Source organism: Palaemon carinicauda, chromosome 3, assembly GCF_036898095.1.
Source record: "Palaemon carinicauda isolate YSFRI2023 chromosome 3, ASM3689809v2, whole genome shotgun sequence".
Taxonomy (NCBI): domain Eukaryota; kingdom Metazoa; phylum Arthropoda; class Malacostraca; order Decapoda; family Palaemonidae; genus Palaemon; species Palaemon carinicauda.
In genome coordinates this window covers 129,502,334-129,574,422 of record NC_090727.1, presented here as the reverse complement: position 1 = coordinate 129,574,422, position 72,089 = coordinate 129,502,334, and the positions used below count along the sequence as shown (strand labels likewise).

Sequence of the window (72,089 nt, the reverse complement as noted above, 5' to 3'; positions counted from 1 at the left end):
ACAGAGATGGAACTTGTCATTGGCATACTGTACTGTACTTGACTTGTGATAGATGTTGAAGATTATATGCTTTACAAATTATTATGCTTTTGCCTGTATAGTATGATGTTTATTTCTTATTAACATAGTTACAATATAGTCTTAAACTTTTAGTTAGATTATTTAAAGTTTGAAGCTTAGCTTTACCTTCATATATTTTATTCATAAGCACTGTAAAAAGAATTCCTTCATCACACGAATAGTATTTTTTTAAGAGTAGAACATTGCAAATAAACTGTACAGTACTTATAGAGTAATGTAGTGATGCGTAAAGAAGGGATACAGCAGCCATGGAAACGTGAATATAAATGGGCTTTTAAATTTTTTTCATCACTATATTTACTGTAAAGGTTTCTGAATACAGTAGCCAACTTTCAAAGTAATTTTGACCAGTGGTTTATATTAGTTTATGTAACACTCATATAAAATGTAGCTGAACCTACCCTGAATTTTGTGCTATTGAAATTGACACTGTATAATCAAAATTGTTTGTAGCTATAGGATGTAGTATAGTATTTAGAAAAAAAATTATAGAATTAAACCAATAATATACTGTACTTTCATATAATTTTGATGAGCCAATTTACTTCAACTGACCATAGCAAATGTCTGGAGAGCTTTTGTCATTCAATTGATATAAGGAGACAGCAGGTAAAGTTTTACAGTTCCGCAATTTCTTTTAAAGCTGGGTAGATGTATTTGCATTTGGAAGGCTGCTTACTTTTAATGTCTCTGGGACCCAATTCCTCCCATTTTTAACACTGGTTTATAGGTTGACTTGCCCAAGAAGCTTTCTCCTGGTAACACTTCTAGCTTTGATGCAACAAAGATATTAGAATTATTACAAAGCCATGTTCTGAAGGTGTAATATTTTTATATTTATAAAGCTCAATATTATTTATTTTTATTAATATTATCATTACAGAAGTTGCAAGTCTGCTTCGAATAGCATTATGCAATCAGGAAGACGCAATTATTTTTCCCAGCTGCTGTAACTATTCTTTCTCTTTAGAATTGGTTTATTTATAGACTGTCTATTCAAGAGTGAAGGAATTCATCACTTAGAAATTGACTTTAACCTGGCAATTCTTACACAGGAAATTCCAAGTTACGACGACGTGAAGGCGCAGTTGGCGGAGGCGAATGCTGCTCTTGAGTGAAGAGAACCAAAGATTTTCAAATGGAGAAGGCTGAACTCTGAAGTCTGAAGCCGTTGCTTTATATTCTTTTATTTAGGAGTGCTAGCTGTGTTCTTTAGCTTTGTGATCCGAATTTTTGTCATACCTTACATTGAAGTTTAATGAGCTACGTAAATGGAAGCTTCGTTAGGTATTCCAGAGAAATGTAATCAAATTTCAGCCAGCTGATTTAGGTGTCTTTTAGTAGTACAGTATTAGGGTTTAGGTTAACAATTTGATATAAAAAACTTCTCCAATTTAGGAGCAGTGGTGCTTCATTGCATTGGTGCCTAGGGCATTGCTTCAGAGCAAGTTTTTTTGGGGCAACTGGGTCTTGAAAAAGTCCAGTAGAATTTTGGGGGGACAATAGTGCCTTAGACTGGGTAACAAAATAATGGTCACAAAGAACTTTATAAAATCACAGTTAATGCCTTCCTTGTTCTTGCCATAGAGTTATTGATCATAGACCTCTGTTTGTAGCTAGTGCGCTTGGATTCTGCAGCCAAAGTTTAATATTCCTACAAACTCGAGCTTTAGCGGTGAACCACTATATTTACAAGATTTTTTGGTGCTACGTCCATAAATCTTGGATTTGCACGCACAAAGATTTATAAAATAAAAACTTACATTAGAGTAAGAAAGGCACTTATTATTAAGATTACTTTAGACAGAAATTTAGATTGTAAGTTAAGTAATATAAGTAAATAAATTTGAAATGGTTCATTTCACGTTTTGGTAATGACTCAACTGATTATTAATGGGCTAGGCTTCCAATACTGTACTTAATTACTTTTAGGATTTAAATTTATCCAGACAGTAAGAATTCTGAGAACAGACACTCACCAAGATTGATTCAGTTGACTTTTCTGATATTTTCATGGTTTTAGTAGAAAATTTTAAGATTTTTTTTATAGATTACTTTTACTATGTCCAGCATTTATTTAGACTTTGATCTCTCTAGTCAACACTAGGTCTCTCTAAATTCTTTCATGTATGCACAAAATAAACTGGAAATTACAATGTTTATGTCTAGCCTTGAATACGGTACTGTACATTAAAGGTTGTTTGATATGATTAAGCTACAGTTTTTTATCATTTGCATAGTTATTTATTCTCGTGTATGAAGATTTGAGTGCATAACCCTTCTTTTGGTTTCAAATAAAAGGATTTATTTATTTGGGTCACATGGCTTATTGCTGAAACCATTCACCATAGGCACTACTGAGGTGTAGTGGCACATATGATATAGAAGTTATTAAAGCCTAGAAGAAAGTGGAAATGGGCGTGCACAAGCTGAATATTGGGACGTTAAAAGAGCCAAAGGTAATGCCCGCGTGCACTCCGAGGATGCAAAGACAGCACTGACCCCAAAGGGGAAAATTGCTCTTGATATTGCCATGCTATCGTATATAAATTGTGATCCTAAAACATTTTTTAGTTTTTTCCCTATATAGTACTACCATCCAATTTGTTTAGTTTGGGAAGATTGTAATGCAATGTATTTTATCAATATTTTCTGTATTACAAATTATAGAAGGGGTAAAAATTCTTGTAGTGATTGTTTTTCTGGATAGGAAGAATGAAAGCATTCCAAGGGCCATCAATAACAAAACTTTGGAATATTTGTGTTGTTTGGGACATTTCTTTTATTATACCATTAGCTGACATGAATTGTTGATTATTACAGTACTCTTATTGAGAAGAGACCTTCCTTCTGCCACATATTTTTAACTATGTACCTCAAGGGTACATTTTCCTGTATTGTGTGTGTGAACATCTGCAACTCTTGCTCTGTTCGCGTCTCTTATTCCGACATAGGTCTTCACTGACACATTTAGTAACAATACCCTATTATGCAAACCCTGCTAAATCATAGCTCTTAGCTTTTAATTCATAAAACTAACCTTATTTCTATTTATAGCTTTCAACCCTTCTAAACCATAGCTCTTTGCTTTTAATTCATAAAACTAACCTTATTTCTATTTATAGCTTTCAACCCTTCTAAACCATAGCTCTTTGCTTTTAATTCATAAAACTAACCTTATTTCTATTTATAGCTTTCAACCCTTCTAAACCATAGCTCTTTGCTTTTAATTCATAAAACTAACCTTATTTCTATTCATAGCTTTCAACCCTTCTAAACCATAGCTCTGTTAATTCATAAAACTAACCTTATTTCTATTTATAGCTTTCAACCCTTCTAAACCATAGCTCTTAGCTTTTAATTCATAAAAACTAACCTTATTTCTATTTAAAGCTTTCCTTACTTCTTGAATTTGCACTTGCTTTCATGGATAGAACTTTTAAGTTCTTCCTACTCTATGGTAGCATTCAGTTTGTCAAGGATATTAGAAGAAAAGTTTTCCATATTGATGGCTAGATGCTTATTTGTATTCCTCGGCAAGTTAGAGAAAGTGTTCCATATTCTAATTTTGATATTACAGTATATGAAATTCCTGAACAAAAAGTTCCACTACATCTAGGATGACAGGGAGCCCTAAATGAGCTGAAGTTTTGCTAGGGCACTAAATTCAAAGTAAATCTACATTGTCTACATCAGAACAATATTGCCAAGTCTTACTCAAAGTGAACTATTGGCCAATGGTGAATTGCAAAAATAGAATGAATACCCCCCAAAATACTGAAATAATTATAGTACCTTGTATGTAAGATTTTTTTCTGAAAGAATGTAGAACTTTGAAATTAAATTTTGACATAGATAGTATCCTAGATATTTTGTAAATTCTTGTAGATATGTGAACGTTGACTAGTGGAGAACTGAATAGAAAACGGAAATAAGGAATTTACAGACATGTCTATTTTACCGTATTTCTACCCTACCAATAAAATCTATAGAAAAGTTGTTCAATTTATCTTTAAACAATATAATCATACATGACCGAGTATTCCCGATTTAAATATTTAATAGAATTAAGATGCTGGGATTTAACATAGCCGACGAGCATAACCCAAGGAAAGTCTTGTGCAAGTAAATGGAGAGCTTTCAGTAACCAAGTAAATACGCTAGTTTTAAGTCGGGTTGGATGGTGGTGCCATAGGCTGTGCAAACCTTATTGATTTCATTGCAGATAAATAAGGACTCTGTATTTGGTTGTTGCACAATTTTAATTAGGTAAGTATAATATACATTTTTCTAAGATACGATACCCTATATACTCTACATGTGTAGTATTATTAGTAATTATGCTAGTCAGATAATGATTTCAATGCTACAAAGGAATTTTGGTATAGTTTCTCCTAGTCGAAGATTTGGCTCGTTTTCTATACACATTATTTTAAACAGAAAACTATATTAAAGGGAATACTACGCTAAAATTTAATATAGTAGCTTCAATGATTTAAAATTTCTTGTTTACACAAGTTATCCACAGATTTAAATGACGATTATATTTCTTTACATAATATATGATATTCAAATTATTGAATGAAATTGAAATATGGCTGGAAATTCAGTTGGATGAGAACTTTTATTACCAGCAAATGTTGCAGTTCGTAGTTTTTAACAATTCATACAATAAATAAACTATTAAGCATTTAAAAAACTGTTTTGTGTAAATAAATTCTCAATAGATAAAATGAATCAAGTACTGATTTTGATATTGTATAATAAATGCCATATCTAATATTATAAGGTAGAAACATTTGAACGTTGCCTGAAGTCTGATGATTGTTATATTTATGCGATAACTTGATAAGAGACACGCCTTCTACTAGCTTCAAAACCTGGATAACCTAAACTATAAATCAATTTCTATAGTATTACTAAATGCTGAGGCCTTTTTCCTCAATAGGCTTAGGAGGAGATAATGATGACTAAATGTTAGGATTTTATCTGTGAACATACTTGTAGTAGGCCTACATGCGGCAGTATGTATCCTACATTTAAAAAATAATTAGTGTACTTTGTAATTAACAATTCTAGGTTAAATAGCTATTAAGTTGAATTAACTATCCCCTTATGGTGTTCTATCACTTAGATAGTATGCTTAATAACGTTATGCTAGCCATCTATTTAATATAGTATTGATATACTTGTGGCTACAAGTGTCCATGGCTGCAAAAATATTTAATGTAATTTCAGCAAGTAAATAAAAATTCCAAGTTATAGCACTAGAAAATAAATTGGCAAAATATAGTTACAAGTTTTCTGATATAAATTTTGTAATAATTTTCCATTTTTGAGTATTTAACGACAATTGATTCTGGACAGTACGATGAACACAAGCTTTTTAAAAATGTAATTTCAGCAAGAAAATAAAATGTCCAAGTTATAGCACTAGAATATAAATTGGTAAAATATAGTTACAAGTTTTCTGATATAAATTTTGTAATAATTTTGTATTTTTGAGTATTTAACGACAATTTATTCTGGACAGTACGATGAACACAAGCTTCAAAGCCTAATCTTATTGCGTGGAATAATTTGACGAAACCAAACGTAAACAAAAGTCAATTTTAGGTTAATGACAGTTTTTCGATTAAGGATTATCTCTCACGACATGTGGTTAAGTCTGCAAGGATAAGGTAATTAACTGCTGGATAATAATTTATGAAATGTTATTTATTTATAAGTATACAGTTTTGAAATATATGAATAATAGCGTTGGTGTTATGACTAATCGAATTATTTTTTTTCTGAAATTGACATGACTTAAATTAGTCATGGTAAGGACATTATAAAGCAAACATTTATGTTGTTTAAGATTGGTTTTAAAACTGTAAATGATATTTTAACTCCTAGGGTTAAGCTAGGTTGGCTAGCCTTATTGGGGTGTATGTATGATAGCGGCCATCTATATGTATTATTACGTCTAACTTAGAATACGGCAGTATAATGGGGGGATAGCTTGGGGCCATTAGCCCTCCCCGTTAGATAAGTAAGTAAGGACACAGCTTGTAGGTTAGGTTAGGGAAAGTTTGTTAGTCGATGTCTATTTTTAATCCGCATCGTAGGACTGGCTGCTGATATACAAACGCTCTGGTTAAGCTAAGGTAGGCTAAACGTTTATTAAAACTAGCCTACTTGGCAAAATAATTGTGCATTTATCTGAATGTTAAATAAATGGCTAATATTTACTGTATTACTGTTTGTGGATGTATGTTTGATAGCTGTCACCTGTATGTGTGGTGACGGCTATGAAGGTAAACTAAGAATACGGACGCGTAAGGGGCTGCGCACGGGGCCGATAGCCCCGTTATGTAAGTAGTTGAGGACATAGCATGTTAGTTAGGTTAGGTGGTGTTCTTGTGTAGAGGTTTAGCAGACCAATGGACACGGTTTTTGTAGTACGGTGGCCACGAATAGCTAGAAAATGGGAAGAAATACACTTTTTTTTTGCACAAGGGACAATCTGGCCTCTGATATACAAAAGCTCCACTGTTTTACAATACATACCGTTTGCTATGGCAACTGCCGTTGATGTTATAGTGAAGTTTCATATGTAACCAATGGAGAAAGTAAGAGGGATTACTGGTTTATTTTTAGGTGTTTTACTGCCAATGACTTGGAAACTAGTATTTTACTGGTTATAATTACTGTATATAAAAGTTGCAATAAAAAAAAAAAAAATCAAAAGGGGAAAAAGTCCTACACCCCAGCCTGGGTAGTACAGTGGTAACACCTTTGAATAGCTTCGCAAGGCAGCAGATCTATGACAGCCTGGGACTGTGAGTTTAAGCATGTAGCTGGTGAGACTACTGTTGTTGCTTGGCACTATAGTTAGGATAGGGCTCTCCAGGTCAACGTACTGGTGCGCATCTCGTTAGATGATATTGGAACTGGAACCATACACCTTTACCATTTAGCCAAAGAAACTTTATGGTGTATTAATTGTGCAGATATGAAATCTTAGGACAAGATTTCAATCTTTGCCCTTCTTTGCGTGGAAACCTTTACTATTATGAAATTAAGTGCAGTACTGTATTAGACATTCATTATGGAATCAGGGGATAAGCTATAAATACACTGTGACTATTCAACATCCTTTATGCAAGTAGAATGCAATTGTAGAAGGATCTGAGGTATGTTGGCATTAGCTTATGACAATTAGTAAACTGAAATATGATTGCCTACTCATGCCAGGCAAGGTGTTCGGGCAGATCTCTTTCCCCGTGAAATACCTTATTGATCAGTATATTAAATCCTTCAGCCGTTTGTATAGATCTATGTCATGTTATGTTGATGGCATTCATGGAGTACCTATCATTTGTACCAAAGGTAACCAATGGTTTTTGGCTTTTTCTTTTTCAGTATACGGCTTTGTCCAAGTGATCACTCGGTACTATGTCTGCTGCTTTTATTGTTGCAATCCATGTTTGTGCTACTGATTTTTTGCAGTTCCTGATTATTTTGCAGCTGCTGTTGCACTAGGCTGTCATATGGTCAGTAGGAGAAGCCCCTATCGTTTCTCCTTCCACTGAAGCACTCAAAGTTTCTTTGTTGTCCTTGGACACTGCTGGAGGAAAGAGGGAGACTTAAAGTCTTCTCACAGGAAGTACCTCAAGACTTTGCGGGATCATAAACTTTTTCGTAGGGTTGATGTCAGGGCTTGCTCACTTGTTTAGAAGTGGTTCTTCGGATATGAAAGTCTGTTAATCCGTCTTCAGTCAGGTCTTCAGACTGAAAGGTATAGAGATATCCTCCTTGTTGGGGTTGTCCATGTACTGGAGGAGCATTGAGCACTCATTCCCATCCCTGGACTCTGGGTTCCAGAGTGGAATGCAGCTCGCAAACTCAGGTCTTGTACAAGTTTGTCATATCAGCCTTTGGAAAGTTTATCTGCTAGGGTTCTGACCCTCAAGACTTTTTTTTTTTTCTTTTTTCAAACCTTAGCATTGCCAAAGCGAGTATTAAAGATTTACACACACTCAGACAGAAGGAATTTGATCTCTTAGTTTTGTACCTGTCATTCGATGGCCTCAGGTTTGAGACCTTGGTGATTCCTTCCCTTCGAGTAATGACCAATAGGGATCAAGATAAGTTGGTTATATGTCCAGTGAGGCACTGTGGTGCTATCTGAAGAGAACTTGACAGCTCAGGCCTGGTTGTTGCAGACAAGAAGAAAGTTCTCAAGAACACCGTTTCTTTTTTTTACTTTTTGAGACAATCGAGGGAGTGCATGTATTGACCTACAAGAGGGCTGAATTTCCAGCTCTTGCAAGAGCTCTCAAAGTTGGTTATTAGATTATCAATAGCCTTCAGAAAGAACCTGTTAGCTATTTAGGAGACGAAGGCAGGGATCTGCGTATGCCAGACCACCTTCAACCCCTGTATTTGGGAAGTCCCCTTGATCTTCTTGGACACTTTTTCCTTGCTCCTGTGATGAACAGCCAGCCCATCTTCCTCTCATGACAGAAGGGCTCTAGTTCACCTACCACAGATTAACTAAAGTACTGTACGTATATTGTTACTAAATTTTTATACCTTTTCCAGTTTATGCCAAGAATAAACCTATATAAGAAACTTGTCTATGGATTTAGAAAAAGTAGAAATTAACTTAAGAATTTAATGAAAACCTCAGGAAAAAGGGTTTTGGTACTGTACAAGTTTAAATAGAATTTTTTTTTCATTTCATTTGGTTTTGCAGCAGCCGTGAAGCACGCCACCACAATGGGTGATGGGCTGTTGATGTTATCTTGGAAGAACCATAGCTCCACGTTCTCTCATCTCATATCATCTCTTAGAGAAAAGGTAAGTTTTGTAATCTTAAGTGAGGTTTGCAGTTTTGCAAATTAAATACCTGTACAGAACGTAATTTTGCTCGGTTCAATTACAGTACTAATCTCTATCTATCTACTTAGGCACTCCTCCCCTCCCAATTTGGGGGGTAGCAGATATAAAAAAAGAACAAAAGGGGCCTTTTTTTTTTTTTTTTTTCTTTTTTTTTTTTTTTTTTTTTTTTTTCTTAGCTCATCCCAGCCTGACAAGGGATTGAGTTGGTACTGCAAGTCTGCCACAGCCCACCCTTCCCCTTCATCCACCACAAATTAAGTTTCATATGCTGAATCCCTTACTGCTGCTACCTCAGTGGTCACCAAGGCTACCAGAGGAAGCAGCAGGACTTATCGGAACTGCATCACAATCGCTCTACATTCATTCCTATTTCTAACACGTTTTTTGTCCCTATCAAATCTAGCCGCCTCTCACCTAGAGCTTTCTTTCTTCCATCCATCTGCCCAAACTTTGGCATTCGTCTTGTACTTTCCTCATAACGCTTGCATTCATCACCTTCAGCAGAGCCATTTTCCATTCTCTCTACATGGCCAAACCACCTTAGCACATACATACCATTCTAGCTGCTTGGTTCCTAACCCTATGTAATCAAGATATACCAGTCATACTCCTCAGATACTTCATCTCAAACACATTCAATTTCTGTCTCCTGTCGCTTTCATTCCCCACAACTCCGATCCATACATCACAGTTGGTACAATCTCTTTCTCATACAGAACTTTCTCTACTTTCATTCCTATCTCTATATTCTTTATTGATCCCTTCACTGCCCCTAACACTTTACATCCTTCATTCGCTCTGATGTACATTTGCTTCCACATCTCCATTTGCAGCAACAACAAACCACAAATACTTTAACTGATCTACTTCCTCAAGCAACTCTCCATTCAACATAACATTCAACCTAGCTCCTACCTCCCTTCTCATGCACTTCATAACCTTACTCTTACCCACATTAACTCTTAACTTCTTTCTCTCACAAACCTTCCCAAACTCTGTCACTTATTGGCCCAGCTTCTCCTCTTAGTCTGCAATCAATACCATAACTGCAAACAATAACTGATTCACCTACCACTCATGATCATTCTCATCTATTGGTTTCAATCCTCGAACAAGCACTCAAGCATTCACCTCACTCGCAACTTCATCAACAAACAAATTGAAGAGCCATGGCGACATCACACATCCCTGTCTCGATCCCACTTTCACGGGAAACCACTCGCTTTATTTTGTATCGTAACACATGCTTTACTGCCTATTATGTATAAGCACTTCACTGCTTTTGCAACAATCTTCCACCACTTCCATATAACCTCATCACATTCCACATTGCTTCCCTATCAACTCTATCATACGCTTTCTCCAGATCCATAAATTCAACATATACCTCCTTACCTTTTGTTAAATATTTCTCGCTTAACTGTAAAGCTCTGATCCATACATCCCCTACCTCTTCTAAAACCACCCTACACTCCCACAATGCAATCTCAGTTACTAATAGTATAATTAAATAAGAACTTTATGAAATTTTAAACCTAAATAATTTCATAAACCTAAGAATGCAGGAAGTTTTAAAACTGCATTGCCTCATCATAGAATCAAAGTTTTAGCTGAAATTCAAATAAAGTACTGTACAGTACTTATTTGAATAACAGGATTACTTACAGAATTTATTATAGCATTTAGTAAAAGGTACTTTATGCTTTTCAGGATCAGTATACTGATGTAACTCTAGCATGTGATGGCAAGTTCTACCCTGCGCACAAAATAGTCTTGTCAGCTTGCAGTCAGTATTTTGAAGAAATGCTGCAGAACACCCCTTGCAAACATCCTATCATTGTCCTCAAGGATATTTTAGCAAGTGAGCTTGATGCCTTGCTGAACTACATGTATGTTGGGGAAGTAAGTGTTAGCCAGAATCATTTGACTGCTCTCATAAAAGCAGCCGAGTCCTTGCACATCAAAGGCCTCGCTGTCCCCGATGAATTGCCGACAAGTTACGCCAGGGAAAGCAGGGGCTTATCAAACCCCTTGTCTGATGAAAGAGTCAGTCCGCCCGCGAAGCGACAAAGACACAATGAGCTCGCGTCTCCACAGCGAGAATCTCACACGCCTCTAAACCGAACTCCCATTTCATCTCCGACCCTAGAGAGAGAAAGGAGGTGCTCGTCTTATGAGGATGAAGCTAGGTCCTACCCAGAGAGAGGAAGCAGATTACCTTCTCTCGAAAGTGAAAAGTCTCAATTAGAAAGTATGCCCCATCTCACTGTAAAAACGGAAACACCTTCGGTTCCTTCCTCTCCAGTATTACCAGGGAGCAAAGCCGTGGAACATTTAGGTAATCAGGGGATTACCCAGAACTCCCGTATTAGTCCTGGCGCCAATGATTCAAGAAGTCACAGCAACCAGAGTTATCAAAGTCAAGAGGGATTTGAAGTAAGTTTTTAGGATAAATTTATGATTGTGTTGTAGTGATTTGTATATTGCACATACGCTGTACAGTACAGTACCTATACTTGCAAGGTGCAGGTTACTTAACCCTTTTACCCCCAAAGGACGTACTGGTACGTTTCACAAAAGCCATCCCTTTACCCCCATGGACGTACCGGTACGTCCTTGCAAAAAAATGCTATAAAATTTTTTTTTTTCATATTTTTGATAATTTTTTGAAAAAATTCAGGCATTTTCCAAGAGAATGAGACCAACCTGACCTCTCTATGACAAAAATGAAGGCTGTTAGAGCAAAAAAAAAAAAATATATACTGCAAAATGTGCTGGGAAAAAAATAACCCCCTGGCCTGGGGGTTAAGGGTTGGAAATTTCCAAATAGCCTGGGGGTTAAAGGGTTAATATATAGAGTTAGCTGCTGGAAATATTCTATAGTTCTTTTCTCGGAAAAATCTTGGAATCTAAAGTTTAATGATTTTACGATAGGTCCTGTGGGTTTTGCTATTATCAAGTACGAAATTATATTTTCCTTGGGATAAGATTTTTATATAATTTAGCGATTATTAATTTATCAGCATATATTTATTTGTTCTCTTGCCAATGTAGATACTCATAACAGCTATTCCAAGAATACAGTACAGTACTCTGAGGGAACTTTATTGGATGATTTTCAGTAGAAAAGTTTATAGTCAAAATGTTGGAAGACATGTTTATTTTCATGACAGTACAGTAGTTTCATTCATTTTCCAGTTACCCTTTTTTTAGTAGACCTTGCACCAAATAATTGATAGAAGTTAATTTATCTGATAGTATCAGTTAGAACATAACTTTTTATAATGATACAAACGGAATATTTTTCTACATAAATCTTCAACTTCCAGCAAACACATTTTGAAGTAAAAGAGGAATACATGGAAAACGATACCGATAGACATGCACAAGATGTCAGTTTCTCGCCACCCGCTGTAGCTGTAACTGCGTCGTCTCCTTCGTTGCCGGGTGGACCACCACCAAATTCCTCTGCCTCTGGAACGACGACACTCTCTCCTACATCAGTGACTGGAAACCCAAGGCCAACCATTGATGGCAGTCATATCGAAGATCGCATACGTACGTTACTTTTCAATCCTCTCGAGAGAAGAGAAGCCTTGCACACGGAAGCAGGGTTTCATGGACCTGGTCCGTCTGGGTTGTTGGGTGTAAGTATTACATTGTGCCTTTAAAAAGTGTACAATAACTATATTTTAAGGACATTTAGTTTATCAGAAAGTATAGAACAAAAAGAATTTACTGTATTTTCTAATGATTTCCCTTTCCAAACAATCCTGCCCTAACTACCGTGGTTCTTCTGTCTTAGAATTATTTGTTAAAAAAATAACTTGAGATTATTTGTTTTCATCATTCAAAGTTGAGTGTAAGAGACTACTGGATAGATTAAGTAATAATGTTTCTATCAGGCAATGCTAATTATTAAGAAAATAAGGAATATGGCAATTTTGTCTTATTAAGACTCAAAAAGAATCTTTGAGATGTAGAAAAATGAGATCCACAACAGGGTCAGCAATTTTGTTAAATGTGTATGCAGAAAATTTTGTACTAAATCCAGGGGAAAAAGAGCAACATAGTAATTAGTTTATAGCTAAAGCATTACCTGATTCTATGTATAATATGCCATCTCTCAAACGGGCTTTTCTTCGTTGTCTTGAATGGATTGAGAAACTTTATCAAGAGGTTCACTTCCATGTTCCGTTTTGCTCCATTAACTATTTTTTGTACCACAAGTCTCATTCCTTCATATTTTTATTTTCTCTTTTTTTCTTTGTACTCTTTTGTGAAATCAGGATGGGAGATAACCATGAATGGAGACATTGCAAAGACCTGTAGTTTTCAATTGCTGGGGAATACACGATATCTCAGACGAAAATAGCTTTGAACCCGATGAAGACTTGTACTGTGTATGGAAGTACCAAGAGTAGGACCAGCAGGAAAAGGGAGTAGTTTAGAATTCAGGCTAAAATTGGGTAAGATGGAAGCTAATAAGGGGGTAAATTCAATTTTACACTTTTTTTTTATTAAGAATTCATAAATAACTGTACCTTTTATAGGTTTTGTCTTAATATAAAGACAATTACAACTTTTAATTTTGATCTGGTTGCTACTTCCTTCTTTTATAGATGTGCATTTGTCACTTAATTTGAAGATGGTGTCTTAACCCTTTTACCCCCAGGCTATTTGGAACTTTCCAACCCTTAACCCCCAGGGGTTATTTTTTTCAAGCACATTTTGCAGTATATACTGTATATATATTTTTTAAATTGCTCTAACAGCCTTAATTTTTGTCATAGAGAGGTCAGGTTGGTCTCATTCTCTTGGAAAATGCCTGAAATTTCTCAAAAAATTATCAAAAGTATGCAGAAAAAAAAGTAAATAGCAGTGTTTTGCAAGGACGTACCGGTTATTTTTTAGATACAAATTACTTTTAACTGATATTTGTCTCAAGAACACCAGTTTGTATTGAAATTTTGTTTCTTATAGTTCATGTAATGAATTGTCTGATTCAGGAAAGTCTCTCAAATGTTAAGGCTATTTTTGCAATTTTTATGCTTAAGTATTGCTTATAAACCTATTATACATGAAAGTTCATAACCATTAAATTTTATTTATCTAATCACAGCATTAGTAGGGGATTCCGCATTATGAAGCTTCATCTGTGGTGGATAATGTGGGAGGGTGGGCTGTGACACCCTAGCAGTACCAGCTGAACTCGGTTGAGTCCCTTGTTAGGCTGGGAGGAACGTAGAGAGTAGAGGTCCCCTTTTTGTTTTTGTTTCTTTGTTGATGTCGGCTACCCCCCAAAATTGGGGGAAGTGCCTTGGTATATGTATGTATGTATTTTGATCATATTTTTCTTTCTGTTCCAGAATGTTGGCTTGAATGTGAGAGAGGAGTTCAGAACAGAAGCAGAAAACTATAGTATGAAGACTCCAGACGTATACTCGGCCCAAGTTCCTGTGGTCGGGTCACATGTACAAGTTGGAGGTTCACGGGCACATCCAGTAAGCTATGATGTATAACATATTACATTAATTTGTATGGTAGCTTTATGATGGCATGTTTAGTCCTTTGGTGTACTGTACCACTTTGCCAACTTTTGCAGTCAAATTCTGTTTCAAATAACTTGAGTCTGCATAGCTCATTTCCTATGCAATCGTATAATTGGGTCTTATTTTTTATCTGCTGTTTGTCCCTCATCATGTACACATCTTTTGCAATCTTCCAAGTATTTTTGTTTTATGAAAGTTCAAATATAGTATTTCGTTACTGGTTATGTCAGGTTGGGACTTCTATATGACATCACAAAAGTTTATTTAGGTTTAATTTAGATATATTTATTCATCAACTATCCAAGGGGATTTTGGTTAGATAGTTATGTCAATAAAACAAGTCATACTTAGGACAGAATACAAAACCTTCTGGTATGACACTTTCCTCACATATCTGTCACATGAATCTCATAGTCTCCCTCTTTTACATTTGTATGTTTAGTGGGACATTTTTTGCTAATAAACTGCTTTAACTAACTAAAGAAATTGATATAATTTTACTGCAGTGGAGTGGATGTATCCGTTCATATCCCAATTGAAAAGTAATAAGTATCACCACTTGTTCTAAATGAGAAAACTGAAACTTGCCAGGAAGTGCTTATCCTTTTGCTGGTATTTGCTACACTATATCTATTAAGCCTGCTACTTACTATTGGGAATTCATTTAAGTATATTATAGATTGTAAACTAATCAAATTTAATGTTATCCCCTTATAAAGTAATAAAATTAAATGTTTTAACCTTGACACGATGTGTTAGACTCTTCAAACAAAAGACCTACATAAAGCAACGTCAATAAATATTAGAAGACATACTCAAGAACAATGAAAACTAATGAGTAATTGAAGTACGCCATGACAAATCAGTCGAGGAATAATGAATGAACGTGGTCAAGGCTCAAGTAACAAGCAGTGGGTTAAAGCATTTTAATTTCTGGCAGGAATTTTAGTACTCTTTTCTTGTCTTCTAACAGAAGATCTGTTTGCATGCTGTTGGCCTGTGGAATTCTAGAGTTTGAATAAGGTAGTACTGTGTTGTGTTTTTGATGAGACAATGAATGTTAGTATTGTATGTGCATTAAAAAGAAACTTAGTCTTTAACACAAATGCTAATTGTACCAGCTTTAAAACTCCACGTATTTATAAACGTGACCTATGTGTTTGGCTTATTTTTAGGTGTTTCTTTCAAACACCGTGAGGAAAATCTGTCCTTCATAAATTGTTCCATCACAGTAAAAGATTTTGGAGAAGCAGAATATTTCATTGGCTTCAATTCGAACAAAATAGCTTTAAGGAACACTAAAGAAAGCTTTCATTTTTTGAAAAGTCTTGAAAATCATTTAATTTTCATAAAACCTGAGACACGTTCATCCCTCTTGGCAGGTGATGAAGGGCCTCGATAATCAGGCGGGCAAGAAAAGTCCATACTCACCTCATAAGAAATTTCAGTGCACCTCCTGCGAGTACACGTGTGATCGGAAATCCTTCCTAGCCAAACACATAAGGATTCACACGGGAGAAAAGCCTTACGCCTGTCCTGTATGTCCCTATCGTTCCTCCCAGCGCTCAAACTTAAAGACCCACATATTTAGCAGACACCGAGACCCTTCACTGCAGCTTTAGGTTGGTCTAGGAGGGATGTATATAGTTTGCCTCAAGGAAGTGAAGTCGTGCTAAAACACAGGGTAAACGAGAAGATTTTTGTTGTTTCCATTTCCTTTTTTTTTTTTTTTAAGCTTTTCAGGTTTTTAGTAGCTGTACTGTAAAGATGAAATGTTTCTATGATTGAAAGTATTTTGTTGAATATTGAAACTAGTTTAAATACATAAAAGGATTCCTTTATGTTTGGGGGGTTTTGAAAATTTGCTGTGTAAGGATCTTGTCTAATATTGGAAGTACTGTAGATTCTAAAGGGAAGGAAATAGATTTCCCATAGCATGGAATGGTGCTTGTTGTTATTCTGTCATTCACGGATTGTTGTGTATGTGTTGCTCAGCTGTATAAAGAATGATCTGCTGCTTTCTAAAAAGATTAATTGCAGAAAGTGTAATTATTTTGGTAGCTGAAATATTGTTACGTCAAAAAATTTTTAATGGTAAATTGGTACTCTTTTGAGTTGACTTTCATGCTGAAATCAGTTAGATATAGAATCTGTCATAAAAGACTTATTTTGTTAGTAAAATATATCATTGATTTGAAAGCCATCAGTAAGATGTATAATGAGTCAAACTCAACAACATCAGGAAGTCTTTGGCAACTCAACAGCAATTTCTGGTCCCCCTGTCTCTTTTTAGCCTTCTTTCACACTGCCTTACCACAACATGAGCCCCATCCAGATCTACCGTACAGGTCTATGCTATAAGTGGCACCTTGCAGAGGGCTCTTAAGGTTCTTGGTAGTATTCATTCATCCTCAACTGTAACTTTCTCCTTTTTATTTTTCATTCATTCCTTTCTGTCTTGTGTTGTCAAAGTCTTCAAACCCCTTTATAATTTTTTTTTTTGTCTTTGCCTATCACCTGTTTGGAGAGTATTGCTGTAAATGCCCCCTTAATTTAAATAATCCTCTGTATTGGTTTGAGTTAACAAGTTTGAAAGCAGTGCAAATAGTTTTACTTTGCATAGCTCAAAATGTTATAGTAGTTTTTCTTTGGATGTTTATTAGTTTCTCCACTAATGGCTACAATGTAAACATTTTTATTTATGGGTAAATGTCAATAAACAGAGCTTCCAGAGAAGAAGCAATATAAACATAAGGTGAGTATAGAAATAAGAAATATTAAAATCCTGATTTTCATCCTATTACTAGTATAAAATCCTTGCTATATTTTTTTCAGGTAATTAAAAAATGTAGTAACTCAAATGCTGTAAAAAAGTACCGAATTTATATATGCTCTTGCATCTCTGCTCTCAATCATACATTTTTTCCTTATTTCTTATGAGAGAATTATTTACAATTAAGACTTAGAAATTTTTTTCCAGGTAGAATCAGAATTGTGAATCCATACGTTCGTTTCTTCGTACCATGTAATAAATGATGCTTTTGACCATAAAGTTCAGTAGAAGTTCTTGGGGACAAAATCCCCACATGACAGAATTTACTTTTCGTTCTTTTCAGACACGTGAGACTTGCTCTTTTCCGCAGAATAAAGGCAGTGATGGTGGGAATGATAGTAATAAGACTTCCGAGGCGCAGGATCCTCGTACGTTGTATCACTGTCCGTACTGTCGATATTCAAGCCAATTTCACGCATTATATGTCGAGCACCTCGCCACTCACACGGGAGAGAAGATGTTCTCTTGCACATACTGCTCTTACCGGTCTTTTCGTAAGAGTGTTGTCACAAAGCACATGAAAACACACCATGATTTCTAATTCAGTTCAAAGATCACAAAGTCTCTCTGGTGATAACAGACCACATTCCCAATGCCATGGCATCCCTTTGCACTTCTTTGGCTTCAAGATTATATTTGTTCATGGGATGTGTTGTATTATCAACATATGATATTTCAGTACTAAAGCAATAAAAGGGTATTGCAATAGAATGAAAAGAATGGTTCACTGTTATAAAATATCACCGCAAAAGTTATTTTTGTTTTAAGAAACTTCTGTTTGTAAGGGTTATTCATATTTTGTGAGAACTTATGAATTTTCTCATTTTTCTCTTGGGTACTGTAGTCATGTGCACATTTTGCTTCAAGTCATGAAAAGATTGTGCCTAAAACTTTTAACAAATATTTTTGATTTTATGTGTTGCTTAGAAAAAAACTAAGCCTTGAAATACTGAAGTTCCCTTGTCATGCATGACCTTGAAAATGAATTTGAAGTTTGAAAAGTTTAAGAATTGAACCAACAAGACTTGCTGTTCATACTCAATACTCCAGACTGTATTTGGGTAAGTTATTAAGCCAAATGTAAAATACAAAAGAGAAAGTTCAGAATCTAAAACGAATTAGCTACATTTAAGTTCTATTTTGTCTTTTCATCTGCATTTCTCTAAAGTTGTTTAGATATCTGTGGTTTGAGGGTTAATTGCATAATGGGTTTGATAAAAAAAAAAAGACCCTGACCATTACAGCTATGGAGTGTATGCAGTGGTATAGTATTTATCATCATCATCATCATCATCATTATCATCATCTCCTCCTACGCCTATTGACGCAAAGGGCCTCTGTTAGATTTCGCCAGTCATAGTATTTATAAGTGTGCTATAATAGTTCAACAATTATTCTTTTTCTGTTTCCTCAAAATCACATATGATGCACAATCTTTTATCACTTCTCATTAGAAATGATTCGATTTTTTTAGACGCAAAAAGAGCAAGTCTCACAGTTTTGTTTTACCATAAATCTGGAAATGTAGATTAGGTAAGACTACTAACACTGAATCTTTGAAATTTGTAAAAGACCATCTGGGCACACTTGGTGTTCATTGTATTTCTCATTTCAGAACTGTGAGGCTTGTAGCACAAAGAAGGTTCATCTGTGCTCTACCTGCTATTACTCCACCCCCTGGCACAGTGTGTTTGTGCGGCACATTCGCAAACACACGGGCGAAAAGCCCTTCTGTTGCCCCATTTGCCCTTTCCGATCTGGCTGGAAGAGCCACCTGGCGAGCCATATCAAGAAGAACCATACGTTTCAATAGCACACTGTTCCTGGTCAAACGCCAAGTTTCCCTTCCATCTCCCACTTTGCTTCATGCATTGGCTTGCCACCACACATCTTACCATCCTTGTATTTCCCTCTTTCTTATCTAAATTGTTTGGCAAAGGACGATGTAGAAAACTCGTGATTTTTATTTGTAGCTAAAGTATTATTGACACATTTGATGATTATTTCTTTACTCATTGGATAGTGCTATTTTATTCCTGTATTATTTTCTCACCCTTTTAAGTATCCTTACTGCATCTTGAATGAATTCACCTTCATTATTTCAGAATAGTAGTTGACTTCTTGGTGATTGTTACCTTCATTGTTGTATAAGTAGCATGAATGCTGTAGACCTTTGCTCGGCAGTTTCACTACTCGAATCTATATTCTTTTATATCAAGTACTTAATTATGTTTTGACTGTTTCTTTCATATTTATTGAAAACTCCTGGCTTTCTTTTATCACAGTCCAACTCTAGCTCAGTGGAAATCAAATTCCTATGCCTTTTACACCTGCAAAGTTTAGTGAGCATTTCTTTCAGTTGTGTAAAGTAGCCATAAATGTTATTTCACTGTCCAGGGCAATGGCGTAGAAGTAACGTAGCTTTTAACACGGCTGCTCCGAGCTGTCCTTACCTTGCATGCCTTACAGATAGATTATGATAAGAGAAATCCTTTCCAAGCAATTCCTCTGCTTATTCTTTATTTTATCATCTGTAGGAAAGTTCCATCAGCTTCCAAGACATTTTTCATGTAGGTTACAGTAGATGTTTTGTAGATATATTTTATAAAAAAAAAAAGATTCAAATCAAATTACCGTACGATAAAACCCTATTTGGTGTCGCATTAGTTTAGGATGTGTGAAGAGCTGTTCAGATATCAGTTGTTTATATGGATCCCCTTCCAGATATGGCATTTTGGAGGGTAGCTGTGAACTGTACAAGTTAGTCTTCACCATATCTTGTTAGAAGTGACAATTATATCCTTGATTCATCAAGTTGAGTGTACATAAACTTCTAGTCTCTAATCTTAGTGTAAATAAGCATATTTAACTTTATATTTTCATTATATAAACCACTTCCTCTGCTGTATTAGGATTATGCAAAATAACTCATGGAAACATTTGTGTACAGTTATATTGAGCTGGAAAGGTAAACATTACTTTAAGATAAACCACAAGATTAACTTTTTGTCTGGCTGGACTTTTGGTCAAACAAGATACTAAGCAAAACAGAACCTCACAACATACTTAGTGCCCTCTTGGTCCGACGAGATATCTCGGCAAAATGTCTGTCGACCATGTGTTCCAGAACCTGTTTCCTTTGATATGTACAATTGGACACGGGAAATCCTAGCACACCTCGTTATAAAGAAGTACACCCTGTCTCGCCCTTACTGTGTGGCGAGTTCCTGTTTCTCGCCCTGCCCACCACCTCTCCCTACACTAACTGTTTGGTTACTAACCGAGCAGAAAAGATGTGATGGGTGCACTCTTTGTGGCGAGACGTGCAAGGAACTCCTGTCTCCCACTGTTCGTTGCCAAGAAAATCAACCAGATTTATAAATAGTTTAATAGAATACAGTGTACTGTACTGTATTAAAACATATATGTATTCTATTAAGCTGAAAATCATAATAATACTGTATAAGAATAATGGTCTAGAACAATTAAGTACAAGTAATTCAGTTTTGTTAAGTGCACTTTGTATAATTGGTTAAGTACCACTTATAATTATAGCAACTTGCTTCTGTTTATTTAATGTAATATTGCAGTGGATTATATTTTAAATGAAAAATGGGAGAAACTATTTTGCCAAGTCTTAACTGTTAATAATATTAGTAAATATTGGTAGTTTCTGTGTTTGCTACCACTCAAACACATCATTGCCTATGCAAGCCATATACGAGCACAGTAATACAAAAAATATGGTTCAATATAGGAATTTTAACTTAATTAGTCCATAGACTTAAAGATTTATCCAAAAGGCTCGTCCACCTTTGGGAACCAGATGAATAGCTATATTTAACCCTTTTACCCCCAAAGGACATACTGGTACTTTTCACAAAACACATCCCTTTACCCCCATGGACGTACCGGTACGTCCCTGCAAAAAACTTCTATTTACAATTTTATTTTTATTTTTTTGATAATTTTTTGAGAAAATTCAGGCATTTTCCAAGAGAATGAGACCAACCTGACCTCTCTATGACAAAAATTAAGGTTGTTAGAGCAATTTGAAAAATATATACTGCAAAATGTGCTTGAATAAAAAATAACCCCTTGGGGGTTAAGGGTTGGAAATTTCCAAATAGCCTGGGGGTAAAAGGATTAAAAATTGTCACTCATATGCCACTGCTTTCCATGTCACAGGACTTCCAAGATGGTTTTAAATTTGGACAATTGATTGAATTAGTTGCTTCTTTGAAGGTAAGTTTCAAAATGATTTTATCAAATTGTTTAATTTCTGTGCTTTAATTAAAGTAATGTTTACTTTTTCATTTTATTTTAATTTAAAGATTCTTTTATAATAAAACTGTAAACCTGGCTTTGTGTTTGTCACACTGCATACCACCCTTTTCTATTACAGGTTCAAAGCTATTAGAAATTACATTGAATAATTTACTATTAGGAAAGCCTTTTTAATATTTTTGTTTTAAAGGCCATGTTGTATATCTAGTGTTGTTTAATGTTATTTCATTATGTGTAGGTTATGTATTTTGAAGAGAAACCAAGTAAGAAATTAGTATTGAGCTATATTTCAATTTTCATTAGAATATTTTTATTCATCGAGTGATTCCTATCTAGGTTGTCACACATGACATAACATATTCCTACACAGATATAAACCTTAGTCATTTAATAGGAGTGTGCCGTCAAAGAATCTGGAACCGTCTGTTGAAAATTAAAATGTGGCGATAGTAGCTACTGCCAAGTAGCGCTCAAGTCCCCACCCATCCTATAGTCCACTAAGCAGCAGCTTAGTTTTCATCGACTTTTTTAATCTTTCTCCTTTTCTTTTAGATAATTGTTGTTGCCAGATATTCGTTTGAGGGATATTTAAGAAAGGATTTGTTGCAGCTTCTTCAGTAAGTGTACCTATGGCAGTTGTCTGTGCAAACATGCCAATATTCACATTCTTTTTCCTGTTAAACAGCATTCCTGTTTATTCTCTCACTAGTGTGGCCTTGTGATAACAACAACAACAACAACCTAATCCTAAGGAGGTTGGCATTCCTTGGACACGCATGTGCTACGTCAGAGGAAGGAAGTTTTTGCGGCTGCCAAACGTGAAGGGTAGGGGCGACACCCATCATCTTACCTTCAGTGTCTTTCCTTTTCCTGAAAGATTTAAAGCATGTATCACCTGGTTGTACTGTCTCTTGAGAAGAGTTCCTGTGATCTCTCAACCTGTGGAAGCATTTTCATCAACCTGTACCACCCTAAAGAAGGCGAACTTAGTCACTCCTCTTCTGCCCCATCTTTGTTAAACATGCTTTGCTGCTAGTTCTAGAAGAATGTGTAGGAGACATCATCAAAGAAGGCCAGGAATTCCGATTGATAGTTGCTCAACAGACTTTAGTAAACACGGCTCTTTTAGGGGACAAGAAACATCTTGTCAAAGATGGAAGTCACTTCATTATTTACCGACTGGACGCTAGATACAGGTAAGCCTCACAATTGAACAACTTTTCTTGACAAAAAGTTTTGTTCAGAAGTGTATACCCCATCCTCGCAGATGAGGGGGATGATGGGAAAATAAATTCAAACCCATTTCTCATAAGTGACCTTAGATTCTTCCTGGAATATCTAACAGTCCCAGGTAGTGACCTAGCCTAACACCTACATCATCTTCATGTCCAGGAAGTTGACAGGAGTCATCCCTAATATTCTTGTACAGAACCAAAGTGCCTTGACATTTTCTGGGGAAAGTAAACCAGCCCTTTTGGTTCTAAGGACTTCCTCCTGTGGATGTATCTTATTAAAGTAGGTAGTAGGTTGGCCAGGGCACCAGCCACCCATTGAGATACTACCACTAGAGTTATGGAGTCTTTTACCTGGCCAGACAGATCATTTTCTCTGGTTACGGTTCATTTTCCCTTGCCTACACACATTCTCCTCTGTCCTTATACTCCTGACAACACAGATTACCAAACAATTCTTCTTCACCCAAGGGTTACTGCACTTTAATTTTTCAGTGGCCACTCTCCTCTTGATAAGGGTAGAAGAGACTCTAGCTATGGTAAGCAGCTCTTCTAGGAGAAAGACGCACCAAAATCAAACTATTGTTCTCTAAGTCTAGGGTAGTGCCATAGCCTTTATACCATGGTCTTCCACTGTCTTGGGTTAGAGTTCTCTTGCTTGAGGGTACACTTGGGCACACTATTCTATCTTATTTCTCTTCCTCTTGTTTTGTTAACGTTTTTATAGTTTATATAGGAGATATTTATTTTAATGTGACTCCTCTTAAAATATTTTATTTTTCCTTGTTTCCTTTCCTCTCTGGGCTATTTTCCCTGTTGAAGCCCCTGAGCTTATTGCATCCTGCTTTTCCAAATAGGATTGCAGCTTAGCAAGTAATAATATTAATAATAAAGGAAGATTGTTTGTATTTATGTAGGAACAAATACATTTTAAAGTGATGAGGATATTTCCTAAGCAAACCCCGAGTCTTTAAGTTTCATTTTGACCTTAACCTCAGACAAGTGGAGCGGTCGAGACAAAGTGGCTGCTCAATGGCCTGTTTAGTGGCCTATTAGAAATGTCCCAGCCTGGCTGGGGTTTGAGTTATCAGCAGCTATTGTCTGACCTTCCTGGTTGTAGTTTGGGTGGAGAGGGGTCTTTGGTGCTGATCATTTGTATATAAGGTCAGTCTCTGAGGCATTATCACTGTCCTTTGACTACCTTTCATGAGTAGCCTTTAAACCTTTAATAGTTTATCTGCTACCCGCAGAAACTATCACTACTTTGTTTTAAGTATTAGCAATATCCAGCTTTGCTAAAAACATACTTGAAGGTCTTCAAATTTTATCTTTGTAAAAACTACAAATCATTTTTAAAATTCAGGATTTTCTGACATGCTGGGTTTAGGATTGCAAGAAACATAGTGAAGTACGAACTCTTTTTGGTACAGTACGTATCTTCCTCCCTACGTATTACCTTCTCTGATGCTAGGCATAGGATAATTTTTTTCTCTTTCTTTTGGTCTGGGCTTTGCCTTTGTTTAAAACTTCTACACAAAGAAGCTTTAGTTATCCATTAATAAATTGGACTTCTTAGATTGTTCTAAAAACAAGGCCTGTGTTCCAACCATGCGTTGGGACAGTCTGAGAAGTTATCAATGAATAACTAAAGCTTTGTGAAGAAGTTTTAAACAAGGCATCAATGTAAATAATATAATTCAAAGTCTTCTAAGATAATACCTTTGTAAAATAACAATTAAATTTCCCATTATACAGTCTACTTTAAGCAAAAAAAGAGAACTTTGGTTACAAAATTTTATTACTAACATACATAATTATCAAAAGATGTCATGGTCTTTCAGTAAAATCTGCTATGTAATACTGTACGTAATTATATTTACATTTTATAGAATATAAAGTAACATTAAAATACCCATGTTATCGGTTAAATAGTTTTACCATTCGAGATGCACCGGATATCTGCCATCCAGGCAAGCTGTACAGTGACCTACAGGGGCTTCATTCTTTAAAGATGCACCCTCCCTCACTGCCTTGACTAGGCCATCAATGCTGAGGTAAGCAAGGCTGTCTGCACCTATGGGAGAAAGAAAATATTTAAAGTTTGTAACATTTGGGGTATATATTTGTGGGGCATATTAAGTATATATGAAAAAAAAATTAGTAAAAGTGATTGACAATGGTGAAGAAAATACTGTCCAAAACTAACAATTTACTATCCACAAGCTAACTTGGTCATTGGAGAAATACTCCTTCAATTTCTGTTGACAAGGAAAGGGGCCTTTTAATACAGTATACTGAATCATTAATTTATACTCACTTACAGTGTTGTTCCTACACAAGAATACAAACCCTAAGTTTAAATATAAAAGATAACAGTGCAAGCTGGCATACGGCTATAAAATTTAACAAGGTGTCAACAACCGTTCAATTGTTACAAGTGGTAGCTGAGGGAGAAGCACCAGCCCCCACTCACTCATATCTTCTTCACTTTAATCTCAGCCATGGTCGAAGACAGACGTCTTCTTCCACATACCTAACTAACTCTGACAAATACAAATTGCTCTTGGTCTTTTCCTAGTATGACGCATAAGCATTTCGGGAACATTATATTGTCCATGAGTAGGAAACTTTATTATTTCATGTCTACTTTTCCTCACTAGGTTGGTTAAAGGTGAACACCTACCTTTACCTCCCTAGAGTTAGACTTCTGAAGTCTTAGGATCAGACAACCACAAGAGAGGATAGTGTATTCTGTGTGTAAACCAATCTGTTGGAGGAAACACTCGAGCAACAAGCGTCCTAGCGAGTGCTGATGATTCAATGTTTTCAGCCTTATTTGTTGGAACCGGTTACTTAACGAATGATCGCCTGAATTGGTCAGTGATCAAATCATTTCTAGGGGTTTGGGAGGTTCGCTTTATATACTACCTCTCGGCACTCTCAGTGCACTTAAGTGAAAGCTAACCCTTCACTTGATAGATATGCTTGCATTTTTCTCCTTCAGAGCTTACCAACCCTTTCTAGTTTTCGGCAGACTCGGTCGCAGCCTGATGTCCTAGCCTGGTAGTTTATCTATCCAGACCACTCAGAGGAGAGATCTTAGTTGATCTTGGCAGCTCTCAGTGGCTGAAGACGCCAAAAAAAAAAAAAAAAAAAATGAAAGCTAGCCATTCAACTGAGAGTTTTGCTTAATGCAAGAGATCCCTTAACACCTTGTGACGTGATTTCAAGCTCTAGTGAGCCTGGATCGCGGTGCCAAAGGTGAAAGTCTTCGTTTCACCTAAGGGTTGCTTAATGCAAGCAATCTCTCAACCGCTCGTAAAGTGATTCAGGCTCAGAGCTAGCCTGGATAGCGATGTCAAAGATAAACACTAGCCTTTCACCAGAGTTTTGCTGGAACCAAACGCTCTTACCTCCTCGACAATGCTATTCAAGCTCTCAGCGAGCCTGGTTCGCAGCGCCGAAGGTGAAAACAAGCCTTTCACCCGAGTTTTCTTGGAAATAAACGATCCTACAACTCCTCGGTAACACAATTCAGGCTCTCGGCGAGCCTGGTTCACATCACCAAAGATGAGAGACACCCTTTCATCTAAAAGATTTTCTTGACACAAACGATGTCAACGCTTCGTGACCCGGGCTTACAATGCAATTCAGGCTCACAGCTAGTCTGGATTGCGGTTCCAAAGGTAAAAACCTTTATGAGTATTGCTTGGACATAGTGATCTCTCAGCACCTCGCGACTAGGGCTCGCAGTGAGCTCGGATTGCAGCGCCAAAGGTGAAAGATATCTTTTCCCTAGAGTTTTGCTTGAAAAACAGGTAATCTCTCATTGCCATGTGATCCGGTCTCACGCGATTTGTGAGCTAGATCGCGCAGCTTACATGCTATTTAAACTAGTGACTGTCCATGAAGCAGTTGGGAATCTAGGATAAGTGGTTTATTTACTGTTGTATAGGATGTTTTCTTATTGAGAAACCTATATGTCCACAATAGCTAATTGTGTGCTTGCTTATGCTATCCATTGTAAGATTATAAGATTATAATAAAAATTTCGGTTAGCCTGTAAAGGTTCCGAAAATTTTTGAACAGCTTGGTGCGACAATTCAAAATTAAGACGTTTTGAGGAAATACAGTCTTGTTTACAACAACGTCGATGTCTCCAGCTATCATCCACTTTCTAATGGCGACTCCTCTTTTCTGCAGATCAACATAAGGTTCTCACACCAGTCCCTGAAGAATCTTACAGTCAGCCTGGCTCAGTTCTCAAGTTAAAACATGCAGATGTTTATGGTGAAACTTGAGAAATTTTGGAAGCTACTGTATTGTCTTGACAAAGCTCCAGGATAATAGCACCACTTAAAGCCAAAATATTAAAATGGCCAGAATTGGAAGAATTCAAGCCAAAGCTCATACATGAAATCAAAAGCAAGTTGTCCAACAACACTGTCTGTAAGCATGGCTCTCGGGTCTGGGAAGGATGGTCGACAACCCCGTCCAACAGAAGCCGTCCCTAACCCTTCCGTTGGCCCCAGACGTTAAGTTGGGGATGGACCACGTGGACAGGTACGAGGCGGGTCACGCAAACTCTCTCAGGGCCCAAGGGTCCTTCAAGCTGCTGCCGGGCTTAAGGACCCAGAAGCGGTTTTACGTGCCAGATGGGCGGCACTCGGGACCCCGCGCAGTCTATGCGGCGGTAGCCACCCTTAACCAGGGCAGTGTGCTTTTCCCCAGCATAGGCCGCAATGATGGAAGACACAGCCCAGGACATAGTGAACGTCACGTCGTGGCTGGACTGGTGGGCTTGCACCTTAGTAGGTTTTCAACTGTCCCATGACCTGGCAGTGCCTGAAAACCAAACCCTACTCCAGGAACTGATCCGCTCAGGTGGAAAGGCAATGAAATTCCTCACCTTCCAGTCCCTCACACAGACGGCCAACTGGATCTTACGGAGGAGAGACACTGTTCTCAATAAGTTGGTCTGTAGGCTCCCCGAGAGGGAAACGAAGTGCCCGAGGAACTCCCCGGTGTGGGGTGACTCCGTCTTCCCCTGGAAGGCAGTAGAGGAAGCTATGGAGAGGATAAGGAAGATCAAGGAGACAGGAGATTCCAGGCCCCCCTGCAGCAAGACATCCAACTCACAGAAGGGCTGCACCAGACGGTCCCCACACCTCGGCAGCACAACCCAGACGAGACTCCCCTTCGACGTTCTGGCGTCAAGCGTCGCAGCCACCCCGTAGGGGAAGCACGACTCCGCAGGCCTCCTTTAAGCCAAACTACTCCAACTCCAGGAGAGGCCGCTCTGGCCGCGCCTCCAGAAGAAGGTAGGAAGAGAGGCCCCCTACTCCTGCCGAAGCCTCAGGTAGGGGGATGCCTCAAACGTTCTTGGCAAGCATGGCGGGACAACGGAGCAGACCCATGATCCGTGGCAGTCCTGAGGGACTGGTAAAGAGTTCCCTTCCTAGCGGACCTGCCCCCTCTGATCCCCGACCAACGTGCAGAGTGGTTGGCTCCCAAGGACCCCTTGAAGAAGGCGGCATTACAAGAAGAAGTGTCAGCCATGCTCAGCAAAGGGGCATTAGAACTAGTCAAGGGCCCCTCCTCGGGGTTCTACAGCAGGCTCTTCCTGATGGAGAAGGCGACAGGGGGTTGGAGGCCGGTCATAGACCTCTCGGCCCTCAAAAAGTACATAAGCAAGACCGACTTTAAGATAGACACCCTGAAGTCGGTGATGGCAGCCTTGAGGGAAGGAGACTTCATGATATGTCGCTGGACCTCAAGGATGCTTATTTTCAGATCCCTGTCCACCCCTCCAGCGGGAAGTTCCTAAAGGTGAAGTGGGGTTCTCAGTCGTTGCAGTTCAGGACCTTATGCTTCAGGCTGTCAACAGCTCTGCAGGTCTTCACGAGTCTTCACAAACAGGGGATCCGCCTGATCCGGTACCTAGACGACTGGTTGTCGCTTTCAGCCTCAGAGGAAGCACTGAAGGAGCGAGGCGCAAAGCTTCTACGGTTCTGCAAGGACTTGGGATCACCATCAACATAGAAAAGTCGTAGTTGATCCCCTCCACCAGGATGACTTACCTGGGGATGGTCCTGGACTCCAAGTTGGGGAGAGCCTTTCCCTCCACAGAGAGGCTCGAAAACCTGGACTGTATAATCCTCCCCTTCCTATCGGACTTCACAAGGAGAGCCAAGGACTGGCAGAGGTTAGTGGGCCACCTGGTATTGCTAGAGAAGCTAGTCCCTCGGGGGAGACTCAAGCTAAGGGCAGTTCAATGGAACCTGAAAGAACTCTGATCCCCGGGGGTGTCCCCGCACAAGATGGTCACAGTTTCCCAGGAGACGAAGGAGACCCCGAAGTGGTGGTCCAACAGGGCGAATACCCTCAAAGGGATGCCATTCGCGACCGCCCCTCCAGAGATTTTTCTCTTCACGGACGCCTCGAAAGAGGGGTGGGGAACCCATCTCCTCGACGAATCAGCGAAGGGAAAGTGGTCCCCCGAGGAAAAGACCTTGATGGCGGTTCAGAGAGCATGCTTAGAGTTCTTCCACCTTCTCCGAGAGAACACGGTGGCGCTCATGTGCGACAACGCCACTGTGGTAGCCTACGTGAAGAAGCAAGGAGGGCTAAAGTCGAGGGAGTTGTGCGACCTCACAGCAAAGATCCTGGAATGGGCCGAAAGGGAACACATCGAACTCACAGCCAGGTTCATTCCGGGGAAAAAGAACGTCCTAGCCAACGGCCTCAGCAGGGTGGGGCAAGTAGTAGGGTCAGAGTGGTCCTTACACCCGGAAGTTGCCCAGACAATCATCCGGAAGTGGGGGTCTCCGGTGATAGACCTCTTCGCCACAAAGCTCAACGCCCAGCTCCCCGTGTTCTGTTCTCCAATGTCAGACTCAACGGCAGCGATTGAGGACGCCTTCCAGCACACTTGGGACGGTCTCGACGTTTACGCCTTCCTTCCCTTCGGGACCCTCAGACAAGTCCTCAACAGGGTCAGACGCGCAAAGAACCTGCGGATGACTTTGGTAGCGCCCTGGTGGCCGGAGGGAGAGTGGTTCGCGGACCTAAAGGAACTAGCGGTCCTTCCACTGTGGCCGCTTCCGGACAGAGAAGATCTCCTCCGTCAGCCCCACTTCGAGAAGTTTCACGAAAACCCTCGGTCCCTCCGCCTACGAGCGTGGAGGTTATTGAGCGCCTCCTGAGGAAGGAGGGATACTCATCTAAGACCGCTGCGAGGATGTCGGGATATCTGAGAAAGTCTTCAGTCTTGGTTTATCAAGCTAAATGGGCCGCATTCACGAAATGGTGTGCCTCCCAGAACCTCAGGCCGTTAGATGCCTCCATTCATTAGGTAGTGGACTTCCTAGTTCACCTGAGAGACAACCTAGGAGTATCTATCCCGGCCATCAAGGGTGTTCGAGCCGCATTGGGTCAGGTTTTTCTCCTCAAGGGACTCGATCTAGGAGCTTCCCGGCAGATCTCGATGCTCATTAAGAGCTTCGAACAATCGTGTTCTCCACGTTCCTCTAGAGTTCCGCAATGGGACGTAGCCAGAGTCCTCAATGCCCTTTCTAAACCACCCTTCGAACCCCTCAGGAACATACATGACAAAGACCTTACCCTCAAGACAGTCTTCCTCCTCGCCTTGGCCTCCGCTAAACGAGTTAGTGAGCTCCACAGGTTGTCGTACGAGGTTTCGCACTTGAAAGGGTGGAAAGATTTAAGTTTCAAGTTCTTGCCTGACTTCGTAGCCAAAACGCAGAATCCTGATTCCTGGGACCCCAGATTTGAGGGCTTTTTGGTTCCAGCAATTCCACGTTCAGACAATCCGGGAGATTTATTGCTATGCCCAGTCAGAAAAATACCTGGAAAGGACAGCTAGATTTCGCCCTGAGATTAAGAGCCTGTTTGTCTCCTCGGGCCCGGTAAAGAAGGCAGTGTCCAGGAACACCATCTCCTTCTGGTTGCATAAAGTCATAAAGAGAGCCTATGACAGTGACGGTTCCTCGGTGCCGGGCAGACCGCGCCCCCATGACATCAGAGGTCTGAGCACGTCATTAGCCTTCGATAAGAACATGGCGGTGGGCCAGATTCTGAAGGCAGGTACATGGTCCAGCCAGTCCACCTTTACGGCCCACTACCTGAAGGACTGTACAAGGAAGTCTCTGGACTCCTTCTCCATTGGCCCAGTCATTTCCGCACTCCAACAGGTTTAAGGTTGAAGCCCCGGGGAAGCCCGTGGGAAGTAATTCCAAGCGACACAAGTTCCTTCCTTACTATCCCCCTTATTCCTGCTTCCCCTCCATTCCCTTTCCTCCGCCTATATGAGAATCGTTCATTGGAGACGCCCACGTCCAGAGAGTTTTTACAGAGGTGAGTTACTTAGTTTTTTGCGTAGTTCTCCCCAAGTCACCTATTCCGTTTTATTGTCAGCAGAACCTAGCCTCCTATCTAGGTTCAGTCATTTTAGATCCAGCAGGTCTCTCGGTCTGTTAAGTCCACCCCCGCCTCCTAAGGTGTAAGTCTCCTAAGAAAGTAGTTCGAGGTAAGTACTCCGTGTTGGAACAAATCACAAATTTTAAGTAATTTGTATTTTTCCTAACAGTACTTACCTCGAACTACTTTCGGGTTATTGCCCGCCCATCCTTCCCCGAGTGTCTTACAGGAGTTCGATACCATAATTATCAAAAAGCTTACTGGTGACCGAGACCTAGCTCCATGCTCTCGCACGCTGACCCGGGTCGCCTCAGGGCGAGTATCCATCCGCCACGGAGGGACCCACTATAGAAAACGGAGATAGGGGAAACCACACAAAATTCTGGTCGGTTGGGAGGAGAATCCTAGATACTCCTAAGAAAGTAGTTCGAGGTAAGTCCTGTTAGGAAACATACAAATTACTTAAAATTTGTGATTTTTGCGCAAACGTCTATACTAACACTAGAACCTTGATGTGTTGGTCAAACCTAAAAATCTTAAGGTAATAATTCAATTGTCATCATCAAGGACTTTAAAATGATGGTGGCAACATAACAATTAGAATCCCAGTATCAAATACCGAATAACTGCAACCGTGTCAGAAAAGACAATGTGTAAACAGAAAACAGACGACTAACTGTTCTCTTACTGCTTTTTAAATTAAAGATTAAAAATAAATAAAAAATATAAAGTAGTACAGTATACTGTGCATGTTGGAACTAGGCACAAATTGAAAATGTTAAATCACATTCAATTTAACTTTTTAGTGTGATTCTGACGTCATGTAGTTAGCATTTTAATTTTCAAAAGTAAAAATCCTGAAAATAAATGCGCATGGTTTGATTGGCAACAGAGGAAGAATCCTTCAGCACCTCCGAGTGGGGAGAGGCCCTTCCCTTTGATGAAGGGATTATCTAAATGGAAGACAGCCTGTGAATAGTGGTTTTCACACGCCCCTGTTGTATACACGACACCCACAAGGTGATCGCGCGAGGGTAGTAACCTCTGCATTACATGCTTTTATCTTTCTCTAGTATATTTGGAAGATTTATATTAGAAAAGTGTAAAGAAGGACTTCTTTCACCGGGCGTCACAGGTCTCTTCCCAGAAATAGATTTTTCCTTCGTCAAAATCCCTTTTTACATTCAACTTGACATTGTATAACAGTCTACCTACTGCAACCACAGGCTTAACATTTCACCACCATCTTACCGATAAAATCTGCTAATTCGTCGAGGGGTTTCTTATTAGCGATGAGCTCTCCACGAGTTGGAATGTTAATACCCATGTAGCAGGGGTAATGAATGGGTGGGGAAGCAATACGTATGTGCACCTGCAAAAGAAAAATGTACGATAAAAAGAAATATGTATCGGTCTATGTTGTATATGTTAAAAATTTGCCACTATTGTTAAAGTATTGTATTTCCCTATTATAATAGATTGCATAGCTTAACTATCAGTTGGAGTTTTTTATAATAAACCATTTTTATTTGTCACTAATTGAAAATTAATTAATAAACAAATTTATATAACTACTAGCATTTCTGGTAACTTTGAATTTTCATAAAATGTTATTTTCATTAATAAAATAAATTTTTGAATATACTTACCCGGTGATCATATTGGCTGCAACTCTGTTGCTCGACAGAAAAACCTACGGTCAAAATACGCCAGCGATCGCTATGCAGGTGGGGGTGTACAACAACAGCGCCATCTGTCGAGCAGGTACTTAGTACTCCAAGTAAACAAAGAACCAATTTTCTCCTCGGTCCACTGGGTCTCTATTGGGGAGGAAGGGAGGGTCCTTTAATATATGATCACCGGGTAAGTATATTCAAAAATTTATTTTATTAATGAAAATAACATTTTTCAATATTAAACTTAGCCGGTGATCCTATAGGCTGATTCACACCCAGGGGGGTGGGTAGAGACCAGCATTACATGTTTACATTATTATGAGCTAAGTATTTTGTATTTCATTTTAGCAGTTATTCAAAATAACAAACATAAAATAAATAAGTACCTGGTAAGGAAGTCGACTTGAACAATTACTCTGCCTTTTTAAGTACGTCTTCCTTACGGAGCCTCGCGATCCTCTTAGGATGCTGAGCGACCCCTAGGATCTGAAGTATCAAGGGTTGCAACCCATACAACAGGACCTCATCAAAACCTCTAATCTAGGTGCTTCTCAAGAAATGACTTTGACCACCCGCCAAATCAAGTAGGATGCGAAAGGCTTCATAGCCTTCCGGACAACCCAAAAACAATAATAAAACATTTCAAGAGAAAGATTAAAAAGGTTATGGAATTAGGGAATTGTAGTGGTTGAGCCCTCACCCACTACTGCACTCGTTGCTACGAATGGTCCCAGAGTGTAGCAGTTCTCGTAAAGAGACTGGACATTCTTAAGATAAAAAGACGCGAACACTGATTTGCTTTTCCAATAGGTTGCGTCGATTATACTTTGCAGAGATCTATTTTGTTTAAAGGCCACGGAAGTTGCGACAGCTCTAACTTCGTGTGTCCTTACCTTCAGCAAAGCTTGGTCTTCCTCATTCAGATGGGAATGAGCTTCTCATATTAACAGTCTGATAAAATAGGATAAAGCATTCTTTGACATAGGCAAAGATGGATTCTTAACTGAACACCATAAAGCTTCAGACGGGCCTCGTAAAGGTTTTTAAATAGAACTTAAGAGCTCTTACAGGACATAAGACTCTTACTAGTTCATTTCCAACCATACGATAAGTTGGAATATCGAACGATATTGGTCAAGGCCGAGAAGGCAGCTCGTGTTTGGCTAGAAAACCAAGTTGTAGAACATGTAGCCGTTTCGGATGAGAATCCGATGTTCTTGCTGAAGGCATGAATCTCACTGACTCTTTTAGCTGTGGCTAATCATACCAGGAAAAGAGTCTTTAAGGTGAGATCTTTCAGGGAGGCTGATTGTAGCGGTTCGAACCTGTCTGACATAAGGAATCTTAGTACCACGTCTAAATTCCAACCAGGTGTAACCAAACGACGCTCCTTCGTGGTCTCAAAAGACTTAAGGAGGTCCTGTAGATCTTTATTGTTGGAAAGATCTAAGCCTCTGTGACGGAAGACTGATGCCAACATGCTTCTGTAACCCTTGATAGTGGGAGCTGAAAGAGATCGATCTTTCCTCAGATATAAGAGAAAGTCAGCTATTTGAGTTACAGAGGTACTGGTCGAGGATACGGATACTGACTTGCACCAGTTTCGGAAGATTTCCCACTTCGATTGGTAGACTCTAAGGGTGGATGTTCTCCTTGCTCTAGCAATCGCTCTGGCTGCCTCCTTCGAAAAGCCTCTAGCTCTCGAGAGTCTTTCGATAGTCTGAAGGCAATCAGACGAAGAGCGTGGAGGCCTTGGTGTACCTTTTTTACGCGTGGCTGACGTAGAAGGTCCACCCTTAGGGGAAGTGTTCTGGGAACGTCTACTAGCCATCGAAGTACCTCGGTGAACCATTCTCTCGCGGGCCAGAGGGAAGCAACTAGCGTCAACCTTGTCCCTTCGTGAGAGGCGAACTTCTGCAGTACCTTGTTGACAATCTTGAACGGAGGGAATGCATATAGATCTAGATGTGACCAATCTAGTAGAAAGGCATCTATATGAACTGCTGCTGGGTCCGGGATTGGTGAGCAAAATATTGGGAGCCTCTTGGTCATCGAGGTTGCGAAGAGATCTATGGTTGGCTGGCCCCAGGTGGCCCAAAGTCTCTTGCATACATCCTTGTGGAGGGTCCATTCTGTTGGAATTATTTGTCCCTTCCGACTGAGACAATCTGCCATGACATTCAAGTTGCCTTGGATGAACCTCGTTACTAGTGATCTGTCTAGACCTTTTGACCAGGTGAGGAGGTCCCTTGCGATCTCGTACAATGTCAAGAGAGTAGGTCCCTCCTTGCTTGGAGATGTACGCCAAAGCCGTGGTGTTGTCCGAGTTCACCTCCACCACTTTGCCTTGAAGGAGAGACCTGAAGCTTTTCCAGGTCAGACGTACTGCCAGTAGCTCCTTGCAGTTGAAATGCATTGTCCTTTGACTAGAGTTCCATAATCCCGAGCATTCCCTACCGTCTAATGTCGCACCCCAGCCTACGTCCGATGCGTCCGAGAAGAGAACGTGGTTGGGAGTCTGAACAGTCAGGGGAAGACCCTCTCTAAGGTTGATATAGTCCTTTCATCAAGTCAGACAAGACTTTATCTTTCTGGAAACCGGGATCGAGACCGCTTCTAGCGTCTTGTCCTTTTTCCAGTGAAAAGCTAGATGGTACAGAAGAGGACGGAGGTGTAGTCTTCCTAGTGACACAAATTGAACCACGGATGACAGTGTCCCTACCAGACTCATCCTCAGCCTGACTGGCCAGCGTTCCTTCTTCAGCATCTTCTGGATGGATAGCAGGGCTGGGGGCTGATCGTCTTGTTCAGCAACATCCTCATCAGAGGGTTCCTCATCCGAAACTGATGAGGAAACGGCAACGGAGTGGGCAACGTCTGACTCGCTGAATCCGGTCGCACTGGTGGATGCGTGACAGAGCCGGACGCAATATCATGGCACTGCTGCACAGTCTGTGAACTGTCAACAACCATGGGTGCGCGAGGAAGTACAGAGTCAACCCGAAACTGTCTAGACTGTCTGGGTTGTGCAGTCAACACCCTACCGGGTTGCTGAGGTTGACGCACTGCGTCACAACAAGGCACCTCTGCTGGTTGTTGAACGTCCTGAACGTCAACAACCACCTCCGAGCGTCGCTTAACGTCAACGTGCGACTGGCAACCCACACTGGGTCGCATCGGTGGAGGAACCACCTTAACTGGCAGACGCGAGTAGGTTACCTCAGCGTCAACAGGGCGCACAACCGACCGGTTGGAAGGTTGTTGGCCAAAAGGAGGAACCACCTCAACTGGCAGACGCGAGTAGGTTACCTCAGCGTCAACAGGGCGCACAACCGACCGGTTGGAAGGTTGTTGGCCAGAAGGAGGAACCACCTCAACTGGCAGACGCGAGTAGGTTACCTCAGCGTCAACAGGGCGCACAACCGACCGGTTGGAAGGTTGTTGGCCAGAAGGTTCTTCTCCGCATTTAAGTCCTCTATCAAGGACGCAAGCTTGGACTGCATGGCTTGCAGCAAAGCCCATTTAGGGTCTACGGGAGCAGGTGTGGCAACAGACGGGGTTAGCGACTGAGGCGGAACCGTTTACCATCCCTGAAAGCCTAGTTATGTGTGACATAATAGTACAGCAAAACTTCAAAGGCTTGACAAAAGCTGAGAAGTTGTCCTGTAAACAACTTGGAGCGTCTCCTGGCTAGGCGCCAGGGCGAGTCTACCAGAAATGAGAAGTCTATCTGGGCAGAGGCATGAACTCCCAAGCCGAGAACTTCTCTCGTGTCCTATCAGACTCTCGCTCTATAAGCCAGTTTAAAAGAAGGGAAATCAAAGGCTGTATCCCTAAAACTCCTCCTGGTGCAAAAACCAGTCGCCTAGCCAACGTAACGCTCTCTAGGAGAGCGAGAGAGCACTAGCTTAAAAAACAATGGCTTCGAAGTAGCTAGGCCTAGTGTAAGTTCTGACGTTTAGGCGAATGAGGAGCAGCAGTTACAAGATCCGGACGAAGATCCTTAAAAAAAAATCATCATGATTTAATTAAAGTCCATAGGAGGCTAAGCAGCTTAAGGCACCTCTCCAAATGACAGAGTCCTCAAGGGAATATCAGAAGGAGGGAGAACAGCACTTTCTCATCTACAGGAACCTTGTCCGATAAAAGCTAGGTTATCTCAGTGAGTCTCTCACTGGTGCATTAGTAGCAGACCAGAAGGCAACGTCATGTAACTGCTTGACAGTCTGTGAACTGTCAACAACTGAACTGTCAACCACAACAGGTGCGTGAGGACATACAGTGTTCACTCGAGACTGCTTTGACTGTCTATACTGAGCAGTCAAAACAACTCTAGAATGCGGAGGTTGACGCACCGCGTCAAAACAAATCAACTTAGACTGTTGTTGTACCTCGCGAACGTCAACGGAAGGTTCCGTGCGTTACTGAACGTCAACATGCGGCTGGCAGGGTACACTGGAACGCATGGGTGGCGGGACTCTCTCAGCTGGAGTGCGGCAGAAGGTCGCCTCAGCGTCCACAGGACGCACAACCGTGTTGGTTCTAGGCTAGAGGTTGGTGCAGTGTCAACCTTCTCCGCACGAAAGTCTCGCATCAATGACGTTAACTGAGACTGCATGGTCTGCAGCAAAGACCACTTAGGGTCTACAGGAGCAGGTGCTGCAACAGACGGTGTGACTGCCTGATGTGGTACTGCTTTGCCTCTCTTAGGAGGTGAGCAGTCGTCGGAAGACTGCAGCGAGTCCGAACTGACCCAGTGGCTACAACTGGGCCGTTGGACTTGCGCGGAAGGGACCGACTTGCGCTTAATAAGCTGCGAGACCTTGGTCCATGGTTTCTTACGAGAAACCTCTTCCGCAGACGAGAAATAAATGGGCTCTCTCGTCTTTGTGTGGGTGGGGCGATCTTGGGTAGATACACCCGAAACCACGGAGGGAAACGTCTGTTCGTTGATCAAGGCCTGACGAACCCATAAGTCGTTCGACATTACTTCTCCCCTGGGCTTGGGAGCTTGCAAGAGGTCCCGGACTAGGTGAACGACAGGCACGAACAGACGAACCCTCGGACGCAACACTGTAACACTTTGCGCATATCACTTTATCACTTTGATTTTCTGTTTTGCACTATTTCACTGAAATCGAAACTTTTACTGATTTCTACCTGAAACACGCAATTCTACCCTTCATTAAAAGGTAGTAATTGCGAAATCAGTCGTATAATGCAGCTCATTAATACTAGCAAAAAACAGAAAACATATATAAAGATAAAAAATTCAGTGGCTGGGAAAGAGACTAAACACTAGTTCAAATAAACTACGTTTACAATCTCTCACCGCACATAGCCTGGGGACAAGAATAAAACCCTAGAAACGTTTTACCTTCTTCCCCGTACAGCGACTAGGGAGGAGAGTAACACGAGAACAACGTTACCCGCTTGAACGGAACGTTTTCTCTCCTCTCTCTCCCTCCGTCTCTATCTCTCTCTCTTTCTCTCTTGATTTCGCACCTAAGAGAAGAGCCCAATTATATATCGTCAAAATAACATGTTATTTGACTAAAAGAAAAAACTGAAAGGTTTTCCAAATAAAAAGTTCCTTTAATTTAGAATTTAAAACATTTAAGCTAAGAAAGAATGAACGAAACATCAGAATCGATTTACTCTTACTGCAAAGTGAAACCGTGATACACTCTCTCTCTATCGTAACGATAGAGCGCATGTTGAACGTCCTAACGTCAACAACTGCGTAGACTAAAAAACTAAACGTTAGTTCATCTTTGAAAACAGTACGAAGACTATCAAAGAAATTCTTTCATAAAACATTAAATTTAAAAAGTTTTAAATTCTTTAAAGGCTAAATACGATATAACGGGCTCAACGTTGATTAACTTCGGTTCCAAGTTAGGACCGCCTACTATCAGGAAAGGTCGCATATAACAAAACATAAAAATTTATTTTTAAATGTTTATAATAAATGGAAAGTTAATCGAAGAGGCCTAATAAAGGCGGAGAGATGTAAAATATATAGATCTATAACGTGTTAAGCAAAATTACTAAAAACCTAAACACACTTCCGTCTAAGGGAAGGGTCGGCCATTTAAAAGTGAAAGAGAGTCCATACTCTCTTTGTCACCATAATTAAATCTATCCTAAACGAGTTCAAGTTTTGAGATGAAGATAAAACACCTGCATAGCGAAAGCTCAAAACTAGAATAGTGTACTTCACCAAATAGTTGTGAAAACAAATCCAGTTAGTAACAGCGTATTAGTAGGTCTTGCCGGTAGCCCGACAGAGAGAAAATTGGTTCTTTGTTTACTTGGAGTACTAAGTACCTGCTCGACAGATGGCGCTGTTGTTGTACACCCCCCACCTGCATAGCGATCGCTGGCGTATTTTGACCGTAGGTTTTTCTGTCGAGCAACAGAGTTGCAGCCAATATGATCACCGGCTAAGTTTAATATTGAAAATTTGGAAATCGCTAATGAACATCAAATTTTCCTCCTTAAAGAAAATTATCTTTTCTATAAACTGAATCACCATCATTCTTCAACAGAATGAAGCATTTAATAACCATACTGACCCATGCCACAATAATTACAGTACTGTACCTCTCTAGCTCCAGCTTGTCTCAAAAGACGAATGATAGGACCAACGGTAGTTCCTCTGACAATCGAGTCATCTACCAGCACCACGCTCCTACCAGCAAGGTTTTCAGACAACGCACCAAATTTTTTAGCCACTGCAAGCTGTCGAGAACGTGTATCGGGCTGAATAAAACTCCTGCCCACGTAGCGGTTCTTGCACAAAACTTCGACGTACGGAAGACCAGACTAAAAGAATTAATATTAATCGTATTAGATTTCACTAGTATTAAAAATATACTAGCTTATATGGAACTATCCCCCAAAGACTATTAACCGGCTCAGCAGGCCCCACAGAACTAAAAAAATATTATATGCGAGAAGAACCAAGAGATGATTGAAGGGCAGAACTTTACTTTACTGTACTTACAAAATAAAATGCACTCTATTAATAAACAAACCTCAGAAAAATATTGTAAAACAAAGTCGTTAATCTATTAATCTAATCAAAAGCAGTATCTTACTGTATTTCTATTTTTTGAACTGTAATGTAATATTATTTAAGGAAAAATAAAAAATATAAACATAATAATAATAATAAAGATGAATCTCAGATGAAAAATATTATAAAACAAATTGTTTTTAAATCATCAATCTCATCAAAAGCAGCAACATAATTCTATTTCTTGTACTGTAATGTAAATTAATTATATGAAAAACTAGAAATATAAACATAATACTGTAACGATAAAACAAAAACAAAAATACTAAAATATAAACAATAATAATGATGAAACAAAAATATATTAAAAACGTAGACATCATAATAATGATAAACCACAAAAACATTAAAAACATAAACATCTTAATAAAGAACCACAAAAATTATAAACTATACAGAAAGCGCAGTAAGAAAATGAACCTTGAAACATACTTGCAAGGCAAATCCTACTGCAGCTGGCGTGGCAGATTCCGGCACTGTAGAGATGATGTCCGCATCTACCGGTGCTTCGATGGCTAGCTGACGTCCACATCGCTTCCGGACGCTATACACTTGTTGCCCTGATAATGTTAAAATTACTTAGTTTTTAATAACAATGGCCTTGGGAATTTCTGAAGAATTTTATCCGAGAGATTCACGAGTCTCTAATTTTTCTAGAGCACAACTGCAATTAAAGTTGTTACCCTTACCTTCGTAGACAGAGTCTGCTCTTGCAAAGTAAACATACTCAAATATGCAAAACGCTGGTGGTGGAGATTCTCTTATTTTTGGACTGTCCAAAGCTTCTAATCCTATGGTTTGAGCTGTCTGCTTTGTAGGTCGCGGCACAATGTCAAGAGAGCGCACCCCATACGGACCCAGTTCGACTATCTCCCCTGGGTATACCTGAATACAAAGATAATTGTAAACAACGTGCATTACACTAATTCATAAATTTCAAGTAATATCTAAATGCACACCATGAAAATTTACATAGGTTTAAAAAAAAAGAACACTAAAAAAACTACAATATAGTACATATCGCCAATTTCATCATATTGTATCACTTTTATTGGAAATAAATGTATCCATCAGAGCTATAATGCCATTTGGTCAATCGAAACAGAGCTGAAAAATGCAAACTACTTCCTGAATGGAATGTGCAAATCTATTAAATGCAACTTGGCTTCTTCAGTTAGAAAATGACTGTCCAGTACTTTTATAATTTCAATTAGATTTTCTTACAGTACATATTAACCCTTTTACCCCCAGGCTATTTGGAAATTTCCAACCCTTAACCCCCAAGGGTTATTTTTAATTCAAGCACATTTTGCAGTATATATTTTTCAAATTGCTCTAACAGCCTTAATTTTTGTCATAGAGAGGTCAGGTTGGCCTCTTTCTCTTGGAAAATGCCAGAATTTTCAAAAAAAATTATCAAAATAATAAAAAAAAAATTGTAAATATGTTATTTTTATTAGTAAAATAAATTTTTGAATATACTTACCCGATAATCATGTAGCTGTCAACTCCGTTGCCCGACAGAATTCTATGGAGGGATACGCCAGCTATCACAATACTAAAAGGGGGTGTACTTACCAGCGCCACCTGTGGCCAGGTACTCAAGTACTTCTTGTTGACACCTCCTCAATTATTCCTCGGTCCACTGGTTCTCTATGGGGAGGAAGGGAGAGTCGATTAAATCATGATTATCGGGTAAGTATATTCAAAAATTTATTTTACTAATAAAAATAACATTTTTCAATATTAAACTTACCCGATAATCATGTAGCTGATTCACACCCAGGGGGGTGGGTGAAAACCAGTGTACAAGATTAAAGGATAGCTAAGTATCCCATATTTCATATAACAGTTATCTCAAATAACAATGAAATAATAAGTACCTGGTAAGGAAGTCGAATTGAACCGTTACTCTGCCTCTTTTTTAAGTTCGTCTTCCTTACTGAGCGCAGCGTTCCTCTTGGAGGCTGAATCAACCCAAAGGTGCTAAAGTATATAGGGTTGCAACCCCTACTAAAGGACCTCTACAAAACCTCTAACCCAGGCGCTTCTCAAGAATGAATAGACCACCCGCCAAATCAAAAGGATGCGGAAGGCTTCTTAGCCTACCGTAACAACCATAAAAACAACAATAAAAGCATTCAAGAGAAAGGTTAAAAAAAGGTTATGGGATTAAGGAATGTAGTGGCTGAGCCCTCACCTACTACTGCACTCGCTGCTACGAATGGTCCCAGGGTGTAGCAGTTCTCGTAAAGAGACTGGACATCTTTAAGATAAAATGATGCAAACACTGACTTGCTCCTCCAATAGGTTGCATCCATTATGCTCTGCAGAGAACGGTTTTTATTAAAGGCCATCGAAGTAGCTACGGCTCTTACTTCGTGGGTCCTTACCTTCAGCAATGCAAGGTCTTCCTCCTTTAAGTGAGAATGGGCTTCTCTAATCAGAAGCCTTATATAATACGAAACCCCGTTCTTGGACATGGGCCTCGAAGGTTTCTTGATGGCACACCATAAGGCTTCTGACTGTCCTCGAATAGGTTTAGACCTCTTAAGATAATATTTGAGAGCTCTGACAGGGCAAAGAACTCTCTCTAGTTCGTTACCTACCATGTTGGAGAGGCTAGGTATTTCAAACGATCTAGGCCAAGGACGTGAAGGAAGTTCGTTCTTTGCTAGGAATCCGAGCTGAAAAGAACATGTTGCAGATTCGGTCGTGAAACCAATGTTCTTGCTGAAGGCATGAACCTCACTGACTCTCTTAGCTGTTGCAAGGCAGACGAGAAAAAGAGTCTTGAGGGTAAGGTCCTTGAAGGAAGCTGACTGGAGAGGTTCGAACCTAGCTGACATAAGGAACCTTAAGACTACGTCTAGGTTCCAGCCTGGAGTGGATAGACGGCGCTCTTTAGACGTCTCAAAAGACTTAAGAATGTCTTGAAGGTCCTTGTTGGAAGAAAGGTCCAAACCTCTGTGGCGGAGAACTGAAGCCAACATACTCCTATACCCTTTAATCGTAGGGGCTGAAAGGGATCTCTCATTCCTAAGATGTAGAAGGGAGTCAGCTATTTGGGTCACAGAGGTATTGGTAGAGGATATTGAATTGGCTCTACACCAGCTTCGGAAGACTTCCCACTTAGATTGGTAGACTCTACGAGTGGAAACCCTTCTTGCTCTGGCAATCGCACTGGCTGCCTCCTTCGAAAAGCCTCTAGCTCTAGCGAATCTTTCGACAGTCTGAAGGCAGTCAGCCGAAGAGCGTGGAGGTTTGGGTGCAACCTGTCTACGTGAGGTTGACGTAGAAGGTCCACTCTTAGAGGTAGAGTCCTGGGGATGTCGACTAGCCATTGAAGTACCTCTGTGAACCATTCTCTTGCAGGCCAAAGGGGAGCAACCAGCGTCAGCCGTGTCCCTTCGTGCGAGATGAATTTCTGCAGAACTTTGTTTATTATCTTGAACGGTGGGAATGCATAAAGGTCGAGATGGGACCAGTTCAGTAGAAAAGCATCCACATGAACTGCTGCAGGGTCTGGAACAGGGGAACAGTACAGCGGAAGTCTCTTGGTTATGGAGGTGGCAAACAGATCTATGGTAGGTTGGCCCCACAAGGTCCAAAGTCTGTTGCACACACTCTTGTGGAGGGTCCATTCCGTGGGAATGACCTGATTCCTTCTGCTTAGGCGATCTGCTGAGACGTTCATATTGCCCTGAATGAACCTCGTGACCAGAGTGAGGTTTAGACCTCTTGACCAAATGAGGAGGTCCCTTGCGATCTCGAATAGGCTCCTCGAATGGGTCCCTCCTTGCTTGGAGATGTAAGCTAAGGCTGTGGTGTTGTCTGAGTTCACCTCCACCACTTTGCCTAGCAGGAGGGACTTGAAGTTCAGCAGGGCTAAATGAACTGCTAGCAGCTCCTTGCAATTGATGTGGAGCAATCCTTGTTCCTCGTTCCACGTTCCCAAGCATTCCCGTCCGTTCAAGGTCGCACCCCAGCCCGAGTCCGATGCATCTGAGAAGAGATGAAGATTGGGGGTCTGAATAGCCAACGATAGGCCCTCCCTGAGAAGGAGATTGTTCTTCCACCACAGGAGAGTGGTCTTCATCTCTTGGGTGATTGGGATAGAGACTGCTTCGAGATGGAATTGAAGAGGGCGGAGGTGGAGTCTCCCTAGCTCGACGAATAGGGCCAGTGATGAAAGGGTCCCTGTGAGACTCATCCACTGTCTCACCGAGCAACTGCTCCTCTTCAGCATGCTCATGATGCACTCTAGGGCTTGGCTTATCCTGGGGGCCGATGGAAAAGCCCGAAAATCCTGACTCCGAATCTCCATTCCCAGGTACACAATGGATTGGGAGGGAATGAGCTGAGACTTTTCTATGTTGACTAACAGACCCAGCTCTCTGATTAAGTCCAAAGTCCAGTTGAGATTCTCCAGACAGCGACGACTCGTGGAGGCTCTCAACAGCCAGTCGTCTAAGTAGAGGGAGGCTCTGATGTCTGATAAGTGTAGGAATTTTGCTAAATTCCTCATCAGATGAGTGAACACCATAGGAGCTGTGCTTAGGCCAAAACACAGGGCTTGGAATTGGTAGACAACCTTTCCAAAAACGAATCTCAGGAAAGGTTGGGAGACTGGATGAATAGGAACGTGAAAGTAGGCATCTTTCAAGTCCAACGAGACCATCCAGTCCTCCTGCCTGACCGCTGCTAGGACCGACTTCGTCGTCTCCATCGTGAACGTCTGCTTGGTGACAAACGCGTTGAGCGCGCTGACGTCCAGCACCGGTCTCCAACCTCCTGTCTTCTTGGCCACAAGAAAGAGACGGTTGTAGAAGCCCGGGGATTGATGGTCCCGGACTATAACCACTGCCTTCTTCTGCACAAGTAGCGACACCTCCTGGTGCAATGCTAGCCTCTTGTCCTCTTCTTTGTAGTTGGGAGAGAGGTTGATGGGAGATGTGGTCAGAGGTGGTTTGAGGCAGAATGGAATCCTGTAACCGTCCCTCAGCCAACTGACAGACTGAGCGTCTGCACCTCTCTTCTCCCAGGCTCGCCAGAAGATCTTGAGTCTGGCTCCTACTGCTGTCTGGAGATGCGGAGAGTCAGTTTTTCCCTTTAGATGTCTTGGAGCCTTTCCTAGACTTGCTCCTGTAAGAGTCTGGACGGGAGCTTCCTCGGCTGGGGGCTCTACCACGAAAGGGCGGTATGAACCTCGTAGCAGGGGTATCAGCCACTGGGGAGCGATAAGTCTTGGGGACTGAGGTAGCAACCTTAGACTTACGAGCCGATGAGGCTACAAGATCGTGTGTCCTTTTGTATCAGGGCAGCAGACAAGTCCTTAACCAGCTCTTCGGGGAAGAGGAACTTCGAGAGCGGAGCAAAAAGGAGTTGTGACCTTTGACAAGGTGTAATGCTGGAGGAAAGGAAGGTACACAGCTGTTCCCTTTTCTTCAAAACCCCTGATACAAACATCGACGCAAGCTCACCAGATCCATCCCTAATGGCCTTATCCATGCAGGACATTAATAGCATGGCAGAATCCTTGTCCGCAGGAGAGGTCTTCTTGCTGAGGGCCCCCAGGCACCAGTCTAGAAAGTTGAACATCTCAAATGCTCTAAATACTCCCTTCAGTAAGTGATCAAGGTCTGAGAAGGTCCAGCAAACCTTAGAGCGCCTCATTGCAGTTCTCCGAGGCGAGTCTACCAGACTTGAGAAGTCAGCCTGGGCAGAGGCAGGTACTCCCAAGCCTGGTGCTTCTCCTGTGGCATACCAAACGCTCGCTTTCGAAGTGAGCTTAGTCGGAGGGAACATGAAAGAAGTTTTGCCAAGGTGTTGCTTAGTCTGCAGCCACTCCCCTAAGATCCTTAGCGCTCTCTTAGAGGACCTTGCTAGGACTAGCTTAGTATAGGTGGACTTAGCTTGCTGTATGCCCAACGAAAACTCAGATGGCGGAGAGCGGGGAATAGCAGAGACAAAGTGGTCTGGGTAAACCTCCCTAAGCAGAGCCAAGACCTTACGAAAGTCAATAGACTGTGGAGAAAGCTTGGATTCATCCACGTCTGACGAGGGATCCAGGTGTGCCGCCTCATCATCAGACGCCTCATCACCAGAGTGTAGCGAAGAGATCGGACAAGAATGCTGAGCAGCAGAGTCAGATCGAGAAGGAACAATATTAGAGGTTTCCTCTTCAAGTAACTGTTGAGGGAGAACCTGAGGCTCAGACTGCAAAGGCTGAATAAAAGACGAAGCAGAAGGAAGGCGCATGGGTGGAGGAGGCTGACTCCTAGCATGAGTGGTTGAACCCAAGGGTTGCGCTTGCTGAGCGGTTGGCGGAAGCGGAGTAGCAAGCTCCTGTTCCTGTGGTGTGAGCGGAGCGCGATGAGGTAGAGGCTGCGCAGAACAAGGTAAATGTCTCGCAAGCTGAGGCTCCTGAGGCGCAAGGCCAAGGTGTAGTGGTGCTTGCCTTGTGGAGGGTTGAGCTCGCTGCAGCGAGAGCTGAGGAGACTGACTCATGGACGGGAGAGGTTGTTGTACCTCAACCGAGTGTTGCACCACTGGTGGAGCAGCAAGTGGAGGCGGAGGAAGAGAAGTATAATCCTCCTGATCCCATTGTAAAGGTTGCCTTAAAGAAGGCGGAGGCTGAACACCACTGGGAACAGCAAACTCAGAATGTGGCTCAACATCGTACGCCTGGCAGGTGGTACTGCGATCAGGCGGAGCGAGCGCAGGCGGAGCGAGCGCAGGCGGAGCGAGCGCAGGCGGAGGGAGTGTAGGCGGAGGCGGAGGCGCAACACTCTCAGCCCGACACTCACGCATCAAGTCCGAAAGCTGTGCTTGCATGGACTGTAGAAGAGTCCACTTGGGGTCGGTAGAAACTACAGTAGGCTGAGGTAAAGCCTTAACAGTCGAGCTCTGTTGTGGCAGAACCTTACTCCTCTTGGGCGGAGTGCAGTCGACAGATGACTGCGGCGAGTCAGAGCTGAGCCAATGACTGCAACCTGGCTGAGCACTCGCGGACTGGACTCTGCGTTTAAGCGGTCTCGAGACCTGAGACCAACGTTTCTTCCCTGACAGTTGATCAGCGGACGAGAAAAAGACGGGCTCAATCGTCTGCAGGTGGGAGTGACGGTCTTTGGAAGACACGCCCGCAACCACCGAGGATACTTCTGTGCGCCTAACAAGGCCTGCCGAACCCTTATGCCCTTCGACATTGCTTCTCCCCTGGGCTTGGGAGCTTGCAAGAGGTCCCGGACTGGGAGGACGACTGGCTCGCACAGAAGTATCCTCACGCACCACACTGGCACTAACACTAGCACTTGGCACTGCACTTACACTAGCACTCGTCACAGCACTGGCACTAATTCCACCCACTGCACTCTTGACCTTAAGTTCCTTGACTTCGGCCATCAGAGACTTATGATCACTTACCACTGACTCTACTTTATCGCCTAAGGCCTGAATAGCACGCAAAACAACAGACATATCAGGCGGAGGGCAAACAGTAGGTTCAGGGGTAGCCACTACAGGGGTAGGAAAAGGTGGGGGATCATGAAGTGAGGAAAAAAGAGAAGAGTGAGAAGAACTCCTCCTAACTCTACCTCTCTCTAACTTAGTTGAATATTTCAAAAGACGGACAAATTCCAGTTCCGAAAGTCCGGCGCATTCCTCACATCGATTTTCTAACTGACAGGGCCTGTCCCTACAGTCAGAACAAGCGGTGTGAGGATCTACCGAGGCCTTCGGAATACGCCTATTGCAAGACCTACATCGTCTATGGGAGGGGGCTTGCGAAATGTCAGACATCTTGAATCCAAAGAGTTAGCCAAAGGGGGTTCCAAAATCAAGCAAAAGATCGTTAACCGTTAATCAGGACTATATAAAAGCTATCTAGCTAATATAAGAAGGTTTCCAGTAAAGCGACAGCCGAAATCTGAGAGAATACTTCACCAATTAGCCGTGAAAAAACTCGAAGATCATAAGCGTATCCCAGAACGTCTAGCCGGAAGCACGACAGAGGAATAATTGAGGTGTCAACAAGAAGTACTTGAGTACCTGGCCACAGGTGGCGCTGGTAAGTACACCCCCTTCTAGTATTGTGATAGCTGGCGTATCCCTCCATAGAATTCTGTCGGGCAACGGAGTTGACAGCTACATGATTATCGGGTAAGTTTAATATTGAAAAAGTATTTTTTTGCAGGGAGGTACCGGTACATCCATGGGGGTAAAGGGATGTGTTTTGTGAAACGTACCAGTACGTCCTTTGGGGGTAAAAGGGTTAACTACCAAGTTCTGAAGCTTTAATGTTTACATCATTTCATATGTTTACAGTACGTATTGTTTATTACTCACCTCTTTAAAAATTTTGAAGTAAGGCAATTAATGACGTAAATTTATTTTATTCTATAAATGCACAAATCTATGCACCTATCTAAGAGCTCCATGAATATAATACCAAACTTTAGTCCCTTATGATACTGCAAAATTGTCCTTTAATAAAACAAGAGTCTTTTAAAATCCCAATCATTAATTTGAATATCCTACCAAAAGATCTTACATACATACATGCATATACCAAGGCACTTCCCCCAATTTTGGGGGGTAGCCGACATCAACAAATGAAACAAAAACAAAAAAGGGGACCTCTACTCTCTACGTTCCTGCCAGCCTAACAAGGCAGTAATAATGTATAACAAATTCAAAAGTAATTTTTATTTTTCCTCCCTATACAATCCTGAGGCCTTTAAGATAAGGATATGTCTTCATCAAAGCTAGAACGGCCATTGAAAACATTAAAAAGGTAGTTAAGCTGACGGGTGATGAGCATAACCAAGTATCCCCCACCATTCGCCTGTCAAAGACATTTCACTTCTGACCTTTGTCACAGGACTGAGAAAGGTGGTTCAGGAGGGAAGATTAACCCTTTTACCCCCCGGCTCTTTGGAAATTTCCAACCCTTAACCCCCAAGGGGTTATTTTTTCCCCAGCACATTTTGCAGTATATATTTTTTAAATTGCTCTAACAGCCTTAATTTTTGTCATAGAGAGGTCAGGTTGGTCTCATTCTCTTGGAAAATGCCTGAATTTTCTCAAAAATTATTAAAAATATGAAAATAAAAACATTTTTATAGCATTTTTTTGCAAGGACGTACCGGTACGTCCATGGGGGTAAAGGGTTGAGTTTTGTGAAACGTACCAGTACGTCCTTTGGGGGTAAAAGGGCTATCTTTGTACAGCTAGGAAAAATGCAAATTACTTAATATTTTTCATTTGTTCCCATGCTTATACAAAACTTTCATCCTTTAAAAAACGGGTAGTGTCTCCCCCTCTAAAACTGAACTGGTTGGTTCCTTTCCTCCCTGAAAAGTATCAGTCTCCCTGAGCCCATGTGGGAGTGGAGGAGATGACTACAGCTACCTCCTATTGACCCATCGTTCGGAATTGTAGGCTTTTAAGGCCTATTATTATTATCATTACTTGCTAGGCTACAACCCTAGTTGGAAAAGCAGGATGCTTATGCCCTGGGGCTCCAACAGGGAAAATAGTCCAGTGAGGAAAGGAAAATTAAATACAGTATTTTAAGAACAGTAACAACATTAAAATAAATACTTCCTATATAAACTATAAAAACTTCAACAAAAAAAGAAGAATAGGAATAAGATAGAATAGTGTCCCATGTGTACCCTCAAACAAGAGAACTAACCCAAGACAGTGGAAGACCATGGTACAGAGGCTATGATACTACCCAAGACTTAATGAACAAGAATTGTTTGGTAATCTCAGTGTTGTCTGGTGTATGAGGAGAGGAGAATATGTATAGAATAGGCCCGACTATTTGGTGTATGTGTAGGCAAAGGGGAAATGAACCGTAACCAGTGAGAAGGATCCAATGTAATACTATCTAGCCAGTCAAAGGACCCAATATCTCTAGCGGTAGTACCTCAATGGCTGGCCAACCTAATACCAGTAATTGGTTGGTACCTAGTACACTGTAGATTAAAGAATCTTTATCCCTCAAAGGAAAAATGCAGTGTGAATGAGATACCTGGTGCAAGATTGACAATGGAAAGATATTCCTTCCAGCATCCTCCCCCTTGTAAATGAAGGATGGGGAGAACTACTATACTTACAGAACCTGTCGAAGAACGATGCTTAGAGAAGCATCAATGTCAAATCCAATGTTCAAGGTACAAAAGCTTCATCTCCAAATGACAGGAAGGAAACAAGGAGTAGAAGAGCCTGTCATTCTACCTTTCCTAGACAAGATGCTGCCGGTCACGAAAGGGAGCTGGGATGGCTACATAAGATATTTCGGCTTATAGGAAAAAGCCAAAATCTTCTTGAATCCACAAAAGAGTTGAAGGACTTGTGGGTACTTTATTGTTATAATTGTTCCTATTATTACTAGCTAAGCTACAGCCCTAGTTGGAAAAGAAAGATGCTATAAGCCCAAGGGATCCAATGTGGAAAAATAACGCAGTGTGGAAAGGGAATAAGGAAATAATTATATGAAAAGTAATGAATAAAGAAAATAATATATCTTAAGATCAGTAACAACATTAAAATAGATATGTCATTTATAAACTATGAAGAGAGACTTTTGTCAGCCTGGTCAACATAAAAACATTGGCTGCAAGTTTGAACTAAGGAAGTTCCACCAGTTTAGCTGCCTGCTTAGGAAGATCATGTTACAGCTGGAATAAAACTTCTAGAATACTGTGTAGTAATGAGCCTTATGATTGAAAAGGCAAGATTGTTATATCTAACTGTATACTTCGTACTATGTACAGGATTGTACACTTGGAAACTCCGAATTCAAAGGCTGGTCAGAATTATGAAAAATCTTATGCAATCTGCACAAAGAACTAACTGAACAATGGTGTCAAGGATTAATTCATATCCAGATCAGCAATAAGAAATGATACCAGAGATTAATTAATATCCAGATCAAGAATAAGAAATTTAATAAACTGCAAGCTTTTGTCCAACAAACTAAGAAAAGAGTCAGCCGCTGAAGACCAGACATGAGAACAATACTCAAAACAAGGTAAAAAAATTTTTTGAAAAGACTGATCACCAAAACGCTCGAGTCTTTCTCAATAAGCATCATTTTTGTGCAACTGAAGAAGAAACAGACCAAATGAGTTTTTTAAAAGTAAATTTACAAACCACAATACCACCTAAAATTTTGAAGGAATTATATATAGTTAAAGAAACCTTATCGTTGGATCCCTGGGCTGTGACACATAACCAGACAACAGAAGGTGAACACAGGCACCTCGTGACCTCTGTCCACTAAATAGCCAGGGAAATTTGGGTGACTCACGAGGGCAGTAGTCTTAATCTAGATTAAGGGGTTGGTAACCACCTGGGTGTCATCAAACCCGACTCCCCCACAAGAGGTATGTTGGACGGAGCTCCTATTCTTAAGGCTACAATTGACCTTCCAAGACTTCTTTGACTACTTCTTCAAAAATATATCAGAAACAAAATCACAAGAGGAACAGGAAGGGGAATGAATCACTTCTTCCACTTAACAACCTTTTCCTCAAGTTTTGCTTGCAGAGAAGTCAAGGTCTGAGCGACCATCGACAACGAAGCTCCCCCAAGTAGGAAATCAAACAGGTTTGCACCGACAGGAACTACAACCCTTGAGACACACTGTCACATGGGAAGCAGCAGGCACAAGCACTGGGACAGGAATGATGGGTAAAGGGAATGGCATCAAAGCCAATCACAGGATACAGGCATTAGTAAAATAAGTACAGGTAAAGGTTTACTGGCCAAGAAGTAGGCTTCTGCCATGGCGGCAGAAGCGTACTTAGTTGCTAAGGATCACCAAATGGGTCACTGACGCTGGTGGCACTGGGATTACCGCTGAATCATTTGGGACACCAGGAGCAAAGCAGCCTCAGCTACTTACTCCCTCTACAAGACATTGAAAGCCTAACTGCAAGACCTAAGGAAGGCGTCACTCATCGTCACAGAGCTGCAAGGAAGAACATCCAGTACGTGTGGTGATTACCTGAAACTCCACCAACCCTAAAAGTCTCCAATGTATACCCGAGTTCTTGCTCCTCAAGCATACTCCCCAAGATCAAGCCATGGGCATAAATTGTACCAAGAAGGTTCAGCGAACAGCAAAATCAATGAGGAGCGCAAAGTGCTAAATGTAATAAGCATTGTCTTGAATGAAACAAAAAAGACTTGGCATTCCTACTCATGAAAACACCAGCCTCATGGGAGGGCACTATATACACAAGGTGAAAGGGGATAATTATAACAATCATCATCATTATTATTATTACAAGCTAAGCTACAACCCTAGTTGGAAAAACCAGATCCTATAAACCCTGGGGCTCCAAAAAGGAAATATATAAACTATAGGTGAAGTAAGGAACAATTAAAATAAAATGTTAAAGACAGAAACAACATTAAAATAGATCTTTCATATATAAACTATAAAAACTTTAAAAAAACAAGTGGAAGAGAAATGAGATAGAATAGTGTGCCTGAGTGTACCCTCAAGCAAGAGAAATTTACCCCAAAACAGTGGAATACCATGGTACAGACGCTATGGCCCAACCCAAGACAAGAGAACAATAGTTTGATTCTGGAGTCTCCTCCTAGAAGAACTGCTTACCATACCTAAAGAGTTTCTTCTACCCTTACCAAGAGTAAAGCCACTGAACAATCTCAGTGTTGTCAGGTGTATGAGGACAGAGGAGAATGTGGAAAGAATAGGTCAGACTATTTGGAGCATATGTAGGCAAAGAGAAAAAAGAGCTGTAACCAGAGAAAGGGATACAATGTAGTACAGTACTGTCTGGCCAGTCAAAGAACCAAATAACTCTCTAGCGGTAGTATCTCAACAGGTGTCTGGTGCCCTGGCAATCTACTACCTTTAAACCACTGCCCCTACTTGTACAGTGGGTGGATTTATTGCCAGTTTAGTCCTAAACTGACAAATTGTCCAACATCTACACTCATTCCTGCTTCGTTCCATTATTAACGCAAAGCCGATAATGACCATTCAAACTTAAGAGTATAGGAAAAAGATTAAAGTCTTGGATAGGACACAACAGTACGACTGTGCTTGTTGCAGCCGAAGGCAAAAGTGAATTCTTTTAACAGGCAAGTGGACGGGGCTACTCGCTCGCACTCACTGCCTGTCATTAACTATCTTCTTAATAATTCTAATGGCGATTTAAGCTCCACTAAAGCCATTCCCTATTTAGGACAAAATATTTATATACAGTACTGTACATGTAAGAATGAACTCTCAGCTGATAGTGTACAGTACTTGCTAGCTTACCTCTCTTATCAGTGTGGCTCCTATTGACTGGAAAGCACAGGATTCAGAACTGATAACCCATCCTAGAGGTTTGGGAGAGTTTGTGCCATCTGAAAGATATAATACGAAGAATCAGATTTGCTGGTCAGCCTCTAAAAACATTCACGTATCAATATCAAATCTTCTGGTCCACTCTCTTTTATCTTGAGGACTTCCTGGATTTGTATTCATGAAGTTGTCCAGAAGTTTCTACAATTTTCTTTATAAATCAACATACCATTCGCCAAGCCTGATACTGTACACCTGAACTGCAGTCTAATAAATATTGAGCATAAATAATGAGACAATCTCTAGTATCTTGACACAGAACTCAAGAATTATAACATTGCACTCAAAATACAACATACAGTAATGCAGCTATATAGTACACCAAATAAAAAAAAGATGCATTGAGTTATAAACAACGATTATTAACCTCGAAATTCTTTTCAAGAACATAAGAATCAAGAGGCTACAAACATTTTTAGTGCTCGGTTCTCAAAGATACATTTATGTTACCAGTCATAGTCTACTGTAATCTTTCCTGTTTAACAACTTCGTATTAAGTCCACACAACTTTTCATGTAATCTTACCACCTACCATTACTTTCACCAACTGGCATCAATCTTCCGATGCAGAGGGGCCGGTTGCCGAACGGGTCCCGCACGCCGTAAATTTTGTCGTCGTGAAGCAATGCCAGGGAATAGGCGGTTGGCGTAGCCTCCATCAGGTGTCTGATTCTGGCTCCCCAATCGGGTCCATCCTTCTCTCCTCTTGGTGGAGTCAACGAAAGCATCTGAGTTATCAATTCGGAGTCGGAACAAGTGGATAATCCTATACCACGATCCAAAACCTGAAAGTTGAGAAAAGCTGAATTAAGAATCACGAATGATTATGATTTTAGTGACTACCATCGCTAAACAAATCTATTCTTATAAGAGTTCAAAAATCAAGTATTGTTAATTCTGTGTTGTAAAGTAATTCACACAGGAGGGAAATTACCATCTCCAAATTTTTATTTTGAATATGGTGAGGGTAATAAGCATAGCCTAAGTAAAATAAGTTATTTATTCACCCTGCAAGGTAAGTAAGGAGGTCCCAATGACCGAGGTTAGGTTAATTGGGTACAGTTAAGTTAGGTTTCATCAATGTATTTTAGTTGGTGTTTTCTCCTAACCCCATAAACCCATTACCCAATTAGGTTCCAAATCCCTGTTTTTCTCACAGGGTGTCCATTCCTGAACTCATCATCATCTCCTCCTACACCTATTGACGCAAAGGGCCTCGGTTAAATTTCGCCAGTTGTCTCTATCAATACTTCTCCATTATCATCATCTTCACGCTTCATAGTCCTCCGCCATGTAGGCCTGGGTCTTCCAACTCTTTTAGTGCCTTGAGGAGATCAGCTGAAAGTTTGGTGAACTAATCTCTCTTGGGGAGTGCAAAGAGCATGCCCAAACCATTCCTGAACTACTAACCTCCAATAGGAAAGATGGACGATGGTAATTTTCTTTGGATTTAGGAATTTTTAGGCTATGTAGCCTAGTGTTGGGGGCTGTGAGCCCATTCAGGGCCAACAGGGGGAAACTCTGTGGTTACATAAATGTAAATGTTGAAAGAGACTGGATAGTAAAAAAAGAAGCAGGGAACTTATGTAAACTAGAGGGGCACTCAGTAGAGCACAGACTTCCGCCGTGGCAGTTTATTTCTCGACCTTTTGCTCAACCTTGACCTTTGACCTTAACATATATTCATTGGCGTGGATTTTCATATACTAAAATATGGACCAAGTTTGAAGTCCCTGTGACAACCGGTACCTTGAATTACTGGAACCCTCCAGATTTACTGGAATCCTCAGGCAAATACTGGAATTCCCAGGTAAATACTGGAATCCCCTTGAAAATTACCGAAATCCCCTACAATATGACTGCAAACCCTTAGAAATTGATAAATAATGTTTTTATTAAAATACATTATTCTTATGTTTTAAGCATTTATATTCTTTATATATTTACAGGTAGAACCTTGGCTAGGGGTTGTGACCTGGGAAGGTTTGTGACCTGGGAAGGGGGTCCGGGGGCTTGCCACCGGCTAGGGGTTGTGACCTGGGAACTACTAGGTTAGGTTAGGTGGGATTGTTAGGTTCTGTACCCTTTTATATATTGTGTAAAGGATAAATAGAAAAATGCTTTAAAATACAATTTTATTTAATTAATTTACATATTATTTATGAATTTCTAAGGGTTTGCAGTGATATTGTAGGGGATTTCAGTAATTTTCAAGGGGATTCCAGTATTTATCTGGGAATTTCAGTAATTCGTGGTTCCCGTGACAACAATGTCCAAACTTATGGCTGATTACGTTAATTGGACATTTTGCTTAGCCGTGACCTTGACCTTTGACCTCGACCTTCCAAAATTTAATCATTTATAGCTTTATACATAACAGTTAATTCTGGCTAGTACAGTGGTAACATGTTTGACTCGCATTCACGTGGCAAGAGATCGATCCCCGCCCAGGGCCGTGAGTTTAAGCTGTTTACTGGGGAGGCTACTGCTGTGGTAGGGCACCACAGTGGGGGGTTGGGCTTGCCCGGCTGACGTTCTGGTGAGCATCTATTCTGGTGGAACTGGAACTGAAACCAGACACCTTTAACCTTTATTTCATGGTTCCCGTGACAACAATGTCCACATATGGCTGATTACGTGAATTGGACATTTTGCTTAACCGTGACCTTGACCTTTGACCTCAACCTTCCAAAATTATGTCATTTATAGCTTTTTACATAATAGTTAATCCATGCAATTTTCTATGCGATTAAAATTGTGGCCATGAAGCTGTTCACAAACAAACACACACGAATTACAAACACACAAAACAGGTGCGAAAAAATAACCTCCTTCCAACTTAGTTGGCGCAGGTAAAAATAGAAGGATATTAGAGAATTTAGGGTATAGCACTACCAAGTACCCCTCTACAGTAGCCTAGTGCGTAGTTAAAATTTACTGTATATTTCTAGTTCATATCTAGATAAAAAATTAATTCATATTCTTAGTCAAATCTTGATTTAAAAAGTAAATTTACTAAATCACTGAGACAAAATGTAAACAACATTACTTACTGTTTTCCTGAGTGCCACAGCATTAATCAGCTCTCCATTATGGGCCGTGGCTAGGGGCCCGTGCCTCGTGTGCACCATGAAGGGCTGGGTATTGCTGGGGTCTCGCCCTCCTGCTGTGGAGTACCTGGAATGCCCAATGCCCAAAGTACCTGGAACGAAAGGAAAATAAATCTCTGGAATAAATCTCTGGAAGTTCCTACTTCTTAAATGTTGTTACTGTTCTTGAAATGTTTCATTTTGATTGTTTATTCTTCTCTTGTAGTTTTTTGTTTATTTCCTTGTTTGCTTTTTTCTTTGGGCTGTTTTTCCCTGTTGGAGCCCTTGGGTTTATGGCATCTTGCTTTTCCTAGTAGGGTTATGGCCTAGCTTGTTATAATAATAATAATAATAATAATAATAATAATAATAATAATAATAATAATAATAATAATAATAAAAATAATAATGATAATAATAATGATACAAATAATAACAATAAAAATAAAAATAATAATAATAAAAATAACAATAATAATAATAATAATAATAATAATAATAATAATAATAATAATAACAATGATTAAAATTATAAAAATAAAATGATAATAATATTAATATAACAACAACAACAATAATAATAATAATAATAATAAATAATAATAATAAAAATAACAATAATAATAATGATTATAATGATAAAAAATAATAATAATAATAATAATAATATAACAACAACAACAACAACAATAATAATAATAATAATAATAACAATAATAATAACACTGTAAATTATATATAAATAGTAGGCCTAATGATCTAAAACTTCAAAACATTACCTTGGAGTTTGTTAAGCTTATCATCATTAAATATGGAGGCCACCAATCCTTCGCCTTTGTAGTAATTGAAATTTTTAGCCCCTCTGCCCTCACTCGTTACTATGCCAGCACTCTCTTGTCCCCTGAAAGATAATTTGAAAAATTGTCATTATTTCAATTTATTTAGGTAGGCCTAAATGTAACAGGTAGGTCTATAATGGCTGCATTCATCTTGCTTGAGGGTACACTCGGGCCCACTATTCTATCGAATTTCTCTTCTTGTTTTTGTTAACGTTTTTAAAGTTTATATAAGAAATGTGTATTTTAGTATTACTCTTCTTAACATATTTAATTTTTCCTTGTTTAAATTTTTATAGTTTATATAATAAATGTGTATTTTAGTATTACTGTTCTTAAAATATTTAATTTTTCCTTGTTTCCTTTCCTCGCTGGGCTATTTTCCCTGTTGGGGCCCCTGGGCTTATAGCATCCTATATTCTCTCTAATTTCTCTTCTTGTTTTGTTAAAGTTTTTAAAGTTTTTGTAGTTTATATAAGAAATATGGATTTTAGTATTACTGTTCTTAAAATGTTTAATTTTTCATTGTTTCCTTTCCTCACTGGGCTATTTTCCCTGTTTGGCTGCATCTATCCTGCTTGAAGGTACACTCGGGCACACTATTCTATCTAAGTTCTCTTCTTGTTTTGTTAAAGCTTTTATAGTTTATATAGGATATATGTCCTGAAAGATAATTTGAAAAATTGTCATTATTTCTATTTATTTAGGTAGGCCTAAATGTAACAGGTAGGTCTATAATGGCTGCATTCATCTTGCTTGAGGGTACACTCGGGCACACGATTCTATCTAATTTCTCTTCTTATTTTGTTAAAGTTTTTTATAGTTTTTGTAGTTTATATAAGAAATATGGATTTTATTATTACTGTTCTTAAAATATTTAATTTTTCCTTGTTTAAGTTTTTTATAGTTTATATAAGAAATGTGTATTTTAGGATTACTGTTCTTAAAATATTTAATTTTTCCTTGTTTCCTTTCCTCACTGGGTTATTTTCCCTGTTGGGGCCCCTGGGCTTATAGCATCCTGCTTTTCCAACTAGGGTTGTAGCTTAGCAAGTAATAATAATAATAATAATAATAATAATATCCATTACTCTTTCTGGCTGGCGAAAGGAAAATATGTAGGCCTACTTGGAATATTCCTTAAACGTGGTTTTGGGGATTCCAGTATTATATACGAGTATATAAAGAGGAGAGAGAGAGAGAGAGAGAGAGAGAGAGAGAGAGAGAGAGAGAGAGAGAGAGAGAGAGAGAGAGAGAGTTATTTTGGTGTAATATTGCCTTTAATAGAATTAATATAAAGAACAAGTTTGTATATATGAACCCTATAGAGATCGTCTACATTTTGTCATATAGACAGTGTCTGATATAGCCATTTATTAAGTTTGATACTGCGAAATACATTATAGCCTACATAATCAATTACTATTTAAATGAATTAGATATATTTAGCAATTCTTTAATGGTAATATTAATGGAATTAGATATATATTAGCAATGGTTACCATCCTAATAAGTCTAGCTTCACTCTCACAGAGGCACTAAAAGAGATGGAAGACCCAGGCCTACATGGCTGAGGACTATGAAACGTGAAGTAGGAGATGATGAAAGGAGAAGTATTGTTTGAAAGCTCAAGATAGAGACAACTAACCGAGGCCCTTTGCGTCAATAGGAGTAGATGATATATACAGTATATATATATATATATATATATATATATATATATATATATATATATATATATATATATATATATATATATGATAAATTTTGCACATTTAGATGTTTTTCATATTCAAATAAGTCATACATATTAATATATTAAACTATCGTCACTGATACTAGTTTCCTGGATCAGGGTTCGATTCCCGGCCGGTCAGAAGCTATTGTCTTTGAGTGGATCCGCCTTGGAGCTCTGATCCAGAAGTCGATAAGAGAATTCAGACATTCATGTATTATTATATAGGGTTTATTTGAATATATATATATATATATATATATATATATATATATATATATATGTGTGTGTGTGTGTGTGTGTGTGTGTGTGTGTGTGTGTGTGTGTGTGTAAAGGTACATAGGTCAGATTCACAGTTATAGGTTGGTTAAAACTTTGTTTTTCAGTTTTTCCTGATTTTATCTTAATGAAGAAATCGTTCCTTAAGAATCTAGTCTGACCAGAAATTTCTCTCCTTTTACGAGGTGTCTTAGATTAGGCCTACTGTAGTCTAACGGACCAGGATAAGCTAGGCAAAGATAAGTCCATTCACCTTCGACCGGTTCTTGAGAGTAAATAAAAGATGTCGGAAAGGAGAAATATAAGTCATAAGATTAATTGTGATGTTCTTTTGGCACAAACAAAACTATAGGCATATACCTAGACTTAATCCAAGCATAGGCCTATGGGTAATTAAAGGCTAAAGAGAAACTGGAGCTTCTGTTTCTCCTGGTAAACATGATGCCTATAGGCCTAACCATCTGGCAATACCACTAACCAAAGGAGGAATGTTTAAAATGGTAAAAAAAGGAGAAAAGATATAGGGAAAATTATATTGAAAATGGCCTAAGAAAGAAAACTAAATTTTTTTTATTGATCTTTTTGTGAATAAGCCAAAAGAAATTCTATTAGGCCTATCTTTCAGTCTGTCTCTAAAATTATTCACTTTCAATAACTCCACATTTCTTCATATATTAACCCTGACTAAGGAAAGGCTGATTATAAAAAAAAAGAAAAAAAAAACTGATAAGATTAAGACCAATTCAAACGACTCCCAATTTTAAAAGTACTTATAGGCCTATGCTGCCTACATGAAGTACACAAAAATCATTAAAATATCACAAAGAGGTAAAGTCCTTATCCAAAGGACCTGGGATGGAAAATATGAGTTATTTATTATTTCAAAGAAATACCTGCATAGAATATCACGTTAGAGGTTATCATAGAAATGGTTTATGGCACAAACTTGCTAAATAATTCCCGTATGTGATTAATGGGAACATGTAAAAAAAAAGAAGAAAAAAAAGATACAAGTTTGAGTTCACTTGTATGTTGAATTTTTTAAAATGAGATTTTGAAAAATTTTCATAGGCTTAGCCAAAACGTGAACTTAAAAAACCGTATATATTATTATTATTATTATTATTATTATTATTATTATTATTATTATTGTTTGCTACGCTACAACCCCAGTTGAAAAAGCAAGATGCTATAACCCCAAGGGCTCCAACAGACAAAGTAGCCCAGTATGGAAAGGAAATAAGGAAATAAATCAGCTACAGGACACTTAATGAACAACTAAAATGAAATATTTCAATAACATTAGCTGACCAAAGAGTTGAATTTGAAAGCCATAAAGCAGTTATGTAAGCAATGCTAGCGGATGTAGATTTTAAAGCAGTTAAAACTCGCAAATTTATCAGAAACCGATATAAGAGGAAAAATATACAGAAATATATATATAAAAAATGTTTTATAACTGATGTGCCACATGTTACTTCAGTCAAGCTAAACATTATAGAAAAAAATGCTGATATGGAGTGTGTTTCCAAATGCTGACACTACCTTTCATATATTTAAATGGTCAGGCTATTTTCAGCAAGGTGTTCATTTTTTTAAAAAGTGTAAGCCTATTAAAATTCCTATCAAAAACGACTATGTAAAGAGGGAGGCTGTATGCCCCAGCTCTAGGCCTACTATGTGCAGAAGCAGGAGAAAGTTGCTCAATTTTAAGTAAAGGTAGAGTAATATATATATATATATATATATATATATATATATATATATATATATATATATATATATATATATATGATAAATATTTTGCACATTTAAACGTGTTTCTTGGGCGGTTCCGCCTTGAGCTCTGATCCCGAGGTCGTTAAGAGAATCCAGACTTTAATGTATTAATATATATGGCTTATTTGAAATATATATATATATATATATATATATATATATATATATATATATATATTCAGTATATAACTATTTTCCTACTTACTGTTAACTTTGTTTAATTTTGAAAACTTAAATTTACCAAGAGCCATTCTAGACTTTGGTTGTAATCCAACACAGTCAACTGACGGTCGGATACATGATTCACTGATTAAGCCAATAGCCACTGGCAAGGTCAACAGATACTGAAAAGGCCAAAGGGCACCGATAAGGTAGATAAATAGGCCTACTGATAAGATCAGCAGATAGTGATGAAGCCGATAGACACTGATAAGATAGAAGGACGGTAGAATCAGAGGGAGATATATCATTTGAGATATCTGTGGGTCTAGGATAAGAAATCGACTAATAACAACTGCGTGCGCTCCAAGATTCGAACGCGGAGCTACAGAATTGCTAGCTAAAAACTTAACAAATATATATATATATATATATATATATATATATATATATATACATATATATATATATATATATATATATATATATATATATATATATATATATATATATATATATATATATATATATATATATATATATATATATATATATACATATATATATATATATAGAGAGAGAGAGAGAGAGAGAGAGAGAGAGAGAGAGAGAGAGAGAGAGAGAGAGATAGTTTTCGATGTTGTTAATCTTTTTACAACAGATAAAATTAATGAGACATTGAAACAAAGACGGAAGTGTTGGCGAAATTTCAAGATAAGAGAGAGAGAGAGAGAGAGAGAGAGAGAGAGAGAGAGAGAGGAGAGAGAGAGTCAACGGCTCATTTCTAACTGAACAGTGAATTGATTAGGCCTACCTAAGCGATTAATAAAATGGTTTTCATATATAAAAATTTCTCTTATGACAATTAACGTCAGGAAAAATGTTATAAATTCGTTCTCTTATAGAAAATATTATCTGAAATTTATTTTTTTCAAATTCTAGTTCAGGTAAACCAAATGTGCTATTTTGTATTTGTGACGATGGCTATATCATGTAAAATTAAAAAAAAATATATATAATGCAAATTTGTAAACCATGTAATTGAAAATAACAAACACCAGAATAATAAAAATGGTCGACTGTAGTGGGACGCAGCAAAGACAGAAAAACGTCAGTCGTCTCTATCTTGAGCTTTTAAATCAATTCTTCTCCATTCCTCATTGCTCAAGGGGTTAACTACTGCAATGTAATTGTTCAGTGGCTACTTTCCTTTTCGTATGGATAGGAGAGACCCTTTAGCTATGGTAAGCAGCTCCTCTAGGTGAAGGACACTCCAAAATCAAACTATTGTTCTCTAGTCCAGGGTAGTGCCATAGCCTCTGTACCATGGTCTTCCACTGTCTTGGGTTAGAGTTCTAAGCCATTGGGCTTATAGCATCCTGCTTTTCCAACTATGGTTGTAGCTTACCACGTTATAATAATAATAATAATAATAATAATAATAATAATAATAATAATAATAATAATAATAATAATAATCTCCTACATGCTTCATAGACCTTAGCCATGTAGGTCTAGGTCTTCCAACTCTTCTAGTACCTTGTGGAGCCCAGTTAAACAATAACTGCTAAAAACAAACTAAAAAGATATGGAATATGTACAATGAACTTGAAATGAACTTATATCTCTCTTGATGGCTCATTTAATAGAGTTTATTAAACTCTAATAAACTCACGTGTAATATATATATATATATATATATATATATATAATATATATCTCCAAATGACTTACCAAATAAAATATTGACAAAATAAACTTATACAACAAATAGATTATAAATTTACTTAAATGGATATTCTCTCTCTCTCTCTCTCTCTCTCTCTCTCTCTCTCTCTCTCTCTCTGTACATTACTGCAACTGGTAGAATATAAAATATGGTGACATCTTAATGTATTGTACGTGTACAGTATATCTAAAGTTGTATTGAAATATTGATTTGTATAATAAGACAAACCAAGAAGAAATTGGCCATGAAATAACCCACAGAAGAGAGAGAGAGAGAGAGAGAGAGAGAGAGAGAGAGAGATTCTTCCATAGGTCACTGAAAAGAGACATGTCCCAAACAGAGCAAGTGCGTAAAAGAGAGAGAGAGAGAGAGAGAGAGAGAGAGAGAGAGAGCATTATCCCATCATAGGCCTACTACGCTGATATCGCTACCTGCGTTTAAAGACCCATATCACGTGCGACAGAGAGAGAGAGAGAGAGAGAGAGAGAGAGAGAGAATTAATCTCTCAATAAGCCTACTACCCTCAGTTGAAGAGCCATTACTCAGATTTGGTGCACAGAGAGAGAGAGAGAGAGAGAGAGAGAGAGAGAGAGAGAGCTTTCTCATACCTACGAATTAATAAACATACAATACCTGTGTTGAAGAGCCACAAGGCCTAAGTAAATAACGTGAGCCAAATTCACACTGTCCGGCGGTGCATCTTTGGCCAGGACACAGCCGAAGACTCCACAGGCCTCACGCATTTCGTCTTCGGGTAGTTCCCCAGCTGTATTCCCCCACCCTTCGGCAGTGACATTGCCTTTTACCGCCGTCAATATTTCCCCATGCCCTTCGGAGGTTGTGAAGAGAGGGTCCTTCTGCTGTATTTTCCCCACCCTTCGGCAGTGACATTGCCTTTACCGCCGTCAATATTTCCCCATGCCCTTCGGAGGTTGTGGAGAGAGAGGTTCCGGAGCTGGTCCTCAACAGCTTCATTTTCGAAGCCGGGGTCGAAACAGCTCTCTGCCATTTTTAAAAATCACACTTCTTCGTACCTGTTTGTGTTATCTATTTCTATCCTTACGTCTATGACTTTTTTTTTGTTAATGAGTTTGCAAAGCGTAAAGACAAGGAACTTTATATATTTAAAAGCCTAAAATAAAATCGATCGTTATACGGGAATGAATATATATTTGTCTTTTATAAAAAGCCATCTTTCGCTATAACACATTATTCTATGTTATAAAAACTAGCAGGTCCAATCCATCATTTTTTTCGAAGAGGATTGGCGGACACGTGCTAGTCAAATCAATTGATTAAAAAACACGTGTCTGGACAGAGAAGATATATCCAGTTTAGACTTTTTTCACGTCCCGAAGCACTATGTTAATTCTCACTTTATAATTGAAATCACCATGGAAACTACACTTCTTCCAGCGGATGAATTCCAGTTCCTGGAACGCACAAGCACTGGAACGAGGGACTTTACAGCACAAAACAGAGATTTCATACAACGAAATGGCCTTGGAGTTTAGAGACAGACTTGCGTTCTTGGGAAGCCGTAGTAGCCGACTGAGACGAGAGTAGAGGCCCAGAGGGACCCTCACAGCATGGTATCATGGTAGTACTTGGTGGACCAAGGTAGGAGTCCTTGGGATGGGGTATGGGCAGGGGAGGATTCGGGCCCTGATACCCCACGAGCTAGGAGGGGCCCTGATACCCCACGAGCAACCAGATATACCCCGAAAGAGACTCGGGGGAGGGAGGGTATGAAAGTGGGGGTGTTAAACCAACATGGTTTGATCATATAAACCTTCTCTGTGTAAACCTTAAACCTCGTGCATTGTACCCTGGGTACAATGTAGCACATTAGCTGAGGAACTTGTTTATCTATATGTAAATGAAACTTTAGGTTACTCGTTTGGCTAGGAATTCTCAGACATCATACAAGTTTTTCTGGTTTTTCATACCAAGGTATCTTCTTTTCACCTGTGTTGTGACCACTAAGTCTATTAGCGTAGACACTTTTTTAACGTAGTGTGTGTGTGTATATATATATATATATATATATATATATATAGTCTTGTTTATATTGTCTTTGAAGTAATGGGTTAATCTTGAATGAAGGAAATATTCGTGACCAATAAATCAACAATATTCCCTATGACAGGATTTTCGTAATTAATCAATAAAAAGCTTCTAAAGATATTGGCTATAAGAAATCTAGAATTAAACTATATTCGGTATAATTAATGTTTCTATCCTAAAGAAAAATTAACATTTTATAAATATTTCCGTTAGAATTTACCCACTTTCTACTTTCAATTCAAGCAGTAGCGCCCTGTAATAAACATCGCCATTTGGAATGGAAAAGTACCAAAGAAATAGGCCTACGGTGAGGCTAGGCTAATCAGGGTGCGTAGTAGGCCTATGGTGAGGCTACTCAGGAGGCGTCTTCTGGAAAGGGCAGAAATAATCCTGAACTAGGTCAATGGGGATTATCCGATGGGGTATTTGACCTTGTTGTCAGATTAGGATGGCGTGGGGTAGGTATGGAAAATTGTTTACGGAATTTGCCAACGGTATCTCTGACGCCGTGGAGAGAGAGAGAGAGAGAGAGAGAGAGAGAGAGAGAGAATTGTATGTAAAATTAATTGAACTAAAGTTAAGAGGAGAGAGAGAGAGAGAGAGAGAGAGAGAGAGAGAGATTGTTTGTATGTAAAATGAACTTAAGAAAAGTGAAGAGGAAAGACAAGTTCATTTATACCTGAGAAAGAGAGAGAGAGAGAGAGAGAGAGAGAGAGAGAGAGAAATTGTATGTAAAATGAACTTAACAAAAGTGAAGAGGAAAGACAAGTTCATTTATGCCCTAGAGAGAGAGAGAGAGAGAGAGAGAGAGAGAGAGAGAGAATTGTATGTAAAATTAATTTAACAAAATTTAAGAGGAAAGACAAGTTCATTTATACCTGAGAGAGAGAGAGAGAGAGAGAGAGAGAGAGATATTGTTTGTATGTAAAATGAACTTAACAAAAGTGAAGAGGAAAGACAAGTTCATATATGAGAGAGAGAGAGAGAGAGAGAGAGAGAGAGAGAGAGAAATTGTATGTAAAATTAATTTTAACAAAATTTAAGAGGAAAGACAAGTTCATTTATACCTGAGAGAGAGAGAGAGAGAGAGAGAGAGAGAGAGAGAGAGAGAGAGAGAGAGAGAGAATTGTTGGTATGTAAAATGAACTTAACAAAAGTGAAGAGGAAAGACAAGTTCATTTATGCCTGAGAGAGAGAGAGAGAGAGAGAGAGAGAGAGAGAGAGAGCATTTAAGTGCCTTGATGCTTGCATTCGTACATTGTTTGCAAGCAAACAAAATGTGCTTCACTTTTAACCTCGACGCGACATACTATTCCTGCAGGTATATGCAAAATTGTTCCATCGTAGAAAACCCTGTTTGCTTAAATCTACCAGATACAGCAAATTCTTGATATGTTGTTGCTTGAAGAAGATCTCTCTCTCTCTCTCTCTCTCTCTCTCTCTCTCTCTCTCTCTCCAGTAAACTGAGAGGCCTCATGGAGGTAGTCTTCATATAGCTTGTCTAGCTATAGTCTCGAAAAGCCTCATCGAGGTAGACTCCTACATACCTCGGAAAAAATGTGTTTTACTGTTAGTACTATGAGAGAGAGAGAGAGAGAGAGAGAGAGAGAGAGAGAGATATTCGATGTGATAATATCAATAGTAATAATAATCTATTGGTTTATGTCTGAGAGAGAGAGAGAGAGAGAGAGAGAGAGAGAGAGCAATATATTCGATGTGATAATATCAATAGTCAATAATAATTTATTGGTTTATGTATAAGAGAGAGAGAGAGAGAGAGAGAGAGAGAGAGAGATGTGATAATATCAATAGTAATAATAATTTATTGGTTTATGTATAAGAGAGAGAGAGAGAGAGAGAGAGAGAGAGAGAGAGAGATGTGATATCAATAGCAATAATAATTTATTGGTTTATATATAAAAAATAGTTAAAACTTTATTTTTTATTTAGAAATTACTGTGTGAGTAGGCCTATATATAGGCTCAAATGAGCCCACTATTACTTATTCATCACCACCCATCTCCTTTTGAAGATATTGTTCTCATATGATATTTTATCTCTTATCAAGTGTGCATTATTAAATAATTATCTATTTATTTGTTTGCATATGTCATGAGTAACATATTTTAATTTCTCAGCAGTTCGGTAACGCAATCAATAGGCCTACATCTCTTTTATGACATACTCGTAAGAAAGGTAAAAAAGTGAATAGGTGATATTGTATAGTATATAGTTAAATAATAAATTAAAGAAAAGGAAAACTTAGTGTCACAAGAGTAGGCCTATATCAAAATGAGAAGTACGAAAATAAGATATTCAAAATCACTGGTTCGCATAAGATAGGCATATTCAGATAAAAAAAAAATGTGTTTGGCATCCATTTGCATAATTATTACTAAGTTATGCCAATATAGAGATCTTTTAGTCTACTTAATTTCCAGAATAGGCCTGTTTTCTTTATTTGATGTACATTTTAATTAACTAAATGCAAATATATTCATAATAAAAAGTTACAGGATCATGCATGAATGGCCAGACAGACTGATATCAGATCCTTGATTTTTCTGTCGAATAGTCTGGCATATTCATTACACCTCTCTCCTTACACATTACACTTTTTTTTTTTATCTTTTATTATGAAAATACAATTACATTTTCTTAACATACATTTTTTTCCTTTTATAAAGAAATATTCTTTAACAAATTATATTTTACATTTTTGTATATACATAATAACATCTATTATATGATAAAATTACACTTTTATTTTATTATTTTTCTAAATATGTTTTCAAGTTAGAAACATACTGATTTGTGAAAATATTTTTAACACGATTCTTATATCCAATAATATTTACATTAAATGTATTTAACAGTCTATTCTTTATACACTTAATAATTTGCTGTTCAGCACTTATTCCCAATTGTCTTGCCATCCAGATACTTGAAATAAAATCTGCTATTATTACCATTGCTGTATTTTCATCTGTTTGAATTACACATTACACTAACTTCAGTGGATTACTAATGTAGTTATTCTTTAACTATGATAATTAAGTAACTCTTTTCAGTGGTTCCCTTGTCCTTATCTACACCTTTATATCCATCTTTGATATTCATATTTATCATCCTTAACCAGTCGAAACATATAGGCCTACAGTCACATTGATCTATGTTTAAACATACTAGAATATTGAAACCCTCTTGGTGGCAATAGTGCTCGCGACATTTCCCCGTGTACTTTCACCCAAAATCAATTTTATTATTATTATTATTATTATTATTATTATTATTATTATTATTATTATTATTATTATTATTATTATTATTATCCTGAGGCACTGCTATACATTTTTGCCCCCAAATAACCTTGACCATCTAAGCCGGTTATTATTGTCAATCTAAGATGATCTAAAGTTGAGAAACTTGGTTACTGGGCCACAATGTTTGCAAGGACAATAAAGAATCCATTTACCAATAAGAAAACATCTCAAGTATCTGTCAAAACAAAGTTAATAATAATAATAATAATAATAATAATAATAATAATAATAATAATAATAATAATAATAATAATAATAATAATAATTCTCAGTTTCTGCTTGTTATCAGCCTAGTGTTTTTTAGACCTAATTGCAAGGACAATAAAGAATCTATTTACCAATAAGAAAACATCCAAAGTATCTGTCAAAACAAAGCTAATAATGATAATAATAATAATAATAATAATAATAATAATAATAATAATAATAATAATAATAATAATAATAATAATAATAATAAAATGCTAATAATAATAATAATAATAATAATAATAATAATAATAATAATAATAATAATAATAATAATAATAATAATTTCTGCATGTCATCAGCCTAGAGCTTTTATTAGACCTAATTGTAAATAAAATCAAGATATTAAAAGTATGGAGTAAGTTTGTTTTTGTCATTGAAAAAAGTTAGTGTTCGTCCTTGAAAAAAAAGGACAGTCTGGGTATCTTTCTTTTGTCCTTTATGGCTGTCTACAATCAGAGAAAGCGCCCACGGTTGGCTGTTGCCGGGGGCACGGCACATGGGCGTGGTAGGAAAGTTAGACATGGCTACCAACCTATACGAATTTTAGGAATTTGGATACCACGCTATGGTCTTCAAAGGGTACTTCGACCACTTATTTTCTGGATAATCATCTCTGTGATTATTATTAATTAAAGTTTTCTTAATTATGTAGTATTTAATGGATTAAATGCGTTAAATACTTAAATAAATATTTTGTACTTAATATACAGTCGTTAGGCCTATAGGCTTTTAACTGTGCGATTCTTCGAACTAATTGTAGAATGGTGTAAGTTCTGTTTAATTTTAGAGATTAAGTAATACTAATTACATTTAATTCATTATTGAATAAGATTATATTAAATAATTACACAAAATGCGTAAAAAACCAGTTCGCTGCCTTTAACAACAGCTGCATTCACCATCGCCAAAACTGGTCGACCTCGAAAAGCTCGAATTAATAAATACAGGGACCGGGTTATCTCTCTCTCTCTCTCTCTCTCTCTCTCTCTCTCTCTCTCTCTCTCTCTCTTAGTGATGAGACAGACGTAGAGAACATGTGACCACGCCACTGCAATGTGCAATGTACTGCATATTGCCCCACACATCAAACAATTAAGATAAACTGTTAGTTGAAGCACATACAATCTAATAATAATAATAATAATAATAATAATAATAATAATAATAATAATAATAATAATAATAATGCTTATTGGACAAAAACATATTTACATACAAAATATTTACAAAAAAAGACTCGGTCCAAGCCCATGTGGAGCATCATCAATTAAAAAAAATTATAAAAAGTAAATATTGATATAGATAAACTAAATGTACACATACATATACATAAGTATATACATATGCATACATATACAGCATACATATACATACATATACACACACATGTACATATACATACACATATACACATAGATACATATAAATGAGATTTTTAGCCTAAAAATTTCTTCAGAGCCTAACATTTACTTATATTATATATTAAAGTCACATGACCCAGTAAAGATAAGAAAATAACAGTAATTGTAGTACCACAATAGGCTTATCTTTCCCAAACTAGCCACCTGTGTTTGTGTGCTATCTTGGGATAGATTTGCTTACCAAATATCTTACTAATTGCAATCATGCATCTTGCAACTTGCTATTCCAGGGAAAAGCTTAGCACCGTCAGCACTTTCGTGACCAGCACTGCATGTGCTATCGAGGATATACAGGAACGTCATATATACTTTATTTTTCCTTATATAAGTCTTTTTATAGTTTATTTATGACATATTTGTTTTTGATGTTGTTGATAGTTTATTATATGACATGTCTGTTTTGACGTTGTTTCTTATTTTAGAATGATTTATTGTTAATTTGTTCTCTTCATTTATTTATTTCCTTATTTCCTTTCCTCACTGAGCTATTTTTCCCTGTTGGAGCCCCTGGGCTTATAGCATCTTGCTTTTCCAACTAGGGTTGTAGCTTGGATAGTAATAATAATAATAATAATAATAATAATAATAATAATAATAATAAAATGTTTACTGGATAGTCTACGTTCTTTACCATAAATAGCGAGTGGGTATGCCCAGTTAATTCTAATCTAATTTACAGTGATTTCTCCCGCTCAATTCCTTCTTACCATTTAAAGACTTATTTTCAGTAACACGTTTCTGATAATAAGAGTGGCTTCAGAAAAACAATGCGGCCAGTCACTGTCTCATCCAATTTATAACTCCTGATAAAAAGGTATGCTTAAACAGAAGTCCACACCAGGACTCTAAATCCATTATTATTATTATTATTATTATTATTATTATTATTATTATTATTATTAGCCAAGCTACAACCCTATTTGGAAAAGCAAGATGCTATAAACCCAAGGGCTCCAACAGGGAAAATAGCCCAGTGAGGAAAGGAAATAAGGAAATAAACAAATGATGAAAACAAATTAACAATAAATCATTCTAAAAACAGTAACAACGTTAAAATAGATATATCATGTATAAACTATAAAAAGACTTATGCCAAAATAGGACTAGCAACGTTATATGCAAAACCTAATCAAAACAAAATGTAAATAGTTTTATATATTAAGTAAATTATTACACACATGCACACACGAGAGAGAGAGAGAGAGAGAGAGAGAGAGAGAGAGAGAGAGAGAGAGTATGTGTTTCTACGGAAATGGAGGTAAAGTTTTAAGATATAAAGATATAACTGATGTTTTTTTACTGTTCTTGAAATATTTTAATTTGTACCATGGTGTTCCACTGCCTTGGGTTAGAGTTCTCTTGCTTGGGGGTATACCCGGGTACACTATTCTATCTAATTTCTCTTCCCCTTGTTTTGTTAGTCTTTCTAGTTTATGCTGGACATATTTGCTTAGGTGTTGTTGCTGTTCTTAACATATTTTATGTTTGCTTGTTTCCTTTCCTCACTGGATTATTTTCCCGGTGGAAGCCCTTGGACTTCTAGCATCCTGCTTTTCCAACTAGGGTTGCAGCTTAGCAAGTAATAGTATTAAAGATACTTCTGTTGTTTATTCATTTCCTTGTCTCCCTTCCTCACTGGGCTATTTTCCCCTATTGGAGCCCTTAGGCTTATAGCATCCTGTTTTTCCAACTAGGGTTGTAGTTTAGCTTGTAATCATAATAAAAATGTAAGTAGGAAATGAATGAACGCAGCTAAGACCGTATGTGAGAGAGAGAGAGAGAGAGAGAGAGAGAGAGAGAGAGGTGCATTTAGGACCCCCCCCCCCTCCTCCTCCTCCCCCATGGAGATATTAATTCCTCCATGCCGGTATCTGCAGACTGAGACTAGACTTCTCTCTCTCTCTCTCTCTCTCTCTCTCTCTCTCTCTCTCTCTCAGTTTTGCGAAAGGAGCAG

General features: G+C 38.9%; 3 protein-coding genes across 14 annotated transcripts in view; 2 read left to right on the top strand and 1 right to left on the bottom strand.

Annotated features, from left to right (window-relative positions):
• Window positions 1–2,237, top strand: part of Gel (Gelsolin) — a 33,720-nt gene extending 31,483 nt beyond the window's left edge. For all 5 annotated transcript variants that reach the window (XM_068370627.1, XM_068370629.1, XM_068370626.1 and 2 more), the window contains one exon: window positions 1,137–2,237. Coding sequence is in view for 1 of the 5 variants with exons in the window: in XM_068370629.1 (XP_068226730.1) it covers window positions 1,137–1,199 (63 nt within the window). In the remaining 4 variants the exon portion in view is untranslated. The remainder of the gene's footprint in view (window positions 1–1,136) is intronic.
• A 3,388-nt stretch (window positions 2,238–5,625) lies between these two features.
• LOC137638513 (longitudinals lacking protein, isoforms H/M/V-like) lies at window positions 5,626–21,718 on the top strand. Of its 8 annotated transcripts, none has more exons than XR_011044147.1 (7): window positions 5,626–5,762; window positions 8,825–8,928; window positions 10,681–11,406; window positions 12,300–12,617; window positions 14,340–14,474; window positions 15,905–16,206; window positions 18,971–19,107. XR_011044147.1 is itself a non-coding variant. In XM_068370623.1 (7 exons), exons 2-6 carry the CDS (start codon window positions 8,848–8,850, stop codon window positions 16,142–16,144), a joined length of 1,500 nt encoding a protein of 499 aa, XP_068226724.1. In that variant the 5' UTR covers window positions 5,626–5,762; window positions 8,825–8,847; the 3' UTR covers window positions 18,971–19,095. The 8 variants fall into 8 exon arrangements, 4 of the variants coding, with proteins under 4 accessions (XP_068226724.1, XP_068226723.1, XP_068226726.1 ...); XR_011044145.1 differs by lacking the exon at window positions 15,905–16,206 and adding an exon at window positions 17,639–18,416 and having other exon boundaries at window positions 18,971–19,095; XR_011044148.1 differs by lacking the exon at window positions 18,971–19,107 and adding an exon at window positions 17,639–17,777.
• A 2,936-nt stretch (window positions 21,719–24,654) lies between these two features.
• Prat2 (Phosphoribosylamidotransferase 2) lies at window positions 24,655–64,644 on the bottom strand. The gene is made up of 10 exons (XM_068370621.1): window positions 63,706–64,644; window positions 57,335–57,456; window positions 56,520–56,668; window positions 53,999–54,251; window positions 53,380–53,468; window positions 40,760–40,955; window positions 40,503–40,630; window positions 39,596–39,817; window positions 32,565–32,685; window positions 24,655–24,948 (listed from the first exon to the last, which is right to left on the bottom strand). Exons 1-10 carry the CDS (start codon window positions 63,813–63,815, stop codon window positions 24,809–24,811), a joined length of 1,530 nt encoding a protein of 509 aa, XP_068226722.1. The 5' UTR covers window positions 63,816–64,644; the 3' UTR covers window positions 24,655–24,808.
• Window positions 64,645–72,089: the final 7,445 nt, after the last annotated feature.

Coding starts and splice junctions, on each gene's coding strand:
- LOC137638513 (XM_068370623.1), top strand. CDS start 8,848: ATGGGTGATGGGCTGTTGATGTTATCTTGGAAGAACCATAGCTCCACG. Junction 12,618..14,339: donor GTCCGTCTGGGTTGTTGGGT/GTAAGTATTACA, acceptor TTTCTGTTCCAG/AATGTTGGCTTGAATGTGAG. Junction 14,475..15,904: donor GAGGTTCACGGGCACATCCA/GTAAGCTATGAT, acceptor CCCTCTTGGCAG/GTGATGAAGGGCCTCGATAA.
- Prat2 (XM_068370621.1), bottom strand. CDS start 63,815: ATGCGTGAGGCCTGTGGAGTCTTCGGCTGTGTCCTGGCCAAAGATGCA. Junction 57,457..63,705: donor CTTGTGGCTCTTCAACACAG/GTATTGTATGTT, acceptor ATTATCTTTCAG/GGGACAAGAGAGTGCTGGCA. Junction 32,686..39,595: donor GACAAGCTGGAGCTAGAGAG/GTACAGTACTGT, acceptor TTTCTTTTGCAG/GTGCACATACGTATTGCTTC.